The 72089-nt window shown below is 36.5% G+C and overlaps 2 non-coding genes across 2 annotated transcripts; both read left to right on the top strand.

Moving 5' to 3' along the window:
• Nucleotides 1–1908: 1908 nt before the first annotated feature.
• LOC112724251 (small nucleolar RNA R71) lies at nt 1909–2016 on the top strand. The gene has a single exon (XR_003163424.1). It is a non-coding gene; the product is annotated as a small nucleolar RNA R71 (small nucleolar RNA).
• Nucleotides 2017–15067: 13051 nt separating this feature from the next.
• On the top strand, nt 15068–15175 carry LOC112725041 (small nucleolar RNA R71). The gene has a single exon (XR_003164172.1). It is a non-coding gene; the product is annotated as a small nucleolar RNA R71 (small nucleolar RNA).
• Nucleotides 15176–72089: the final 56914 nt, after the last annotated feature.

Raw genomic sequence — 72089 nt, forward strand, 5'->3', positions numbered from 1 at the left:
TCTGGGCGTTCAGCGCCAGGATGCTGCCCATTTTGGGCGTTCAGCGCCAGAACCATGCTCTGTTCTGGCGTTTGAACGCCAGGCAGGTGCTTCCTCCAGGGTGTAATTTTTCTTCTGCTGTTTTTGATTCCGTTTTCAATTTTTATATTTATTTTGTGACTCCACATGATCATGAACCTATAAAGACATATAACTAAGAAAAATATTGTTAGATAAATAAAAATTGGGTTGCCTCCCAACAAGCGCTTCTTTAATGTCAGTAGCTTGACAGTGGGCTCTCATGGAGCCTCACAGATGTTCAGAGCATTGTTGAGACTCTCCAACACCAAACTTAGAGTTTGACTGTGGGGGCTTGGTTTGACTCTGCTTTGAGAGAAGCTTTTTATGCTTCCTCTCCATGGTTGCAGAGGGAGATCCTTGAGTTTTAAACACAAGGGAGTCCTCATTCCATTAAAGGACTAGTTCACCTCTGTCAACATCAATCACAGCTCTTGCTGTGGCCAGGAAAGTTCTTCCTAGGATGATGGATTCATCCTCTTCCTTTCCAGTATCCAGGACTATGAAATCAGCAGGGATGTAAAGGCCTTCAACCTTTACTAACACGTCCTCTACTTGTCCATATGCCTGTTTTCTTGAATTGTCTGCCATCTCTAATGAGATTTTAGCAGCTTGCACCCCATAGATTCCCAGTTTCTCTATTACAGAGAGGGGCATGAGGTTTATTCCTGAACCAAGGTCACACAGAGCCTTAAAGATCATGGTGCCTATGGTACAAGGTATTATGAACTTTCCAGGATCCTGTCTCTTCTGAGGTAATGTCAGTTGATCCAGATCACTTAGTTCATTGATGAACAAGGGAGGTTCAACTTCCCAAGTATCAATGCCAAATAATTTGGCATTCAGCTTCATGATTGCACCAAGAAACTTGGCAGTTTACTCTTTAGTAACATCCTCATTCTCTTCAGAAGAGGAGTACTCATCAGAGCTCATGAAGGGCATAAGGAGGTTCAATGGAACCTCTATGGTCTCTAGATGAGCCTCAGAGTCCTTTGGTTCCTCAGAGGGAAGCTCCTTATTGATCACTGGACGTCCCAGGAGGTCTTCCTCCTTGGGATTTGCATCTTCCTCTCCCTCTTTGGGTTCGGCCATGGTGCTTATGTCAATGGCCTTGCACTCTCCTTTTGAATTCTCTTCTGTATTGCTTGGGAGAGTACTTGGAGGGATTTCAGTGATCCTTTTACTCAGCTGGCCCACTTGTGCTTCCAAATTTCTAATGGAAGACCTGGTTTCATTCATGAAACTCACAGTAGCCTTAGATAGATCAGAGACTAGATTTGCTAAATTAGAAGCATTTTGTTCAGAGTTCTCTGTCTTTTGCTGAGTGGGTGATGGAAAAGGTTTATTATTGTTAAACCTGTTTCTTCCACCATTATTAAAGCCTTGTTGAGGCTTTTGATCCTTCCATGAGAAATTGGGGTGATTTCTCCATGATGAGTTATAGGTATTTCCATAAGGTTCACCTAAGTAATTTACCTCTGCTATTGCAGGGTTCTCAGGATCATAAGCTTCTTCTGCATAAGAAGCCTCTTGAGTACTGTTGGATGCAGCTTGCATTCCATGCAGACTCTGAGAGATCATATTGACTTGCTGAGTCAATATTTTATTCTGAGCCAATATGGCATTCAGAGTATCAACTTCAAGAACTCCCTTCTTCATAGGCATCCCATTACTCACAGGATTCCTTTCAGACGTGTACATGAACTGGTTATTAGCAACCATGTCAATGAGTTCTTGAGCTTCTGCAGGCGTTTTCTTTAGGTGAATGGATCCACCTGCAGAAGTGTCCAGTGACATCTTTGATAGCTCAGATAAACCATCATAGAATATATCCAGGATGGTCCATTCTGAAAGCATGTCAGAAGGACACTTTTTGGTCAACTGTTTGTATCTTTCCCAAGCTTCATAGAGGGATTCACCTTCTTTCTGTCTAAAGGTTTGAACATCAGCTCTAAGCTTGCTCAGCTTTTGAGGAGGAAAGTACTTGGCTAAGAAAGCCTTGACCAGCTTATCCCAAGAGTTCAGGCTGTCTTTGGGTTGAGAATCCAACCATAATCTAGCTCTGTCTCTTACAGCAAAAGGGAAAAGCATGAGTCTGTAGACTTCACGATCTACTCCATTAGTCTTAACAGTATCACATATCTGCAAGAATTCAGTTAAGAACTAAAAAGGATCTTCAGATGGAAGTCCATGAAACTTGCAGTTCTGCTGCATCAGAGAAACTAATTGAGGTTTCAGCTCAAAGTTGTTTGCTCCAATGGCAGGAATGGAGATGCTTCTTCCATGTAAATTGGAATTAGGTGCAGTAAAGTCACCAAGCATCTTTCTTACATTATTATTATTTTCGGCTGCCATCTCCTCTTCCTGTTCGAAAATTTCTGAAAGGTTATCTCTGGATTGTTGTATTTTAGCTTCTCTTAGTTTCCTTTTCAGAGTCCTTTCAGGTTCTGGATCTGCTTCCACAAGAATGTTCTTATCCTTGCTCCTGCTCATATGACAAAGAAGAGGGCACAGAAAAAAATAATAATAATAATATGGATCCTTTATACCACAGTATAGAGGTCCTTGTGTTAGTAGAAGAAAAGAAGAAGACAAAGAATGTGATGTAAAGAAAGAAACACAACTGTGAGGAGGGCAGATATGTGAGATGAGATGTTAGTGAATGAATAAATAAATAGAAGGAGATGAGAGAGAAGGAATTTTCGAAAATAAATTTTGAAAAAGAGTTAGTGATTTTTGAAAATATTTTTTTTTTTGAAAAATGTTAGTAGTTTTTCGAAAATTAAGATTTAAAAAATTAAAATAATAGTTAATTAAAAAGAAATTTTGAAAAAGAAGGAAGGGATTTTCGAAAATGAGAGAGAGAGAGAGTTAGTTAGGTAGTTTTGAAAAAGATAAGAAACAAACAAAAAGTTAGTTAGTTAGTTGAAACAAATTTTGAAAAAGATAAGAAGTTAGGAAGTTAGAAAAGATATTTTGAAATCAAATTTTTGAAAAAGGTAAGATAAGAAGATATTTTAGAAATTAGTTTTGAAAAAGATTTGATTTTTAAAATCTCAATTAATGACTTGATTCATAAGAAATCACAAGATATGATTCTAGAACTTAAAGTTTGAATCTTTCTTAACAAGCAAGTAACAAACTTCAAATTTTTGAATCAAAACATTAATTGATTATGTTATTTTCGAAAATTTGATATAAAAATAAGAAAAAGATTTTTGAAAAATATTTTTGGAATTTTCGAAAATAACTAAGAATTTTGAAAAAGATTTGATTTTTGAAAAAGATAAGACTTTTAAATTGAAAATTTGATTTGACTCATGAGAAACAATTTGATTTTAAAAATTTTTGAAAAAGTCAACTCAAATTTTCGAATTTGATGAGAGAAAAAGGGAAAGATATTTTTTTGATTTTTGAAATTTTTATGATGAGAGAGAAAAACACTAAAAAGATGCAATGCATGAAATATTTAGATCAAAACATGTGATGCATGCAAGAATGCTATGAATATCAAGATGAACACCAAGAACACTATGAATGTCAAGATGAACATCATAGACACAATTTTGAAAAATTTTTAATGCAAAGAAAACATGCAAGACACCAAACTTAGAATTCTTTAATGCTTAGACACTAAGAATTCAAAAATGCATATGAAAAACAATAAAAGACACAAAACAAAAAATCATCAAGATCAAACAAGAAGACTTACCAAGAACAACTTGAAGATCATGAAGAACACTATGAATGCATGAAATTTTCGAAAAATGCAGGATTCACATGCAAATGACACCAAACTTATAACATGACTCATGACTCAAACAAGAAACAGAAAAATATTTTTTTGATTTTTATGATTTTCTAATTTTTTTGGGTTTTTTTTTTCGAAAATTATATGAAAAAGAAAAAATAAGGATTCCAAAATTTTTAACATGAATTCCAGGAATCTTGCATTCTTAGTCCAAAGCTTCAGTCCAGGAATTAGACATGGCTCACTAGCCAGCCAAGCTTTCAATGAAAGCTCCGGTCCAAAACACTAGACCTGGCCAATGGCCAGCCAAGCTTCAGCATGTAATTCAGACATGACATGCCTGACATACCCTACAGTCGTGTAACAACTGATGGTTGAAAGCCTCAGTCCAAAAGAATTTAGACATGGCTTTACAGCCAGCCAGGCTTCACATGCTTCATGAAACACTAAAATTCATTCTTTAAAAATTTTGAATAAATTTTTTTTCGAAAACAGGTGAGAAAATTTTGAAATATTTTTGAAAAAAATTTTTTTTTGAAAAGAAAACAAAAAGAAAATTACCTAATCTGAGCAACAAGATGAACCGTCAGTTGTCCAAACTCGAACAATCCCCGGCAACGGCGCCAAAAACTTAGTGCGCAGAAATTGTGATTACACTTTGATTATGTAAAATTCATCGCTCTTTCTTTCCCTGGTAATGGCGCCAAAAACATGATGCCAATACCATGGTTCACAACTTCGCACAACTAACCAGCAAGTGCACTGGGTCGTCCAAGTAATACCTTACGTGAGTAAGGGTCGAATCCTACAGAGATTGTTGGTATGAAGCAAGCTATGGTCACCTTGTAAATCTCAGTCAGGCGGATATAAAATAGTAATGGGGTTTTCGAAAATAATTAATAAAATAAGGATAGAAATACTTATGTAAATCATTGGTGAGAATTTCAGATAAGCGAATAGAGATGCTTTCGTTCCTCTGAACCTCTGCTTTCCTGCTATCTTCATCCAATCAGTCTTACTCCTTTCTATGGCTGGCTTTATGTGATACATCACCATTGTCAATGGCTACTTTCGGTCTTCTCTCGGGAAAATGATCCAAATGCCCTGTCACGGCACGGCTAATCGTCTGGAGGCATCACCCTTGTCAATGGTTTCATCTTATCCTCTCAGTGAAAATGGTCAACGCACCCTGTCACGGCACGGCTATTCATCTGTCGGTTCTCGATTATGCTGGAATAGGATTTACTATCCTTTTGCGTCTGTCACTACGCCCGGCAATCGCGAGTTTGAAGCTCGTCACAGTCATTCAATCATTGAATCCTACTCGGAATACCACAGACAAGGTTTAGACCTTCCGGATTCTCTTGAATGCCACCATCATTCTAGCTTACACCACGAAGATTCCGATTAAGAGATCTAAGAGATACTCATTCAATCTAATGTAGAACGGAAGTGGTTGTCAGGCACGCGTTCATAGGGAATGATGATGATTGTCACGTTCATCACATTCAGGTTGAAGTGCGAATGAATATCTTAGAACCGAAATAAGATGAATTGAATAGAAAACAGTAGTACTTTGCATTAATCTTTGAGGAACAGCAGAGCTCCACACCTTAATCTATGGAGTGTAGAAACTCTACCGTTAAAAATACATAAGTGAAAGGTCCAGGCATGGCCGAATGGCCAGCCCCTTTGATCTAAGAACCAGGCATCCAAGGATGATCCTAAGATCCTAAGATGATCAAAAGATAATCCAAAGATTGTCAAAAAGACGTCTAATACAATAGTAAAAGGTCCTATTTATAATAAACTAGCTACTAGGGTTTACATGAGTAAGTAATTGATGCATAAATCCACTTTCGGGGCCCACTTGGTGTGTGCTTTGGCTGAGCTTGAGTGTTGCACGTGTAGAGGTCCTTCTTGGAGTTGAACGCCAGTTTTTGTGCCAGTTTGGGCATTCAACTCTGGTTTTGGCTCCTTTTCTGGCGCTGGACACCAGATTTGGGCAGAAAGCTGGCGTTGAACGCCAGTTTACGTCATCTATTCTTGGCTAAAGTATGGACTATTATACATTGCTGGAAAGCCCTGGATGTGTACTTTCCAACTCAATTGGAAGCGCACCATTTCGAATTTTGTAGCTCCAGAAAATCCACTTTGAGTGCAGGGAGGTCAGAATCCAACAGCATCAGCAGTCCTTCTTCAACCTCTGAATCTGATTTTTGCTCAAGTCCCTCAATTTCAGCCAGAAAATACCTGAAATCACAGAAAAACACACAAACTCATAGTAAAGTCCAGAAATGTGAATTTAACATAAAAACTAATGAAAACATCCCTAAAAGTAACTAGATCCTACTAAAAACATACTAAAAACCATGTCAAAAAGCGTATAAATTATCCGCTCATCACCTGCAGTACCGGAAGTTTCAATCACGACTTGCAATAATTGAAACACAACTCTACGTTGCCAAAACCTCAGAGTCTCTAGCCAAACATAATAGAATACTAATTTTCAACGGTTCCGAAACAAAAATGCTTACCATGACCAAAGAGGAATGACCACACCAAACGACAGTGGCTCAAGCAAAGGTTCTGGTGGCCACAGTACCGTTCCTGGTAGCTAGAGGTGCAGCAGACATGGCAACAATGGCAGCAGAGCTCTAACGGCGGCGGAAACCCCTCCTCTTTCTTACCAGCTCCGTTCTCCCTTTCTCCCGCAACAGCAATGACAATGGTGACAGTAACGCCGTCCTTCGCTCATGCGCGCACGCTCTCTCTCTCTTTCTCTCTCTCTCTCTCTCTCACTCACTCACTCATTGGGCTCTTGCCTCACGTCCCTCTCGTTCACATTTCTATTTCCAATGCGGCTCAATGACGATCAGTGGCGACGACCAGATCTCCAGCGATGGCAACGGGATGTGGCAGTGCAAGCAATGCCTCCTTCTTCTCTGTTGCACGCTCCCTTCGCCCTCTGTCTTCCTTTATCTGTCCATCTTCCTCTCTCTTTCTCTGGGGTGCGACGGTGGAGGCAATGGTGTGGGACACAGCGGCACGGCGTGACGGTGAGCAGGGTGGTGGCAGCGCAGACAGCTCCCTCCCTCCTCCTCTCTTCCTCTGCCGTGTGTGTATATGTGTTTGAGTGTGTGTGTGTCCGTTGAGAGTGGGGGGGAAAAAAGGTTGGTAGCTAGGGTTTGGGTAAAGGAAAAAGTATGTGTTTGAGTGTAGTGAAAATGAGGGTTTTGGTAAAAATTAGGTATAAGGATAGTTTAGTAATTTTAGTAAAATTAGGGATACTAGAGTAATTAAAAACTAATTTTTAATCCAATAATAATTATTTATAAAATACTATTTAATTATCAACTTAACATTTATTTTCAAATAAATACTCTAATTTAATAGTTAGATATAATATAATTAGTTTTCTTTATTCATAAAAATTATAGTATTAAATTCCAAAATATCTCTTATTTAAATCAAATAATATAAAATTCTTATTATTTTACGACTACTGAACTTTATAATTTAAAATGGAAAAACTATCCAATATTTGGAAAATTAGATAAAAATTCTAATTTAATTCAAACTCAGTTTATCCAAACTTGATTTAATTACCTTTAATAAAGTAATTTCTGGAATTAAAGTCGTTAATGAATAAATAAATTGAAATTGAATCATAATAAGATTTTCCAAAAGTTATGGGTCTTACAAACATCACTCAAGTTAAAAAATGAAAAAAAATTCTATGACGGTTCCAAACCGCCACAATCAACAAAAGCCACCACAAAAACCATGAGCATTATAGCATAAGTTAGTGCCGCGAAATTAACAAACGTAATGGCAGTTCTTTAAACTCGCCATAAAATTAGTGCTATTTTTACTAACATTTTTTTAGTGCTAGACCGCTGCCTTAGCAGGACCAGTAGGACGACGATGACTATCAGGATCTTTAGTGATTACGGTTTTGTTTAGACTATTTGATTGTATTGTATTCTCTATTATTTGATTTTTCATTTCATTTATATGCTTGATATTAAATTTAACATATTTGGTTACTATTATTTAGAATTTGACTATTAATTGTGCAAAAGATAACTTAGAATAAAGAATTTAGGATTTGACCACTAATTGCGTAAAAAAATTTTAACAAAAAATGAAAAATTAAACTTATCGTCGGATTTATTGGGGGAAAAATCCGACGGTAAATTTGCAAGAACAAAATAGTTTGGCGCGAAAGTTACTATCACAAAAATTCACCGGTAACTGTCATCATGTATTCATACTTAAAAATCACATTCTGCAACAAGTTACCGGCAAACAGCAAAATCCGACGGTAAACAATTACTGGTGAGGTTTATACCGTCAGATTTAAACCGATGAAAAATTTGACGATAATCTTATTACCGGTGGATTATTTTGTTGTTTCCCGAGTAAATCCAACAGTATTCAACGTTTTTCTTGCAGTGTTGATTGACCTTCAGCATTATTGGCAATAGGCACAGACCGATTGATTCTCTGCTCATCAACTTTTTCGTGTTTAATGCACACTCAATACTTCTTATTTCTGATTTCTCTGAGATTTCTCTTCTCCTCCATTTTTTGTTCTTTTCAGATTACCTCTTCCACAAACCTATGGATCAAAGTCAAGGAACCTCTTTTATTCTCTCTTCGAAAAGCTGTGTTTCGAGGAGCTTGGTGTGCAAAATCGTGATCATTCCATCCTTGGTAACGGCGCTAAAAACTCAATATGCACGTTCATGTTCTTAATTCTGTTTCACAACTTCGTACAACTAACCAGCAAGTGCACTGGGTCGTCCAAGTAATAAACCTTACGTGAGTAAGGGTCGATCCCACGGAGATTGTCGGCTTGAAGCAAGCTATGGTCACCTTGTAAATCTCAGTCAGGCGGATTCAAATGGATATAGAGTTTTAATAATTAAAAGATAAATAAAATATGAACTAGGATAGAGATACTTATGTAATTTATTAGTGAGAATTTCAGATAAGCGTATAGAGATGCTTTCGTTCCTCTGAACCTCTGCTTTCCTGCTGTCTTCATCCAATCATTCCTACTCCTTTCCATGGCAAGCTTTATGTAGGGCATCACCGTTGTCAATGGCTACATCCCATCCTCTCTGTGAAAATGGTCCAATGCGCTGTCACTGCATGGCTAATCATCTGTCGGTTCTCGATCATACTGGAATAGGATTTACTATTCTTTTGCATCTGTCACTACGCCCAGCACTCGCGAGTTTGAAGCTCGTCACAGCCATCCCTTACCAGATCCTACTCGGAATACCACAGACAAGGTTTAGACTTTCCGGATCTAGAGAATGGCCATCCATGGGTTCTAACTTATACCACAAACATTCTAATATCTCGGACTCGGTCCTCTGTATTAGATATCCAAGAGATATTCATTCTAGCTTGTTTGCATGTAGAACGGAAGTGTTTGTCAGGCACACGTTCATAAGTGAGAATGATGATGAGCGTCACATAATCATCACATTCATCATGTTCTTGGGTGCGAATGGATATCTTAGAGAAGGAATAAGCTTGAATTGAATAGAAAAACAGTAGTACTTTGTATTAATTCATGAGGAACAGCAGAGCTCCACACCTTAATCTATGGAGTGTAAAAACTCTACCGTTGAAAATACATAAGTGATGAAGGTCCAGGCATGGCCGAATGGCCAGCCCTCCAAACGTGGTCAAAGGATCAAAAGATAATCCAAAGATGTAAATACAATAGTAAAAAGTCCTATTTATGCTAAACTAGTTACTAGGGTTTACAGAAATGAGTAAATGATGCAGAAATCCACTTCTGGGGTCCACTTGGTGTGTGCTTGGGCTGAGCATTAAGATTTACACGTGTAGAGGTCTTTCTTGGAGTTGAACGCCTGTTTGTAACCTGTTTCTGGCGTTTAACTCCACTTTGCAACCTGTTTCTGGCGTTTAACTCCAGAATGCAGCATGGAACTGGCGTTGAACGCCAGTTTGCGTCATCTACACTCGAGCAAAGTATGGACTATTATATATTTCTGGAAAGCCCTGGATGTCTACTTTCCAACGCAATTGAGAGCGTGCCATTTGGAGTTCTGTAGATCCAGAAAATTTACTTTGAGTGCAGGGAGGTCAGAATCCAACAGCATCTGCAGTCCTTCTTCAACCTCTGAATCTGATTTTTGCTCAAGTCCCTCAATTTCAGCCAGAAATTACCTGAAATCACAGAAAAACACACAAACTCATAGTAAAGTCCAGAAATGTGAATTTTAATTATAAACTAATAAAAATATACTAAAATCTAACTAAATCATACTGAAAACTATGTAAAAACAATGCCAAAAAGCGTATAAATTATCCGCTCATCACAACGCCAAACTTAAATTGTTGCTTGTCCCCAAGCAACTGAAAATCAAATAGGATAAAAAGAAGAGAATATACTATAGATTCCAAAATATCAATGAAACTTAGCTCCAATTAGATGAGCAGGACTTGTATCTTTTTGCCTCTTGAATAGTTTTGGCATCTCACTTTATCCATTGAGGTTCAGAATGATTGGCATCAATAGAAACTCAGAGTTTAGATAGTGTTATTGATTCTCCTAGTTCAGTATGTTGATTCTTGAACACAGCTACTTTATGAGTCTTGGTCGTGGCCCTAAGCACTTTGTTTTCCAGTATTACCACCGGATACATAAATGCCACAGACACATAACTGGGTGAACCTTTTCAGATTGTGACTCAGCTTTGCTAGAGTCCCCAATTAGAGGTGTCCAGGGTTCTTAAGCACACTCTTTTTTTGCTTTGGACCTTGACTTTAACCGCTCAGTCTCAAGTTTTCACTTGACACCTTCACGCCACAAGCACATGGTTAGGGACAGCTTGGTTTAGCCGCTTAGGCCAGGATTTTATTCCTTTAGGCCCTCCTATCCACTGATGCTCAAAGCCTTGGATCCTTTTTATTACCCTTGCCTTTTAGTTTTAAGGGCTACTGGCCTTTTGCTCTTGCCTTTTGGTTTTAAGAGCTTTTGGCTTTTTCTGCTTGCTTTTTCTCTTTTTTTTTCTATTTTTTTTATTTTTTTCTGCAAGCTTTTGTATTCACTGCTTTTTCTTGCTTCAAGAATAATTTTTATGATTTTTCAGATTATCAAATAACATGTCTCCTTTTTCCTTATTCATCAAGAGCCAACATATTTAACATTCATAAACATCAACTTCAAAAGACATATGCACTGTTCAAGCATTCATTCAGAAAACAAAAAGTATTGTCACCACATTAAAGTAATTAAACTAGTTTCAAGGATGAATTTGAAACCCTGTACTTCTTGTTCTTTTGTAATTAAAACATTTTTCATTCAAGAGAGGTGATGGATTCATATTCATAACTTTAAGGCATAGACACTTAGACACTAGTGATCATGTAATAAGACACAAATATAAATAAACATAAATCTTAAAAATCGAAAAAACAGGAAAATAAATAAACAAGGAGATTAAGGAATGAGTCCACCTTAGTGAGGGTGGCGTCTTCCTCTTCTTGAAGAACCAATGGTACTCTTGAGCTCCTCTATGTCTCTTCCTTGTCTTTGTTGTTCCTCCCTCAGAGCTCTTTGATCTTCTCTAATTTCAGGGAGGATGATGGAATGCTCTTGGTGCTCCATCCTTAGTTGTCCCATGTTGGAACTTAATTCTCCTAGGGACGTGTTGATTTGCTCCCAATAATTCTGTGGAGGAAAGTGCATCCCCTGAGGCATCTCAGAGATTTCATGGTGAGGAATCTCCTCATGCTCATGTTGAGGTCCATGCTCTCTTGTTTGCTCCATCCTTTTCTTAGTGATGGGCTTATCCTCTTCAATGAGGATGTCTCCCTCTATGTCAATTCTAGCCGAATTGCAGAGGTGGCAAATGAGGTGAGGAAAGGCTAACCTTGCCAAATTAGAGGACTTGTCAGCCACCTTGTAGAGTTCTTAAGGTATGATCTCATGAACTTCCACTTCCTCCCCAATCATGATACTATGGATCATGATGGCCCGGTCTATAGTAACTTCAGACTGGTTGCTAGTAGGAATGATTGAGCGTTGAATGAACTCCAACCATCCTCTAGCTACTGGTTTGAGGTCAAGCCTTCTTAGTTGAACCGGTTTGCCTTTTGAGTCAATTTTCCATTGAGCTCCTTCCTCACATATGTCTATGAGGACTTGGTCCAACCTTTGATCAAAGTTGACCCTTCTTGTGTAGGGGCGTGCGTTTTCTTCCATCATTAGCAAGTTGAATGCCAGCCTTACATTTTCCGGACTGAAATCTAAGTATTTCCCCTGAACCATGGTAAGCCAATGCTTTGGATTCGGGTTTACACTTTGATCGTGGTTCCTAGTGATCCATGCGTTTGCATAGAACTCTTGAACCATTTGGATCCCGACTTGTTGAATGGGGTTGGTGAGAGCTTCCCAACCTCTTTTTTGGATTTCAAGTCGGATCTCCGGATACTCATTCTTCTTGAGCTTGAAAGGAACCTCAGGGATCACTTTCTTCTTGGCCACAACTTCATAGAAGTGGTCTTGATGGACCTTTGAGATGAATTTCTCCATCTTCCATGACTCAGAGGTGGAAGCAATTGCCTTCCCTTTCCTCTTTCTAGAGGTTTCTCTGGCCTTAGGTGCCATAAATGGTTATGGAAAAACAAAAAGCTATGCTTTTACCACACTAAACTTAAAATGTTTGCTCGTCCCCGAGCAAAAGAAGAAAGAAAGAAGTAGAAGAAGAGGAAAAATGGAGGAGAGGGAGAGAGAGATGGTTTCGGCCAAGGGGAAGGAGAGAGGGTTTTGTTGTGTGAAAATGAAGAGGGAATGGGGGTTTATATAGGAGTGGGGAGGGGTGTAGGATTTGGCCATTTAGGGTTGGGTTTGGGAGGGAAATTATTTTGAATTTAAAGGTAGGTGGGGTTTTTGGGGAAGAGAGGATGGATGTGATTGGTGAAGAGGTGATGGGGAAGAGTGATTGAGTTGATTGGTGAGGGGTATTTGGGGAAGAGAGTTATGGAAAGGTGTGAAGAGGAGAGAAGAAGTAGGTGGGGATCCTATGGGGTCCACAGATCCTGAGGTATTTGAGGATTTTTCATCCCTGCACCTTTTAGACGTGTAAAACGCCCTATATATGCAATCCTGGCGTTTAACGCCAGACTGCAGCATGTTTCTGGCGTTAAACGCCACTTCCTTGCTTGTTTTGGGCGTTCAACGCCAGTCTATAGCATGTTTCTGGCATTAAACGCCAGTCTGATGCTTGTTTTTGGCGTTTAACGCCAGCTTTCCTCTGGGTGCAATCCTGGCATTTAAACGCCAGACTGCTGCTTATTTCTGGCGTTTAACACTAGTTTCATGCTCTGTTCTGGCGTTAAATGCCAGCCAGATGCTCCTTACTGGCGTTTAAACGCCAGTAAGCCCTTCCTCCAGGGTGTGCTATTTTCAATGCTATTTTTCATTCTGTTTTCGATTTTTCAGTAGTTTTTGTGACTCCACATGATCATCAACCTAATAAAACATGAAATAACAAAGAGAAAATAAAATAAAAATGATTAAATAACATTGGATTGCCTCCCAACAAGCGCTTCTTTAATGTCAATAGCTTGACAGTGAGCTCTCGTGGAGCCTCACAAATAATCAGAGCAAGGTTGGGACCTCCCAACACCAAACTTAGAGTTTGACTGTGGGGGCTTTGGTTGACTTTGCAGTGAGAGAAGCTTTTCATGCTTCCTCTCCATGGTTACAGAAGGAGATCCTTGAGTTTTAAACACAAGGTAGTCCTCATTCAGTTGAAGGACCAACTCTCCTCTGTCCACATCAATCACAGCTCTTGCTGTGGCTAGGAAAGGTCTTTCAAGGATGATGGATTCATCCTCATCCGTCCCAGTGTCTAGGATTATGAAATCAGCAGGGATGTAAAGGCCTTCAATCTTTACTAACATGTCCTCTACTAGCCCATAAGCCTGTTTTCTTGAGTTGTCTGCCATCTCTAATGAGATTCTGGCAGCTTGCACCTCAAAGATTCCCAGTTTACAAAGAGTGGCATGAGGTTTATCCCTGATCTAAGATCACATAGAGCCTTTTCAAAGGTCATGGTGCCTATGGTACAAGGTATTAAGAACTTTCCAGGATCCTGTTTCTTCTGAGGCAATCTCAGTTGATCCAGATCACTCAGTTCATTGGTGAGCAAGGGAGGTTCATCTTCCCAAGTCTCATTACCAAATAATTGGCATTCAGCTTCATGATTGCACCAAGGTACTTGGCAACTTGCTCTTCAGTAACATCCTCATTCTCTTCAGAAGAAGAATATTCATCAGAGCTCATGAATGGCATAAGAAGGTTTAATGGAATCTCAATAGTCTCCAGATGAGCCTCAGAGTCCTTTGGTTCCTCAGAGGGAAACTCCTTATTGATCTCTGGACGTCCCAGGAGGTCTTCCTCACTGGGGTTCACGTCCTCTCCCTCCCTTGTAGGTTCGGCCATGATGATCAATTCAATGGCCTTGCACTCTCCTTTTGGGTTTTCTTCTGTATTGCTTGGGAGAGTACTAGGAGGGGTTTCAGTGATCCCTTTACTCAGCTGGTCCACTTATGCTTCCAAATTTCTAATGGAGGACTTTGTTTTATTCATGAAACTTAGAGTGGCCTTAGATAGATCAGAGACTATGTTTGCCAAGCTAGATAGGGTCTGCTTAGAACTCTCTGTCTTTTGCTGAGTGGATGGTGGAAAAGGCTTGCTATTGCTAAACCTGTTTCTTCCACCATTATTAAAGCCTTGTTGAGGCTTTTGTTGATCCTTCCATGAGAGATTTGGGTTATTTCTCCATGAAGGATTATAGGTGTTTCCATAGGGTTCACCCATGTAATTTACCTCTGCTATTGCAGGGTTCTCAGGATCATAAGCTTCTTCCTCAGAAGATGCCTCTTGAGTACTGTTGGATGCAGCTTGCATTCCATTCAGACTCTGAGAAATCATATTGATTTGCTGAGTCAATATTTTGTTCTGAGCCAATATGACATTCAGAGTATCAATTTCAAGAATTCCCTTCTTCTGAGGCGTCCCATTACTTACAGGATTCCTCTCAGAAGTGTACATGAACTGGGTATTATCAACCATGTCAATGAGTTCTTAAGCTTCTGCAGGCGTTTTTTTAGGTGAATGGATCCACCTGCAGAATGGTCCAATAACATCTTTGATAGTTCAGATAGACCATCATAGAATATATCCAGAATGGTCCATTCTGAAAGCATGTCAGAAGGACACTTTTTGGTCAGTTGCTTATATCTCTCCCAAGCTTCATAAAGGGATTCACCTTCTTTCTGTCTGAAGGTTTGAACATCCACTCTAAGCTTACTAAGCTTTTGAGGAGGAAAGAACTTGGCTAAGAAAGCCGTGACCAGCTTGTCCCAAAAGTTCAGGCTATATTTAGGTTGAGAGTCCAACCATACTCTAGCTCTGTCTCTTACAGCAAATGGGAAAAGTATAAGCCTGTAGACCTCGGGATCAACCCCATTGGTCTTAACAGTATCACAGATCTACAAGAATTCAGTTAAGAACTGAAAATGATCTTCAGATGGAAGTCCATGAAACTTGCAGTTCTGTTGCATCAGAGAAACTAATTGAGGTTTAAGCTCGAAATTGTTTGCTCCAATGGCAGGGATTGAGATGCTTCTTCCATGTAAATTGGAATTAGGTGCAGTGAAGTCACCAAGCATCCTCCTTGCATTGTTATTATTTTCGGCCATATCTTCTTCTTTTTCGAAATTTTCTGTAAGATTTTCTCCAGAGAGTTATGCTTTAGCTTCCCTTAGCTTCCTCTTCAGAGTCCTTTTAGGTTCAGGATCAGCTTCAACAAGAATGTTCTTATCCTTGTTCCTGCTCATATGAAAAAGAAGAAGAAAGCAGAAAAGAAAATATGGAATCCTCTATGTCACAGTATAGAGATTCCTTTATGTGAGTAGAAGAAAGTAAGAATAGAAGAAGGAAAAGATGAGAATCCAAACACAAGGGTGAGGATAGAAGTGTTAATGGATGAATAAATAAATAGAGGGAGATTAGAGATGAGAGAAGAATTCGAAAATTTAATAAAATAAAATAAGAATATTTTAAAATTAAATTGAAAATTTGAAAATTAAAATTGAAATTGAATTAAATTAAAAATTAAAACAATTAGTTAATAAAAAGAAATTTTGAAAAAGAGGGAAGGGGTTTTCGAAAATTAAAGGTAGAGAGTTAGTTGGGCAGTTTTGAAAAAGATATGATTGAAACAAAAAGATAAGATTGATTGAAAAAGATTTGAAAATGAAATTTAAAAAGGTTTGATTTTGAAAATTAAAATTGATTACTTGACTAACAAGAAACTAAAAAGATATGATTCTAGAGTTTAAAGATTGAACCTTTCTTACTAGGCAAGTAACAAACTTAAAATTTTTGAATCAATCACATTAATTGTTAGCATTAATTTTGAAAATTTGAAATAGAATTAAGAAAAAGATTTTTGAAAATCATTTTGGAATTTTCGAAAATTACGAAAGGAAAAATGAGAAAGATTTGTTTTTGAAAAAGATTTGAAAAAGATAGAATTTTTAAATTGAAAATTTGATTTGACTCATAAGAAACAACTTGATTTTAAAATTTTTTGAAAAAGTCAACTCAAATTTTCGAATTTGATGAGAAGAAAAAGGGAAAAATATTTTTTTGATTTTTTGAATTTTTTTATGAGGAAAGAGAAAAACACAAAATTGACACAAAACATAGAAGTTATGAATCAAAACAACTAATGCATGCAAGAACACTATGAATGTTAAGATGAATACCAAGAACACTTTGAATGTCAAGGTGAACACCAAGAACTTATTTGTGAAAAATTTTCAAGACAAGAAAACATGCAAGACACTAAACTTAAAAATTTTTATTCTTTAGACATTAATAATTCAAGAATGCATATGAAAAACAAGGAAAGACACAAAACAAGAAAATATGAAGATCAAACAAGAAGACTGGCCAAGAACGACTTGAAGATCATGAAGAATGCAATGCATGAAATTTTCGAAAATAATTTTTAGAAAATTTAAAAAGATGCAATTGACACCAAACTTAAAACTTGACTCTAGACTCAAACAAGAAACATCAAAATATTTTTTTGGTTTTATGATTTTGTAAATTTTTTTTTGTATTTTTCGAAAATTAATTGGGAAAAACAAAAAAAGAAAATTTTTTTTTTTGAAAATAAGAAATAAAAAGCTCAAAATTAAAATAAAATTACCTAATCTGAGCAACAAGATGAACCGTCAGTTGTCCAAACTCGAACAATCGCCGGCAACGGCGCCAAAAACTTGGTGTGCGAAATTGTGATCATTCCATCCTTGGTAACGGCGCTAAAAACTCAATACGCACATTCATGTTCTTAATTCTGTTTCACAACTTTGTACAACAAACCAGCAAGTGCACTAGGTCGTCCAAGTAAGAAACCTTACGTGAGTAAGGGTCGATCCCACGGAGATTGTCGGCTTGAAGCAAGCTATGGTCACCTTGTAAATCTCAGTCAGGCGGATTCAAATGGATATAGAGTTTTAATAAATAAAAGATAAATAAAATATGAACTAGGATAGAGATACTTATGTAATTCATTAGTGAGAATTTCAGATAAGCGTATAGAGATGCTTTCGTTCCTCTGAACCTCTGCTTTCCTGCTGTCTTCATCCAATCATTCCTACTCCTTTCCATGGCAAGCTTTATGTAGGGCATCACCGTTGTCAATGGCTACATCCCATCCTCTCTGTGAAAATGGTCCAATGCGCTGTCACTGCATGGCTAATCATCTGTCGGTTCTCGATCATACTGGAATAGGATTTACTATCTTTTTGCGTTTGTCACTACGCCCAGCACTCGCAAGTTTGAAGCTCGTCACAGCCATCCCTTCCCAGATCCTACTCGGAATACCACAGACAAGGTTTAGACTTTCCGGATCTCAAGAATGGCCATCCATGGGTTCTAACTTATACCACGAAGATTCTAATATCTCGGACTCGGTCCTCTGTATTAGATATCCAAGAGATATTCATTCTAGCTTGTTTGCATGTAGAATGGAAGTGTTTGCCAGGCACGCGTTCATAAGTAAGAATGATGATGAGCGTCACATAATCATCACATTCATCATGTTCTTGGGTGCGAATGGATATCTTAGAGAAGGAATAAGCTTGAATTGAATAGAAAAATAGTAGTACTTTGTATTAATTCATGAGGAACAGCAGAGCTCCACACTTTAATCTATGGAGTGTAGAAACTCTACCGTTGAAAATACATAAGTGATGAAGGTCCAGGCATGGCCGAATGGCCAGCCCCCCAAACATGGTCAAACGATCAAAAGATAATCCAAAGATGTAAATACAATAGTAAAAAGTCCTATTTATGCTAAACTAGTTACTAGGGTTTACAGAAATGAGTCAATGATGCAGAAATCCAGTTCCGGGGCCCACTTGGTGTGTGCTTGGGCTGAGCATTGAGCTTTACACGTGTAGAGGTCTTTCTTGGAGTTGAACGCCAGTTTGTAACCTGTTTCTGGCGTTTAACTCCACTTTGCAACCTGTTTCTGGCGTTTAACTCCAGAATACAACATGGAACTGGCGTTGAACGCCAGTTTGCGTCATCTAAACTTGGGCAAAGTATGGACTATTATATATTTCTGGAAAGCCCTGGATGTCTACGTTTCAACGCAATTGAGAGCGTACCATTTGGAGTTCTGTAGCTCCAGAAAATCCACTTTGAGTGCAGGGAGGTCAGAATCCAACAGCATCTGCAGTCCTTCTTCAACCTCTGAATCTGATTTTTGCTCAAGTCCCTCAATTTCAGCCAGAAATTACCTGAAATCATAGAAAAATACAAAAACTCATAGTAAAGTCCAGAAATTTGAATTTTAATTAAAAACTAATAAAAATATACTAAAAACTAACTAAATCATACTGAAAACTATGTAAAAACAATGCCAAAAAGCGTATAAATTATCCGCTCATCAGAGCTCCAACCTGAAGGAGAAAAGGAACATATGTTTCTTTGGGGAGATAGTAATTGTGCGCCCTTCATTGGTCGTTTCATTTTGGGGGATTGGTGATGATGACGGTTCAAAGAATAGGTGGCCAAAGGAAAAATAAAGGAGGTTCACTGTTTTTGTGGTGACACTCTAATTCTTCGAACTTTTGGAACAACAAGGAATCGTAATAGAAGATTTATTTCTTGCCCTAATATAAGATGCAATTTTTTGAGTGGATTGATGAAGGTAGTGCAACAAGAGGCATATCTGCTGCTGTTGCTGTTGTTGGAGTTGTTGAAACACAAGATTATGGTAAGTTTGAGGCTGAAATTAGGAAATTAGATGCACAAGAAAGGAAGATGGAGAGACTAAGCATGGAGATAGAGGGATTAATTGTTGAAGCTGGACAAATGGATGCTTGTGTGGGTAGATTATGTGATGAGTTTAATATTGTCTAAGAACAAGTTGGGAGATTAGAAGACAATATGAAAAATCAATGCAAAATGCAATATATGCTATTTATATTCATAGTCTTAGTAATTACAATGTGGTTTATAAGGGCTTAAAGTTAACTGTGTTGTGAAATTCTAATGTAAGAGATTCTACATACCTAAAAGTTCATTAAATAAGTGTTTCTTTATACTATATGTCCACTATATATCACAAAATAACTGGTCATATAGTATGCCACATACCTAATCCAAAATAAAGGTCCAAGAAGTACAATAATTAAAAGTTGTCCAAGCTTATAACAAAATATCAAAATAGTGGTCCTACCCACATAATAAACATTGGCCACAGAGACACAGCACTAACAATAAACCCTACACAATTCATCACGACATATACTATTTAATAGCAAACCCAACAGCCCTAACTCTAAATGTAATCATGCTTCAGTCTTCAGTTAGGTCTATTTGTAGACTTGGTTGCCCTGTTGGCTTTCTTACTCCTGACTTGAGATGCCCACTCTTCCTCACACCAAACACCTCTGTCTTTAGTAAAGCTTGAGAAGATGCTCTAGGTGGTTGCTGAGAATCTGCAGCTATAATAGCTACGAGAGGCTAAGAGGTTGGAGATTGAGAATCTAAAGTAGCAACTATGGGAGGTGGTTGAGTAGAGACAGTAGCAGGTGTAGTGGGTTTAGGTTGTGAAGATGTAATAGCATTCCTTCCTCTACCCTTTCCGTTGCCCCTTCCTCTGCCCCTGCCTATTCCTACTTGTCTTTTTCTTTCATATTTACTGTTATTTACACCAGATCTAGTGTCAACAGCAGCTGAGTTTAGGCCATCCGCATCATCTTCGTTGGCTGCATTAGCAGCAGCATCAGACTCTGAAACCAAGTATAATAGCATGTATTCTCAGAAAATGAATCATATTCACTAGCTTAAATGCTATCTATGACAACCTATTCCAATCAACACATCAAACACAAAATATTTCAACCAAAAAATAGTAAAATAGTAGCATAGATATCCCCAAAACATATCACTAGCTTAAATACCATCTATTACAACCTATTCCAATCAACACATCAAACACAAAATATTTCAACTAAAAAATAGTAAAACGGTAAAACAGTAGTGTATATGTCCCAAAATATATCACATTAACTAAGTTATATGACACTATGACAACATATTCCATTAAACGCTTCAAGCACAAAATATTTCAACCAAAAAATAGTAAAACAGCTGCATATATTCTAAATTGTTTGATACCTGAAACTATTGGGTTGGGGTAATGCCTTCTATTATGTCCATATTGTCCGTAGTTGCTGCATGTCACAGATGTACCGTCCTCCTAAGTTTTGTCTAAAAACGGTTCTCATTAGGTTCTCTGATCCTCACCGTCCTTGGACTTCCTAGCTTCACTCTAAAGATGGAGGTATAATGGTATCACACTCCACTTTCAGCCACATATTTTGTCTGTTGATTGGAGAAACTAACTTACCATAAGGTGCAAGATCTGCTGCTGGGATATAGAAATTGCTGCAGTAATCTTCTGGATTGTCCCCTTTATTGAATATGGCACAACAAGCATGCGGGCAGGGCATTCTACATAGTCCCTAAAATCTGCAGCTACATGTTCCAGCCAATAAGTCAATGACGAACCTCTCTACAATCATCTTCAACCCATCTTACTAGCCATTCCATAGCTCGTATTGCAATGACATCAAGCCTCTTTTTCGGTTTTGGCAAGATTGTACCGTCATATTTTTTGGCCTTCTTCTTCTTTTCAGCAAACTGAGACATCCAATAGTACTGAATCCATTCAAACATTGTAAGAATAGGCTTGTCTCTTGCCTCCAAAATCCTCCCATTGAAAGCTTCAGAAATATTATTCATCAACATTTCGTTATTAGCAAGGAAAATGAAGTGGCACTTGCACCAGAGCTTTGGATCCAATGCTGCCAACTTTTCATAGCATTGCTAGTTGATGTGCATCAGCTGAGTCATCCTCCTCTCCCATTTCTTCACATATGTAGCTTTAGCTATTGACAGAATTAGGTCTCTCAAAATAGTCCCACCACCATATGCTTTCTTGCAATTGGCATACAAATGCCTCAAGCATAGTCTATGATCTAAAGCTGGCATCATCTCTTGAAAAAATTGAATCAAACCCTGGAATACATAATATAGACCAAAAAAATATAATGAAGTCTTAAAAGATAAACAAAATATATATATAAATTTATTATGAGGTCGTAACTTAATTAATACCTAAGTGTTTTACCAAGAAATTAAGCTATTTAAAATAAATACATAATGACAATCTAATATGAATACCCAAGATGTTAAAGATGTAATGCAACATTACCTAAGTAATAAAGACATAATGACAACCTAAAAGTACTAACCTTCTGTTGGTTAGACATAAATACCCACTTCCTTCTACTGACATGTTCAATATCATCCAATAGTAAGTTAATAAACCCCAGTTGTCTCTGGTCTCAGCCTCTACAACAGCAACAACAATTGGAAAATAATTATCATTCGGATCTCTTCCAATAGCCACCAAAAGTTGTTGACCATGATCATCCTTCAGGTGGCAATCATCTACCCCTATGATAGGCCTGCATCCAGCGAAGAACCCTTGCTTAACAGAATCAAGAGACAAGTACATCCTTATAAACCTTGGCTCGTGAGTAATTGAAGGCCTGTCAACCACAATCTGAGTAGTAGACTGATGAGTCCATATTTGATGGTATATTTTGACTCAATTTGGATGGATTCTAGCACATGAACTCACACTTAAGCACCAAAATAGCATACTTTTGTGTTTTGTCCCCAATTTGATCCTAAATATGAAAATATGCAATTTTGTGCTTAAAATGAGAAATTTAATTCCACTTTTATTCTATTTGATGCCATGACATGTTTGTTGAGTGATTTCAGGTCAAATAGGCAAGAATGGATAAGCAAAAGTGGAAGAAAGCATGTACAAGGGAGAACACATGAAGAAAACAAGGAAAAGCACACATAGGCAAGTGTGTGTGCGCACAAGCTTGCGTGCATACGCACAAGAGGAAATTTTCATGTGTACGTGTGCACAAGTACCTATGCGTACGCACAGGAGAAAATTCAGCCAAGTGTGCGGACGCACGCATCTGTGCGTCCGCACATGTCCCTGCACGTGATTTTGTTAATGAAACGCGTGTTGTGCATTTTCTTAGGGCTTTTGGCCCATTTTGGAAGGCTTGGATGCTGATTTTGGAGTGCTATATAAGGGGATTTAACACATATAAAAAAATAAGCTTTCATTAGGTAGAATTAGAAAGAAAACATATAGTAGGAGTAGGAGTAGTGTAGTTTTAGGTTTTGCTCTCTTAGGTTTTAATTAGGGTTTGTAGAATTTTATATTTCAAGTTTGATTTTGGATTTGGCAATTTACATTGTAAGTATCCCTTTAATTGTCTCTTTTATTACATCGCTTGTTCTACACTTTCTTACACGTTCATGCCTCTTGTCAACATTTACATAGTTTTGCAATTTTGAGTTTTGGTTTATAAATTTGATGTTTGATGCTTATTTTATGTTTGTTGAGTTTCTTTTGTTGCTTGTTACCATTTAAGCTTCATAGCTTTCATGATTTTCCCAATTTTGCCATATTTTATGTTTATGCCATCTATGTGTTTGATGAAATGCCAATTTTGATTATGGGGTAGATTTCCACCCCTTGGCTTGGGGAAATGAGTTTATGGATTACTAGAGCCATAATGTCCAACATTTAGTGGTAATTCTTGGGGAGTTAGTTGATTCTTGTTTCCATTAAAGCTAGCCTTTTATCAACTAGTTTGGTAAGTTAGTTAGGACTTATAGATTAAGGTCAATTATGCTTGCTTGACTTACTCCTCGATGTTAGGGGTTAACTAAGCAAGATTAACTCATGAAAATTACTATAGTTGTGGCTATGGCAAGGAAGGACTTCCATAATTCATCCCAAGTCAAGGTTATATTTATGTTTTGAACCACTTTTCAATTACTTTATAGTTTTACTTGTTTATATTACATGCATAGTTCTTTTGTTCTTTCATTACTTCATTAATTACAATTTTGTCTTGCAAATAGGTATTCAACCAGTGCTATATTTTTTCGTAATTAGCTCATAAACCATTATATCAAACTAATTATCATTTGCTTAAACCTATTTCATCAACTTTGAAAAACAAAAAAAATTTAACTCATTACTTATATTGGCAGATCGACTTTAGGCAGTAAGGCGACGCGTGGCGCAGCGCGGCGAGGGAACACGACGTAAGCCACAAACGAACAGCGTCGAGTAGAACAGAGCAAACGCACTAATAGCGTAGAACAAGAACAACAGACGATGATGATGACGGATACTCATGCTACCAAGGACAACGATGACGATGCAAATAGATGAAGACACTAACGAACAGAGGAGAAACACCACTAACTTCAGAGAACAAGCACTGGCTAGGGTTTTGGGACAAAATGCCTAAGGTTATTTTGGTATTTTCAAAAATGGAAGTGGGTTCAATTAGCTATTCTAACCCAATTATGAGAATATTAGATTTTTGAACAGAATATTCTGTTATTTCAAACGATTTTGTCACAACAAGGACTAAATTGAAAAAAAAAATTAACGTCTAAGGACGTAATTGAAAAGAAAAAAAGTATAGAGACCTAATTGAAAATTCGGTGAAACTATAGGGATCTGTAGAGTAATTAAACCAACAAAGTAATCCACCGCGATTTTATCGTCCTCGTTCGCATTTTTCACTCTCTTCCTCACTGGTTTTTACCATGGCATCACTAGGAGGATGACAAAAATGACAGGCGAAAAGACAATGGTACCACTAGTGAGAAAAGGAGGCCCAACTGTGAATGAAGGAGGACGATGATGGATGTTCAGTGAATGCCACAGAAGGAGGGAGGCAATTGCAGTACCAATGGTTGGAGATGGTGCATGAAGAGGCAAGAGAAGGCAGCGACAAGCTCAAGCGGCAAGTGCAGGTAGGCCAAAATACATGTATTGTATTGATGATCTATTACACATGGATGCCTTATTACGCCAGCAAGTATTTTCAAAACATTATTGATTATATTTTTTTTCCTTTTTTTATGACTAGATCAATTTGATTCCAATGTGTAGTAACATTGATAGATGATTGTGGTGACACTTATTTTTTGGTGGCTAAGGTGGCCAAGCTGATGGGACCAATCTGAATGTGGCACGTGTTATGTTTGAACAAAGAAGATAAAATGTTTGACTGATTTAAACATGGTAATTTCAATAATGAAGCACGGTAAAATTATTGGATCAGTAAACAAAAATGATTAACAATTCAAATTTAAAGAGTTGAGTAAATTAATGGAAAAAAATTTGTAAAACTAAAAAAATATAACATGAAAGGATTGGAATTTTTTTTCTAAAATATCGAAGAATCCCCAAACCCTTGATGAAAAGGGTGGTTCTGTAAAGAGTTGATCATGAACTTGGGTTTCAGTTGCTGTTCTCCATCAGGTATCGGAAGGTTGAGCCAGACAAGTTCCATCTACTTGTTTTTCATTGGGCTCCATTCAGGAGAAGAGCACGGGTGGTGGTCGTCCGCTTTAAAAGTGTTCATCACTGAGAGGAGAAGTGGGGGTCATTAGCCTGAAAAGAGTGATTCGTGGGTAAAATGCATTCTTAACTTTTATTTGTTTTAATAGTCTTTCTGACACATTCTTCTTATTTGAGCTCTGGAACTCCTTTTTTAGTATAATTAGAAGCAAAATTATATTCATGAAACTGTGTGTGTTTCGTGTTGCAGAGTGAGATGTTTTGCGGCTAGCTTGGAAGACATTAATGTTTCTGCTATTGTGTGCCTTGGCTATTCATTGACGGTTTTATATTTTTCTAATGAATTAATTTACATACAGTAATATAAAAGAAGAAAAATAGGAAGTGAATCAAGACGAATTCACTCCTAAGGTAGTATTAGTAGACTAAGAAAATGTAGAAAATAGTCAAAATACAATAGATCTGAGCTTCCTAGCTTCAATTTGTGGAGCAGAAATTTAAGAAAAATAAAATAACATGAAGTGCTGGGTATCACATTTTTGTTCTGGGGAATCAACTAATAAAATAAATTCAATTTTGTTTTGTTTGGGCTAGTACAATATCTTTGCTCCTTAAACCCTGTAGCCTTCACATTTTTTGTTTTTGGCCAACCAAATTAAGGTTCAAACAACAAAAATGACTTTCCAAACATGAAATAACAATAATTGTCCTGGCAGTAACTCAGCGTAAGTCACCACACATTTACCACCACATAAACACTGATTATAGGTGGGTTGTCCAATCCACTGACCAAAAAAAAAAACATTGATTATAGGTTAGACTACAATAGTCTCTTCCAAACTCCTTAGCCACGTGTCACACATATTATGGCTAGTCAAACCATAATCACCCTTAGCCATGGAATTCCAAGCCACTAGAAAATCCACCAAAATATCTTATTAGGATGTTTTTATGTATTGTGCTAAGTATGTGTGTAGATTAGATATATTAAATTGGTGATTTTTTGCTCTCTTTATGTTCAGATTATTTTGATTCCCATATATAGTTTATGTACACATATTCGGATTCTCACTTTGCTCTCATGCGTAATGTTTGCATATGCTACGTTCAAAAGTACCTTTTTTGCATCCTTAATCTTAATGTTGAGGGCAAATTTTGTTGTGCCAAATATAAAATGCATGATAAATATTAGGAGGGTGTGCTAACTATTGCCTTCTGCATTGAGAGCATCTCGAATAATATTACACTTATCAGATATAACAAGAATTCTTTGTTATCTACTAACACAAATGAATAAGAAAAAACTTTTACGACTCAGCATTTTCACCTTCAATCACCACAAAAGTTATATGCAAAAAATTAGAGTTTCAATCTTAGGTAAAAGCCATCATCAACATCTCTCTATACTTTCTATACAGGTAGGTGTCATCAATACTAAAGAAAGCTATTTGAAGTGTAGGTCTCGAATAAGAACTTCCTTCTATTCCCCGAGCTGCTACATTTGGTGTGATGAGTGGATATTTTATACCCTTTTTGGTACTATTTTCTTAGTGTTTTTTGTTATATTTTGTTAAGTTTTATTATGTTTTAGTAGATTTTGGTGCAAAAATCACATTTTGGATGCTACTTTGAGTTTTTCTGTTTTTCTTATGATTTTAGGTGATTTTTAGGTGAAAATGGCAAGTTTTGGCAAAGTCTTATTCAGAGGCAAAGAAAGGATAGCAGATGCTGTCAAATCCTGACCTCCGTGCATTCAAACGATCATTTCTAGAGCTACAAAGGTCCAATTATAGAGCTCTTAACAGCTTTGGAAAGCTAACTTTCAGAGCTTTCCATCAATATATAACAGTCTATACTTTTTTTTGGAGAAAACTGCCCAAAACTTTACTACCTTTCTGGCATTCAATGCCCAAATAGGCCCAACCTCCCAAGTTGAACGCCCAAACTGATGTTCAACGCCAGCCAGAGAGCAGGAACCAAAGATGAATGCCCAGAACTCAAGTTAGATGCCAGGCATCAGTCCAAACACTCACCAAATAGACCCCAAAGTGGATTTTAGCACTTTTTAGCTTATTTTATTTTCCTTTTGTAATTTTTAATTAAAAAATAATATCTCTTAGGTTTAGTCTTAGAATTTTTAAATAAAGGGACTTCTTTCCTCCTAAGGAAGATGCTTCCCAGAAGGGGAGAAGCACAGACACACTACATTACACCTTCTTATATGTTTTCTTTTGTAAAGCTGGTAGCACGAAATCCTGCACCTTCGTACTGTTGTACCAGCAAGTGCACTGGGTCATCCAAGTAATACTAGAGCGAGTCAGGGTCGATCCCATAGAGATTGTGGTTTGAAGCAAGCTACGGTTATCTTGCAAGTCTTAGTCAGGCAGATCAAGAGGTTGTTGGTTGTGAAAGGAATACCGAATTGTAATAAAGTCAAGGAATAGAGTTGAGAGTCGGAGTTGCTTTGCCTTTCTGAATTAACTATGGTACTACTATCTTCTTTGCTTGTGAATGATCTTTTTCTATGGCACTGTATGTGATCAAAGCCATTGCCCATTGTCATTGATCTCTTCTGCTCCAGATCAAATGCTATTGCCCGTGGTCATTCAATCTGACAAGGGTGAAGCTCTAGGAGTCCATTCTCTTGGCAATCCTACTCAAAACGCCACAGACAATGTCGAATCCTCTGGATCAGAGAATGCTGCTTCTATGGATTCTAGCCTATACCACAGAGACCCTAATGTCTCCGGAAATCAGCTGAACTAGTGTCTCGAGAAGTATGCAACAATGTCATGGATCAGCCATCTGAGAGAGTATAAACATAGCTGTTGGTTCGTGCTTTTTCGGCCAGGTATTCACACGAAGTCAAGTAGACGCGGGTGTTTGTCAGGCACGTTCGTCTTAATGTGCTGAACTGAGCTAACTTTTCAGATCATCCTATTCACCACGATGAAGATTGGATATACATCTTAGAGATAGATCAAACACGGATCGAGGAAGAAACAATTGTACTTTTATTAATTCATAGGACTCAGCAGGGCTCCTCCCCTCAACCTAGGAGGTTTAAAAACTCATACTGAAGTAAAACACAATTTAAACGTGTATGATGGTCAAAGGAATTGAAGAAGGTGATTAAAAGTGTGAATTACATAAATAAAATTCCTTAAATACTAAACAAATGACTAGAAAGGCTAAAATAGTCTATTTAGTGCTAAAATCTACTTATGGGCCCACTTGGTGAGTGTTTGGGCTGAGCTTTGATGAGATCCACGTGCTATGAGGTCTCTTGGGCGTGGAATGCCAGCTAGGGGGTCCTCTTTGGGCGTTTGTATATTGGTTTCTGCTATTTGGGTGGTGGACGCCTGGAAGGGGCAGGAAGCTGGCGTTGGACGCCGGTTTTGGGCCTCCTAATCCGAAGCGAAGTATGAACTATTATCTATTGATGGAAAGCTCTGGAAGTCAGATTTCCATAGCCGTTGAAAGCGCTCCATTTGGACTTTTGTAGCTTCAGAAAAGCTCTTCCGAATGCAGGCAGGTCATATCCGGACAGCATCTGGATTGCTGTCTCTGTCTCTGAATCAGACTTCTGCTCCAGCTCTTCAATTTCAGCCAAAAAATACTTGAAATTGTCCAAAAACACAAAAACTCATAGGAGAATCAAAAAATGTGAATTTAACACTAAATTAAAAAATTAATAAAAACTAAAAAAAAACTACTAAAAACTATATGAAAGTGATGCCAAAAAGCGTATAAAATATCCGCTCATCACAACACCAAACTTAAACCGTTGCTTGTCCCCAAGCAACTAAAAACACAGTAGGATAAAAAGAAAATTACGATAGAATAAATTTCTAAGTTTCAAATGAAGCTTACTTACAATCAGATGACCGGGACTTAGTAGCTTTTTGCTTCTGAATAGTTTTGGCTTCTCACTATCCATTGAAACTCAAAGATGTTGGCATCCTTAGGAACTTAGAATCCAGATGATATTATTGACTCTCCTAGTTAAGCTTATTTTGATTCTTGAACACAGCTTTCTGAGTCTTGGCAGTGACCCTAAGCACCTTGTTTTCCAATATTACCATCGGATACAATAATGCCACAGACACTTTAACTGGTTGAACCTTTTCAGATTGTGACTCAGCTTTGCTAGAGTCCCCAGATAGAGGTGTCCAGAGTTCTTAAGCACACTTTTTTTTTTGGACCACGACTTTAACCGCTCAGTCTCAAGCTTTTCACTTGACACCTTCACGCGACAAGCACATGGTTAGGGACAGCTTGATAAGCTGCTTAGGCCAGGATTTTTTTACTTTGGGCCCTCCTATCCATTAATGCTCAAAGCCTTGGGTCCTTTTACCCTTGCCTTTTGGTTTAAAGGGTTACTGGCTTTTTCAATCTGCCCTCCTTTTTCTGTATTTTTGGGCAATAATGGATTTTTCTGCTTTTTATTTTTTTCTTTTTCGTCATTTTTCTTTCTTTTTAGCATGCATATATTATTTTTTTTCTTTTGCAACATGCTTTTTATTTTGCTTTTTGCTGCTTTTTCTTGCTTTAAGAATCAATTTTTAGATTTTTCAGATTATCAATAATATTTTTCCTTTTTCCTTATTCTTTCAAGAGCCAACATTCTAAAATTTCAACTTTAAATATGCATTATTTAATCATACATTTAGAAAACAAAAGCAAATGACACCACATCAAACTAATTAAACCGATCTTATTTTGAACTTGAAATTCATGCATCTCTCAATTCTTTTCAATAAAAAATTTTTCTTTTAAGCAAAGCAAGGTGAGAGATTTATGGAACATTTTACAACTTTTAAGACATTAATGCAAACGATCATGTAACTAGAACAAGAGAACAGACAAAACATAACAGAAAATAGAAAAATAAAACAGGAAGGGAGGTAAAAGAGAACGAATCCACCTGAATAATGGTGGCTAGTGCTCCTCATTGAGGATCCAATGTAGCTCTTGATCTCTTCAATGTCACTCCTTTGTCTTTGTTGAGGCGGCTGCACAGGCTCATGTGCATGTCTTCTAGTATGCTCCATCCTCTTCTTCCATACTTAGGAGTGGTAGAAGTCAAAAAGCAAAGCTTTTACAACACCAAACTTAAGAGTTTTGGTCGTCCTCGAGAAAAGTAGGGTAGAAGAAGGTGGGATGGGTGGAGCTTCTGTAGGACCTACAGGTCCTGAGAGGCTGGGAAATCCAATTTCCATGCTTCTCAGCATTGGCGTTTGAACGCCCAAGGGCTGCTCCCTGGCTGGCGTTCAATGCCAGCAATACTGCCCATGATGGGCATTGAACGCCTAGTAGGGATAGCCTAGCTAGCGTTCAACTTTGACACTCCATTCAGAGTTTTCTATTTTCACTGCTGTGAAATTCTTGTCTCTGTTCTGAATGCTACACATGATCATGACTCTAACAAATGAAAGAAAAACAAAATGAAAGCAAATAAATATAGTTGAGTAAGGTTGGGTTGCCTCCCAATAAGCGTTCTTTTATCGTCATTAGGTTAACATTTAGCTCCTTATGGAGGTGAGTATGGGCTCAGATTTTTGCCCCTTACAATGAATTCTCTTTTTCTCCTCTCATGAATGAGCTCCACATACTCTAGAGACAGGATACGGCTCACTGTATGTGGTAAGGCTGGCTTCTTAGTGAAGACAACTCTCATACCAAGTGAGAAGCCTTCAGTTGGGACTTTGTTGTCCCTCCAGCCATTAGATACTTTCTTTTTAGTACCTTTGTGCTTAGAGCTTGTTAATGGCTGTCCAGCACCAAACTTAGAATTGATGTCTGGGGACTCTGTAAAGCTCTGCACAGAAAGAGAAAGTTGGAACACTAGGTGTTGCACAGTTGTCTCTTTCTTATCTGAGAAAAAATTGGGATTGGACATCTTGAATAAGATATAGTCCTCTCCTAATTGGAAAACCATTTCTCCCTTAGCTACATTGATTATGGCTTTTGCAGTAGCTAAGAAGGGTCTTCCAAAGATGACACAGTCATCCTCATCCTTTCCAATATCTAAGACAATGAAGTTTGCAGGGATGTAGTAGTTTTCAACTTTATCCAAGACATCCTCTACTAAGCCATATGGCTTCTTCATTATCTTGTCTGCCATCTCTAAAGAGATGTTTGCAGCTTTTACCTCAATGATTCTCAGCTTCTCCATTACAAAGAGTGGCATGAGGTTGATACTTGACCCTAGGTCACACTAAGCCTTTTCAAAGGTTAGAGTGCCTATAGTGGAAGGAATCAGAAAGCGTCCAGGATCTGGAAGCTTCTGAGGTAGCTCTTGCTGAACCAAAGCATGGAATTCTTTGGTAAGTAGTGGAGGTTCTTCCTCTAAGGGCTTTGTACCAAATATCTTGGCATTCAGCTTCATAAGAGCTCCTAGGAAACGAGCAACTTGCTCTTCTCTAGTGTCTTCATCCTCATCTGAGGATGAGTCGTCATCAGAACTTATGCACTACAGAAGTGCATTCAAAGGAACCTCAATAGTCTTTATGATTTCCTTTGGTTATAGGCTAGAGGGTTTTTAAGTAGGCTTTAAGCACTCAAAGGGTGTGCTTTGGATGGCGTTCAACGCCAATCCCTCTAGCATTCTGGGCGATGAACGCTCAGCAGGGATGTCCTTGCTGGCGTTCAATGCCAGCTTCCCTGGGCGAGTGGGCGTTGAACGCCCAGTGAAGGGTTCCTCACTGGCTTTCAGCGCCAGAAAGGCTGCATGTTTGGGCATTGAACGTCCAGTGAATAGTTCCTCACTGGCATTCAACACTAGAAATCCTAGGTATTTGGACATTGAACGCCCAGCCAGTGCTCCCTGGCTGGTGTTCAACGCCAGCTCTGCTGCTAGGATAGGCATTGAATGCCCAGTGAGGGGTTCCTCACTGGCGTTCAGTGCCAAGCTTGCTGCCATTGTGGGCATTCAACGCCCAGTGAAGGCTTCTTCACTAGCATTCAATGCCTTCCCATTCTCCTCTGATTCGGCCTCTTCCTCCATGGTTATGGCCTTGCACTCTTCTCTAGGATTAACCTCAGTATTACTAGGAAGAGTTTCAGGAGAAATCTCAGGGATCCTTTTGCTCAGCTGACCAACTTGCACCTCCAAATTTCTAATGAAGGACCTTGTTTCATTAATGAAACAGTGAGTGATCTTAGAGAGGCTGAAAACCAGAGTAACTAAGTCAGAAAGGCTCTGCTTAGAGGTTTTCATATTCCCTTGAGAAGATGGGAATGGTGGTCTGCTATTGAACCTATTTTGGTTCCTTCCACCTTGATTGTTGTTGAAACCTTGCTGAGGTTTCTGTTGATCCTTCCATGAAAGGTTAGGATGGTTCCTCCATAAAGGGTTGTAGGTGATTCCATAGGGTTCTCCCTTGTAATTCACTTCCTCCATGGTGGGTTGATCAGGATCATTAGCTTCTTCTTCAGGAGAAGCTTCCTGAGAACTGCCAGCTGCAGTTTGCATCCCAGTTAGATGTTGAGAGATCATGTTGACCTGTTGGGTCAAGATCTTATTTTGAGCCAAGATGGCATTCAAAGTCTCAACTTCATGAACTCCTTTCTTCTGAGAGATTCCATGGTTTACAAAATTTCTTATAGAAGTATACATAAACTGGTTGTTAGCAACTATTTCAATGAGTTCTCTTGCTTTTGCAGGTATTTTGTTCAAGTAGAGGGATCTACCTGTAGAGATATCCAAGGAAATCTTGGATATCTCAGACAAGCCATCATAGAACACGCCTATGATGGACCATTCTGAGAGCATGTCAGGAAGACATCTTCTGATTAGCTGCTTGTATCTTTCCCAACCTTCATAGAGGGATTCACCTTCTCTTTGTCTGAAGGTTTGAACTTCCACTCTAATCTTGCTCATCCTTTGAGGAGGAAAGAACTTAGCTAAAAAAGCATTAACCAGCTTTTCCCAAGAGTCAAGACTCTCTCTTGGTTGGGCATCCAACCAAAACTTAACTCTGTCTCTTACTACAAAGGGAAAGAGCATAAGCTTGTAGACTTCAGGATTAACTCTATTAGTCTTTACAGTATCACAGATCTATAAGAACTCAGCTAAAAACTGATGTGGATCTTCCATTGGAAGTCTATGAAATTTGTAGTTCTGCTGTAAAAGAGAGACTAACTGAGGCTTAAGCTCAAAATTGTTAGCTCCAATGGTAGGTACAACAATGCTTCTGCCATAAAAGTCAGAGGTAGGCATAGTGAAGTCACCATGGACCTTTCTTGGCTCCTCTTGAGGTTCGGCCATGTCCTCTGTTTCTTGTTCAAAACTTTCTGAAAGGTCTCTTTCGGAGTGTTGTGCTTTAGCTAGTTGTAAACATCTCCTCAGAGTCTTCTCAGGTTCAGGATCAGGAGTCAAGATGGGTTCTTTATCCCTGTTCCTGGTCATAAACAAGAAGAAAAAGAAAAGAAAGAAAAGAAGAAGACTGTTTCCGCCAATAGGCAAGAAGCTCCTCCTTAAAGTGAGATGTGAAGAGAGAATAAGAAGACAGAAAAGAAATAAAAGAAGTAGCAGAAGAATATTTTAAAAATAAGGGATAGAAATAATTAAGATGAGAAGGAAGAATACAGAGAGGGAGGAAGAAGAATGATATAGATGTGAGAAGAAGAGCAGTATAAAAAGAAAAAGTAAATAAGAGTCAAAATATTTTTGTTTTTATTTTGTTTATTTAATTAATTAATTTTCGAAAATTATGGTTAAAAATTTAAATAGATTTTAAAATTTGAATGTTGAATTTTCGAAAATAGAGGAGAGAGAAGAAGAAGAAAATTTTTGAAAATTGAGAGAGGAGAGGGTTAGTTAAGTAGTTTTGAAATAGAAGAGAGAGAAGAAGAGAGATGATTTTCAAAAATTAAGGAAGATATGAGTTAGTTAGGAAGTTTTGAAAAAGAGGAGAGAGAAGATAAGATATTAATTAAGAAAAGATTTGAATTTAAAATAAAATAGAACATAAGATAAGAAAAGATTTGAAATTAAAATTTGAAATTAGAAAAAGATAAGATAAGAAAATTAAAAATATTTGAAATTGATTTTAAAAAGATAAGATTTTAAAATTTGATTTTGAAAAAGATATGATTTTGAAAATTAAAATTTGAATTCTTAAATTTGAAAATTTTAAGAAGATAAGATGAGATTTTTAAATTTTGAAAAAGATAAGATTTTTGAAAAAGATGAGATTTTTATTTTTAAAAAGATTTGATTTTTGAAAACTAGACAACTAAGATATGATAAGATAAAATTTTGAAATTAAAATATGAATTTTTAATGAGATTTTCGAAAATTATGGTTAAAATTAAGTGAGAAAAGATATTTTTTATTTTTTGAATTTTATGATGAAAGAGAAAAACACAAAAAAGACACAAAACTTAAAATTTTTAGATCTAGCACCGCTTTATTTTCGAAAATTTTGGAGGAAAACACAAAGGGACACCAAACTTAAAAATTTTAAGATCAAAACACACAAAAGACTCAAGAACACAAGAACATAAAAAGAACACCAAACTTAAAATTTTTAGAAAACTAACAAGATTTTTTCGAAAAACAAAAGAAAATAAACAAGAAAATACCAAACTTAGAAACTTGACACAAGTTTAAACCAAAGAAAATTTTTTTTTGAAAATTTTTTGAAAGAAAAACTCAAAAGGGACGAAAAACTCAACAAGAACAAAAACAAAAAGTCTCAAACTAAGAACAAAGATTAAATAAGAAAAATAAAAATATTTTTGAAATTTTTTTTATGATTTTCGAAAATTGAAGAAAAATAAAAGACTTAAAGACTCAAACCAGGAACACAAATACAGACTCAAACAAAGAAAAGACAAATATTTCTTGAAAAAGGTTTAGGAAGGAGTTTAAAAAATTTTTTTAGAACTGAAAAATAGAAAACAAGAACATGCTAGACTCAATACCAAGAACAAAAATTAAACAAAGAAAAGAAAAACATTTTTGAAAAAGATTTTTGATTTTTTTCAAAAATTGAAGAAGAAGAAAATAAAATTAAAAGACTCAAATAAAATAATATAAAATAAATTACCTGATCTAAGGAGCAAGACAATCCGTCAGTTTATCCAAACACAAGAATCCCCGACAACGGTGCCAAAAACTTGGTGCGTAGGAAACCCTACACCTTCGTACTGTTGTACCAGCAAGTACACTGGGTCGTCCAAGTAATACCTGAGCAAGTCAGGGTCGATCCCACAGAGATTGTGGTTTGAAGCAAGCTATGGTTATCTTGCAGGTCTTAGTCAGGCAGATCAAGACATTGTTGGTTGTGAAAGGAATACCAAATTGTAATAAAGTTAATGAATAGAGTTGAGAGACGGAGTTGCTTTGCCTTTCTGAATTAACTCTGGTACTACTGTCATATTTGCTTGTGAATGATCTTCTTCTATGGCAGGCTGTATGTGATCAAAGCCATTGCCCATGGTCATTGATCTCCTCTGCTCCAGATCAAATGCCATTTCCTGTGGTCATTCAATCTGACGGAGGGTGAAGCTATAGTAGTCCATTCTCTTGGCGATCCTACTCAAAATGCCACAGACAAAGTCGAATCCTCCGGATCAGAGAATGCTGCTTCTATGGATTATAGCCTATACCACGGAGACCCTAATGTCCCCAGAAATCAGCTGAACTGGTGTCTCGAGAAGTCTGCAACAACGTCGTGGATCAGCCGTCTGAGAGAGTATAAACATAGCTGTTGGTTCGTGCTTTTCCGTCCAGGTATTCACACGAACCCAAGTAGACGCGGGTGTTTGTTAGGCACGTTCATCTTAATGTGATGAACAAAGCTAATTTTTCAGATCATCCTATTCACGATGATGAAGATCAGATATACATCTTAGAAATAGATCAAACACGGATTGAAGAAGAAACAACAGTACTTTTATTAATTCATAGGACTCAGCAGGGCTCCTCCCCTCAACCTAGGAGGTTTAGAAACTCATACTAAATTAAAATACAATGTAAACATGTATGTTGGTCAAAGGAATCGACGAAGGTGATTAAAAGTGTGAATTACATAAATAAAATCCCTTAAATACTATACAAATGACTAGTATGGGTAAAATAGTCTATTTAGTGCTAAAATCCACTTCTGGGGCCCACTTGGTGAGTGTTTGAGCAGAGCTTTGATAAGATCCACGTGCTATGAGGTCTCTTGGGCATGGAATGCCAGCTAGGGGTTCCTCTTTGGGCGTTTGTATATTGGTCTCTGCACTTTGGGAGCTGGACGCCAGTTTTGGACCTTCTAATCCGATGAAAAGTATGGATTATTATATATTGCTGGAAAGCTCTGGAAGTCAGCTTTCCAAAGCCGTTGAGAGCACTTCATTTGGACTTCTGTAGCTCCAGAAAAGCTCTTCCAAATGCAAGTAGGTCAGATCTGGACAGCATCTGCAGTGCTTTCTCTGTCTCTAAATCATACTTCTGCTCCAATTCCTCAATTTCAGCCAGAAAATACCTGAAATTGTCCAAAAACAAAAAAAAATCATAGTAGAATAAAAAAAATGTGAATTTAACACTAAAACCTACAAAAACTTAATAAAAGCTACTAAAAACTATATGAAAGTGATGCCAACAAGCGTATAAAATATCCGCTCATCAAAAGCATGAGCAACTAAACCTCCTAAGTTAAGGATAGGAGATATGCTTATTCCCGTAGATTAATATCATTACTTTTCTACTTTAATATTTGTTTGATTCCATTCTATGATGCATTGTTGTTCTTCATCTTTATGAATCTGGGGAGGAACGAAAGTATGACCCCTTATTCTACATGAGTTCTTGCGAGTTTCTGGCCAGATAGTATTGAGCTACAGCTTGAGAATGCATCACAGATTCCAACAAGTTATCTGGGTTAATTGGGTTAAGTGACATAAAATCTCCTTAGTCATGGGTAATTGAGGTTTCTGTGGTGCTGAGGCTAGAATCTTGAGCTTCATTCTCCGATCCAGAAGATCCGACCTTGTCTGTGATGTTTTGAGTAGGATCATCAGAGATTGAATTGCGTGAGCTTCACTCTCATTCAGATTGAATGACCACTGACCCTAGCGTTTGATGTGGATCAGAGGAGATTAATGACCACTGACCTTGGATTTAATCACTTACAGCCTTGCCATTGAATGAATCATTTGTTGTTAAATTAGTCAGTAAGAAGTATTAATCCAGAAGGATAAGTATCTCCGAGGCCTTAACTACTTCCACATATTACCTCCTTATCAATTTAATTGCTTTCCTTTACTTTCCTGTTTATGCGAATCCAACAAAAACAACTCTCTTTTCTAATCGCCTGACTAAGATCTGCAGGATAACTACTGCTTGCTCAATCCAACAATCCTCGTGGGATTGACCCTCACTTACTTGAGGTATTACTTGGACGACCCGGTGCACCTTCCGGTTCAGTTGTGTGAGTTCTAATTTCACACACCAAGTTTTTGGCACCGTTGCCGGGAATTGTTCGTGATTGATAAACTACCGGTTGTCTTGCTCCTTAGATTAGGTACATTTTAGTATTTTTCTTTTGTTTATGTTTCTTATTAAAAGTTTTTAAATATTATTTGTGTGTTTTCGAAAATCTCTTTTTCAAAAACTTAACTTATGTCATCTTTTTCTTTTGTTTGAGTCCGGTGTCAACTTTTAAGTTTGGTGTCTTTTTGGTTTTTGTTGATTTGTCTTTTCTTGATTCTTGAAAATTGTTCTTTGTTTCTTTTCTCTTATTCGAAATTTTCCTTGTGTTTTCTTTTGTTTGATCCTAAAATTTTTATGTTTGGTGTCTTTTAGTGTTTTTCTTTTATATTTTTGAAAATTAGTGTGATTTGATTTCAAAAATTTTAAGTTTAGTGTTTTCTTTTTCTTTCTTTTTCTTTTTGAATTTCAAAAATTTTTAAAATCCTTTCTTTTAAATTTTCGAAATACAAAAAATAAAATCTTGAATCTTTATCTTATCTTTATTTAAATTCAAATTTTAAGTTTGGTGTTTCTTGTTAGTGATTTTTAAATTTTCAAATCATATCTTATCTTTCTTGATTCTTGATATTTATCTTGTTTATCTTTTGTTTTTTGATTCTCACTTTAGTTATCTTATTTTTAATTTGAAAATTTTAAGTTTGATATTTTCTCTTTATTTCCTTTTAAAATTTTAAAGATTAGTGTCCCGTTAGTAACCTTTTTATTTAAATTTAATTTTCTGGCTTATCTTTTCTTCTTTGGTCTTTATCTTATCCTTTTCTTTGGTTTTAAAATTTTGTTATCTTATCTTTATTTTAAATTCAAACTTTAAAAGTTTAGTATTTTGTTAGAATTTCTCTTTTTCAAATTTGAATTTCAAATTCTCTCTTTGACTTTCTCTTTTTAAATTTCAAAATTTTGAAAAATCAAATCTCCTACCTTCATTTTCAAATCTTATCTTATCTTATCTTGTTTCTTTCTTTTGACTTTTTCAATTTTTAAATCTCCTATCTTAATTTTAAATCTTCTTTCAAATTTGAATCTCAAAATATTTAATTTTTAAATTTTATGATACGTGCTTTAAATGTTCGTGATATGAAGAGTTCAAGTGTTATTTAGAAGATATTAGTTTACATATTTAGAATGTTTTAATTTAATGTATTTTGATTTTGTTTATTTAATTACTAGATTGAGCCTTATGTTTGTGGGCTTCGGGTTTTCTATATTTTAACCTAATAAGAGGTTATAAATACCTCATAAACTAGGGTAGTGGCAGGATAGAATGATTTAGAGGTTTCAAAACCCCTTTTTTTGGTTTCGCGATGAAATCATGGTGTGGACAATTGAGGTTGAGGAGTCCCTCTCTTGTTGCATCGGGGTATTGGGTAGAAGGTTGAGGAGTCTCTTTGATTCAATTTCCAAACTATGGCATTGACAAGTTAGGTTGAGGAGTCCCTTTCTTGTTGTGTCAAGACATTGGGTAGAAAGTAGAGTGATTCTCTTTGTACTCAATTTCATTCTATCCTATTTGTTTCTATTTTAATTTCAATGTATCTATTTTTTATTAAGTTTGAATCCTTATCTTCTTGTTTATCTTTTATTTCAAACAAGCGAGGGACTCCTCAACCTCAATTGTCCACACTATGGTTTCATCATGAAACCAAAAAGGGGTTTTGAGACCTCTAAATCATTCTATATTATGACTACCCTAGTTTATGAGGTATTTATAACCTCTTATTAGGTTAAAATATAGAAAATCCTAAGCCTACAAACATAAAGCTCAATCTAGTAATTAAATAAATAAAATCAAAATACATCAAATTAAAACATTTTAAAAATGTAAACTAATATCTTCTAAATAACACTTGAACTCTTTATATCACGAACATTTGAAGCACGTATCATCCTCCTTTTATGATAAAAGAAGAATAGATATAGATTAATAAGAATAAATCAAATACCTGAGCTCTGATACCCAATGATAAAGAAATAATAGGATAAACAAGACAAGAATTGAAATTGAATAAAAAAAGATAAATTATAATTGAAATATAATAAAAAAGGATAGATTGAAATTGAGAACAAAGAGAATCACTCTACTTCCTACCCAATTTCTTAACGTAACAAGAAAGGGACTCCTCAACCTAACTTGTTAATGCCATAGTTTGGGAATGGAATTAAAGGGACTCCTCAACTTTCTACCCAATTCCCCGATGCAACAAGAGAGGGACTCCTCAACCTCAATTGTCCACACCATGGTTTCATCACAAAACCAAAAAGGGTTTTCAAACCTCTAAATCATTCTATACTACGACTACCCTATAACCCTAGTTTATGAGGTATTTATAACCTCTTATTAGGTTAAAATATAGAAAATCCTAAACCCACAAACATAAGACCCAATCTAGTAATTAAATAAACAAACTCAAAATACATCAAATTAAAACTTTCTAAAATTGTAAACTAATATCTTCTAAATAATACTTGAACTCTTCATATCTCGAACATTTGAAGCACGTATCATTCTCCCCCTCTTCAAAAGAGATTCATCCTCGAATCTTGTTGGTGGAAAAATAGTATATGAAAAGAATAATAATTACAAGCAAGAAAATTTCTTTTTTTTCTTTTTTTGTAAATATTTCTTTTTTTTTCTCTTTTTTTTTTTGCACTGTATGCTTTTTTTTTAACAATAAAATCAACAATCATGACAAAACAATAATGAAACACAAACAGAAACAAGAACACAAGAACTTAAAGAAAGATGCAACAGATACTAGACTCTTTTTTTAATGATAAAAGAAGAACAAATATAGATTAATAAGAATTAATCTAATACCCGAGCTCTGATACCAAATGATAAAGAAATAACAGGATAAACAAGACACAAATTGAAATTGAATAAAAAAATATAAATTATAATTGAAATAGAAACAAAAAGGATAGATTGAAATTGAGTACAAAGAGAATCACTCTACTTTCTACCTTTCTTGATGCAACAAGAACATGACTCCTCAACCTAACTTGTCAACACCATAGTGATACGTGCTTCAAATGTTCGTGATATGAAGAGTTCAAGTATTATTTAGAAGATATTAGTTTACGTTTTTAGAATGTTTTAATTTAATGTATTTTGATTTTGTTTATTTAATTACTAGATTGGGTCTTATGTGTATGGGCTTCAGGGTTTTCTTGGTTTTAACCTAATAAGAGATTTTAAATACCTCCTTAGCTATTGTAGTCATAATACAGAATGATTTAGAGGTTTGAAAATCCCTTTTCTAGTTTCGTGATGAAACCATGGTACGGACAATTGAGGTTGAGGAGTTCCTTTCTTGTTGCATCGGGGAATTGGATAGAAGGTTGAGGAGTCCCTTCGATTCAATTTCTAAACTATGGCATTGACAAGTTAGGTTGAGGAGTCCTTTTCTTGTTGCGTCGAAATTGGGTAGAAAGTAGAGTGATTCTCTTTGTACTCAATTTCAATCTATCTTTTTTATTGCTGTTCAATTTCAATGTTTCTTTTTTTATTCAGTTTAAATCCTTATCTTCTTGTTTATCTTTTATTTTTTTTATTGTTGAAATAAAATATAAACAAGAAGATAAGGATTTAAACTGAATAAAAAGAAAAGATACATTGAAATTGAAATAGAAACAAATAGGATAGATTGAAATTGAGTACAAAGAGAATCACTCTACTTTCTACCCAATTTCTTCACGCAACAAGAAAGGGACTACTCAACCTAACTTGTCAACGCCATAGTTTTGAAATTGAATTGAAAGGACTCCTCAACCTTCTACCCAATTCCCCGATGCAACAAGAGTGGGACTTCTTCACCTCAATTGTCCACACCATGGTTTCATCGTGAAACCAAAAAAGGGGTTTTGAAACCTCTAAATCATTCTATACTACCACTACCCTAGTTTATGAGATATTTATAATCTTTTATTAGGTTAAAATATAGAAAACCCTAAGCCCACAAACATAAGACCCAATCTAGTAATTAAATAAACAAAATCAAAATACATTAAATTAAAACATTCTAATTATGTAAACTAATATCTTCTAAATAACACTTGAACTCTTCATATCACCAACATTTGAAGCACATATCATTCTCCTCCTGTTCAAAAGAGATTCGTCCTCGAATTTTGTCGGTAGAAAAATAGTATATGAAAAGGACAATAATTACAATTAAGATAATTTTTTTTGTTTTTTTTTGTACATTTTTCTATTTTCTTTCTTTCTTCTTTTTTTTTTGCATTGTATGCTTTTTTTTTGTAAACAATAAAATTAACAATAAAGAAACACAAACGGAAAACAAGAACACAAGAACTTAAAGAAAGACACGGCAGATACTGGACTCCTTTTTATGATAAAAGAAGAACAAATATAGATTAATAAGAATTAATTTAATACCTGAGCTCTGATACCAAATGATAAAGAAATAAAAGATAAACAAAAAGATAAGGATTCAAACTCAATAAAAAGATACATTGAAATTAAAATAGAAACAAAAATGATAGATTGAAATTGAGTACTAAGAGAATCACTCTACTTTCTACTCGATTTCTTGACGTAACAAGAAAGGGACTCCTCAACCAAACTTGTTAACGCCATAGTTTGGGAATTGAATCGAAGGGACTCCTCAACCATCTACTCAATTCCCCAATGCAACAAGAGAAGGACTCCTCAACCATAATTGTCCACATCATGGTTTCATCACGAAATCGAAAAAGGGGTTTTCAAACCTCTAAATCATTCTTTATTGCCACTACCCTAGTTTATGAGGTATTTATAACCTCTTATTAGGTTAAAATATAGAAAACCCTAAGCCCACAAACATAAGGCCCAATCTAGTAATTAAATAAACAAAATCAAAATACATTAAATTAAAACATTCTAAATATGTAAACTAATATCTTCTAATTAACACTTGAACTTTTCATATCACGAACATTTGAAGCAAGTATCATTCTCTTCCTCTTCAAAAAAGATTCGTCCTCGAATCTTGTAGGTAGAAAAATAGTATATGAAAAGGACAGTAATTACAATGAAGATAATTTTTTTGGTTTTTTTTCTATATTTTTCTTTTTTCTTTTTTTCTTTTTTTTTCACTGTATGCTTTTTTTATTTTTTTTTAAACAATAACATTAACAATAATGAAACGCAAATGAAAAACAAGAACACAAGAACTTAAAGAAAGACACGACAGATACTGGACTCTTTTTCATGATAAAAGAAGAACAAATATAGATTAATAAGAATTAATATAATACCTGAGCTCTGATACCAAATGATAAAGAAATAAAAGATAAATAAGAAGATAAGGATTCAAACTCAATAAAAAGATACAATGAAATTAAAATAGTAACAAAAAAGATAGATTGAAATTGAGTACAAAGAGAATCACTTTACCTTCTACCCAATTTCTTGACGTAACAAGAAAGGGCATCCTCAACCAAATTTGTCAATGCCATAGTTTGGGATTTGAATCGAAGGGACTCTGAAGAACTGAAGATTGATGGTTTAAAAGTTAGAGTAAATGCTCGTTGCAAGTATAGTTTCTAAACCAAGCCATCAACCTTTCTTACAAAAGTTTTGGTTGTCACAAGTAACAAACCCCTTTAAAATTGATAACCGAAGTATTTAAACATCGGGTCGTCTTCTTAAGGAATTGCAGGGAAGTATGTTCTTATTATTGGTTATGAGTCTTGTAAATTGGGGGGTTTTTGAAAGTAAGGAACCAGTATGTTAAATGATAAGAAAAATAAAATAGTAATAATAAAATAAACTCTTGGCAAGGTATTAGAACTGGAAGTCCTATCCTAGTTATCCTTATCAATTGTGATGAGAATTGGATTTTAATCCCACTTTGTTAACCTCTAACTATGAAGGTAAATCAAGTGGACTAATTAGTTTGATTCTCAAGTCCTAGTCAATTCCTATGGAAAGACTAGAGTTATTGGAGCAACTCCCAATTTCAACCACTGCTTTATTTGACAACTCAAGTGTTACCAATTACTTAACCAAAGCCAAAAGGAAAGAGAATCTACTCGAATGAAAATAATTTGGATAAATCGAAAGCATTCATAGCATAAATAAAACAATCATAAACTGAAATACCTCAAATAACATTAATTAAGAAAATCATATGTAACATGGAAGAGTTCATAAATTAAATTGAAAATAAATAAAAGGAAAATTGAACATGATAAAAAGAAACAATCTTGAAAGCAAAGAAATCCTAAATCATAATCCTAAGAGAGAGGAGAGAACCTCTCTCTCTAAAAACTACATTTAAATCCTAAAATTGTGTATTGTGAGCTTGTTCTTATGAATGAATAGATTCCTCCACTTTATAGCCTCTAATCTATGTTTTTTGGGCAAAAAACTGGGTCGAAAATAGCCCAGAAATCGCTGGAGAAGAAAACTGCCACGCTGATTTTTGGAACTGCGATGCGTCCGCGTAGAGCGCGCATTTGCATCACCTAGCGTCAGGGCAACTGTAGCATATTATATATCAAATCGAAGCTCCAAACGTTATCTTTCCAACGCAACTGGAACCGCGTCGTTTGGACCTCTGTAGCTAAAGTTATAGCTGTTTGAGTGCGAAGAGGTCAGGCTGGACAGCTTAGCAATTTCTCCATCTTCTTGTATTCCTTCCACTTTTGCATGCTTCCTTTCCATCCTTTGAGCCATTCCTGCCCTGTAATCTCTGAAATCACTTAACACACATATCAAAGCATCTAATGGTAATAAGAGAAGATTTAAACATAGGGAACTTAAGGCCAAATAAGCATGTTTTCAATCAAAGCACATAATTAGGAAGGCAAATGTAAAACCATGCAAATAGTATGAATAAGTGGGTAAAGAGTTGATAAAAATCACTCAATTGAGCACAAGATAAACCATAAAAAATAGTGGTTTATCAACCTCCACACACTTAAACATTAGCATGTCCTCATGCTAAGCTCAGGAGAAGCTATAAGAGAGTGAAGAGGAATGGTAGAAAGTATGAAATGCAACCTATCTATATGAATGCAACTACATGCTAAGATGTTTCTATCTACTTGGTTATGAGTAAATAAGCTCTTCAAGATAAAAATAATTCAAATTCCACTAATTCAAATCATAGTAAAATACAAGTAAACTTGTAAGAAGATAGCTCATGAAAGCAGGGAACATAGAATTAAGCACTGAACCCTTACTGGTAGTGTATATCACTCTAACTCTCAAGTGTCTAAGGTCAATCACTCTACTCTTCTCTAGTCATGCTTTCTAAAACTTTGTTCTTCATCTAACCAATCAACAAATATTTAATGTACCAATGCAAATATCATGAGGTCTTTTTAGGGTTGTAATGGGGTTGAGGTAAAGGTAAGGATATATGTATGGCCAAGTGAGCTTTATAAAGTGAATCCTTGATTAGTCTAAGATCTCACCTCACATATACATACTTTATACAATTTTAAAATACTTTACCTAGCTACCCAAATTTTTCCCACTTTTGTATTACATGCTCAAGTATCAAACTTATTTTTGAATTTTGTCCCATGTGCATTGATTCTTTTTATTTTGTATTTGGGATAACATTATTTTTTTTTGTATCCCCTTATTTAATTTCTTAATATATATATATATATATATATATATATATTTTTTTTTTTTTCAATGCACATGGTAATTTAGTTATTTTGATTTCACATGAGCATGCTTCCCAAATTTTTAAATAACTTATTCAATTTAATTCCCTACTTTTTCATATCATTCCATATTCCCATAAAATTCTCCACACTTAAATTATACACAATATCTATCTTAAGCTAACCAAGGATTCAACTTGGGATTTTTATTTTATTTTTCTGCTTAAGGCTAGTAATGTAGTTATGAAATAGAAGGGGGTTAAAAAGTTCAAAGTGGCTAACAAGGGTGATGTAAAAGGTAGGCTTATTTGGATAAGTGAGCTAATAACAAATAATGGCCTCAATCATATGCAAGCATGTAAATACACTAAATAATGGACATATAGAATGGAACAAAGCAAAGATTTCAATTATAGAGAAGAAAACACACAAGAATAAAAGTTTATGGTTAAATAATGTAACCATATAAATAAGCTCAAAATCTCACAGGTTATGTGTTCTTTGGCTAAAAAAAAAAACCATGTTCCAAATACAACTTCAAACAAGTTTTAATAGAAAAGTTTTTAATTTAAATTAGTGAAATACTATAAAAATTTCTTGAGAAAGAAAATATTACTTCAACCAAGTGGTAAGTAAATGCATAAAATCAAACAAACATGCAATTAAATATGCAAATGCAGCAATTAACAAAGAAAATAAAATATTGGTGTTGAGAAGAAAATACTAACCCATGGAGATCGGTATCGACCTCCCCACACTTAAAGATTACACAGTCCTCGGTGCATGCTAAGATGTACAAGTGGACGGGTTGTTCCAACTGACGCTTTTCTCCAAAGATTGTGCAGATGGACTTGTCTGTCTCCCCATGTAAACGTCTTCCGGTTCCCTTCCGGGTGGCCATCCTGAAAGAAAAAAAAGGAAGAAAAGTCACCCAAAAGTAAAGATAAGAAAATAAATAAAGTATGGGTGTGTTAATGCCAATTGATAAGGGTCTCATTTACATGGAAGCTTCAACATGTACGTGAGAAAACAATAGAAGCACATGGCATACCAGTGGTGCAGAATTTCTAACACAAGGGAGGAGTGTGGGTAATGAAAATATCAATATAAGTTCATGTCAATGCAAATGAAGTGCAAGTATCATAAAAGATTGGCATTGGCAGATAATTAATATCATCCCACAGTGTAAAACAAGTTACTAAGCACCAAAGTAAATTCAAGAAAAGATGCAACAGTTGAATAAGAAAATTTTTAACACCAATGAAAAAAAAATAAATTTAGAAAAGAAAATAAAAATATGCACAAATTTAAAATGCAATGAATGAAACATGCAAGTAAAATAGAATGAGGGTGAAAAGGAATGAGAAGTGAAAGAAATAAAGTAAGAAAGAAAGAAGAAAAGATAGAAGAAATGAGGATTAGAGAAGAAAAGAGAAGATAATTGGCGCTGATCCGGATAAGTTGTGCAGCACAGGCGACGCGGACGCGTGAGTCACGCGATCGCGTGACCTGATTTGTGCGATTGGCGCGAGTGCAGCCTCGCGTTCGCGCAACTCTCTGTTTCAAACTCATTTTGCCAAAATTTTGGGTGATGCGGTCGCGTGGATGGCCTGATTTTGTAAAATGACGCGGACGCGTGGTTGACACGCTCGCGTGGTGGGGTTGTGCTGCTAGCACCATTCCAGCCCCACTCCATCATAACTTACTTCCAAACACATTTTTACGTCAATTTTGCAGGGCACGCGTTCGCGTGGGTGACGCGGACGCGTGGGAGGCATGTTTTCAAAAATGACGCGGACGCGTCAGCGACGCGGTCACGTGGAGCAATTTGTGCCAAAGGCACGCCTCCAGCCACGCTCTCACGTGACTCTCTGTTCACGTTTCTTTTCTTCCAAACGTACTGGTGACGCGGACGCGTCGGCGACGCTGTCACGTCGCGTGCCATTTTTTTTTTTGCAGTATGCAGAACGCAATGCTAATATGAATGTTATGCAAAACTCTAGGTTCAATACAATAAAATAAAATAAAACTCGAAAACAAATAAAACTAAATAAAAATGAAAAAGGAACGATCATACCATGGTGGGTTGTCTCCCACCTAGTACTTTTAGTTAAAATCCTTAAGTTGGACATTTGGTGAGCTCCTTGTCATGGCGGCTTGTGCTTGAACTCATCTTGAAATTGCCACCAATGCTTGAACTTCCAATGGCCTCCGGGATCCCAAACTAGGCGCAGAAAGCCTTCAAGCAAGTTAAAGTAAGTGACAAGGCCCCAAGAGTGTTGATTGCCAGAATGAATTCCGAGGTCCCAAACCTTGCTTTTGCACCCGTCTTCTTGTTGAGCAATATTGTTCCATCTGGGTGGCAGGTAATCTGAATTCTCACTAAGGTGGCCAAACAACTTTCTAGACCCATTCAGCTGAGCTTTACACCAACCTTTGCATTTCAAATTTGAGCTTTCCACCATATTGAATCTTGCATGACGACTCCTATCACTAACCATCTTCCTCTTATGCTTAATGCCACAAAGAGCTCTAAGCTGACCATCTGTTTCAAGTAAAGCATATTCAAGCGAGCTAATTAAGCTTAGAGATGAAAGATTTACCCACTTGAACGAAGGAATAGATGGTGATGGCTTTGGGGAAGAGGTCTCCAACAGCATTGAGCTCCATTCCCTTGAGTTCTTCCTTGACAACTTCCACCTCCTTGCAAGCTTCTTCAATTTCAACCTCTTCCTCTTGGTAGCTTTCTTCCAATTTAATCTCTTCTGCATTAATTACCAAGGGCATAGGAGGTTGTGCTTCTTCTTCTTGAATCTCCATCTCTTGATCAACCTCTTCTAAGTCCTTAACCATGACATGCCTTGGAGGTTGTACACCCTCCTCAACATCAAATGCAACTGTCTTGGAAGGAGGCTCTATGTCTTGACTTTCCCATGGAGGTTCAGCATCTCCCAAGTCTTCAACCACTTCTTCCTCTGCAACTATTGTGGCTTCCTCCACTTGTTCCAATACAAAGCCATGTTCCTCATTGTCCACCGAAGTTTCTAGGGTCTCCTTCATGCTACGCTCTTCTTTTGATTCTCCATATGCAGCCATGGGAGTACTTTAAGTGCTCAGACATTGGGAAGCTATTATATTCACTACCTCGGTTAAGGCAGTAGTGAGTTCCAGTACGCCCTTTTCTATCTTTGCTTGCCCTTGAAGAAGAACACGAAGTTTGTCATTCACTGGAGGTTGGGGTGGGTGTGAGGTTTCATTGGTTGGGGGAGAGGGTTCAAAATAAGAATGTGGTGGTTCTTGGGAGTAATTGGATTGGGATTGTGTTGGATAAGGGTCATATAGTGGTGAATGGTGGAAAGGGGCTTGTGAGTATGGTGGTCCAAAGTCATGTTGTGGAGGGGGTTCATAATCATATGGTGGGCCTTGTTGGTAATTACAAGGGGGTCCACCATATTCATCATCTTGGTACGCTCCCTGGAATGGCTCTTGACCATAATAATTTGGTGGAGGTTGGTTGTCACGGAAGGGTCCACCATAACTATTGTCTTGACATGCATTGTTGAATGGTCGTGGTCCATAGTATATTGGAGGGGGTTGTTGCCGAAAGGGTTGATCAGATCCTCGTGGCTCCTTCCATCTCTGATTGTTTTGACCTTGATGCATGTTCCTGTTATAATTTCCATTCCTTGCAACAACATTGGAACCAAACTCAAAGCGAGAGGGGTGAGAACTCATAATAGTAATTAAAAATGAAAATAAAAACAAATTTTAAATTAAAAGGTTATTTAAATTTTGAGTTTGAAAATTAAATTTTGAAATTTGAAATTTGAAATTTTGAAATTTGAATTTTGAAATTTTTGAAATTTGAATTTTGAAATTTGAAATTTGAAAATTTTTAAATTTGAATTTTGAAAATTTTTAAATTTGAATTTTGAAAATTTTGAAATTTGATTTTTGAAATAAGATAAGATAACTAAATTTTTGAAAAATTTTTGAAAACTTTTTTAATAACTAAATAAAAACCAATAACCTCTTAATTTATGAAAAAAAGCAAAAATAAAAACAAAAATAAAAACAAATAAACAAGCAAAAAATAAATATTTACAATAACCAATAATAAGGCACACGTTTGCAACTCCCCAACAACGGCGCCATTTTGAAGAATTGAAGATTGATGGTTTAGAAGTTAGAGTAAATGCTCGTTGCAAGTATAGTTTCTAAACCAAGCAATCAACCTTTCTTACAAAAGTTTTGGTTGTCACAAGTAACAAACCCCTTTAAAATTGATAACCAAAGTATTTAAACCTCGGGTCGTCTTCTCAAGGAATTGCAGGGAAGTATGTTCTTATTATTGGTTATGAGTCTTGTAAATTGGGGGTTTTTGAAAGTAAGGAACCAGTATGTTAAATGATAAGAAAAATAAAATAGTAATAATAAAATAAACTCTTGGCAAGGTATTAGAACTGGAAGTCCTATCCTAGTTATCCTTATCAATTGTGATGAGAATTGGATTTTAATCCCACTTTGTTAACCTTTAACTATGAAGGTAAATCAAGTGGACTAATTAGTTTGATCCTCAAGTCCTAGTCAATTCCTATGCAAAGACTAGAGTTATTGGAGCAACTCCCAATTTCAACCACTACTTTATTTGACAACTCAAGCATTACCAATTACTTAACCAAAGCCAAAAGGAAAGAGAATCTACTCGAATGAAAATAATTTAGATAAATCGAAAGCATTCATAGCATAAATAAAACAATAATAAACTGAAATACCTCAAATAACATTAATTAAGAAAATCATATGTAACATGGAAGAGTTCATAAATTAAATTGAAAATAAATAAAAGAAAAATTGAACCTGATAAAAAGAAACAATCCTGAAAGCAAAGAAATCCTAAATCCTAATCCTAAAAGAGAGGAGAGAACCTCTCTCTCTAAAAACTACATCTAAATTCTAAAATTGTGTATTATGATCTTGTTCTTATGAATGAATGGATTCCCCCCACTTTATAGCCTATAATCTGTGTTTTCTGGGCCGAAAACTGGGTCGAAAATAGCCCAGAAATCGCTGGAGAAGAAAACTGCCACGCTGATTTTCGGAACTGTGATGCATCCGTGTAGAGCGCACGTTCGCATCACCTAGCGTCAGGGAAACTATGGCATATTATATATCAAATCGAAGCTCCGGACGTTAGCTTTCAAACGCAACTAAAACCGCGTCGTTTGGTCCTCTGTAGCTATAGTTATAGCCATTTGAGTGCGGAGAGGTCAGGCTGGACAACTTAGCAATTTTTCCAACTTCTTGTATTCCTTCCACTTTTGAATGCTTCCTTTCCATGCTTTGAGCCATTCCTGCCCTGTAATCTCTGAAATCACTTAACACACATATCAAGGCATCTAATGGTAATAAGAGAGGATTTAAACATAGGGAACTTAAGGCCAAAGAAGCATGTTTTCAATCAAAACACATAATTAGGAAGGCAAATGTAAAACCATGCAAATAGTATGAATAAGTGGGTAAAGAGTTGATAAAAACCACTCAATTGAGCACAAGATAAACCATAAAATAGTGGTTTATCAGACTCCTCAATCTTCTACTCAATTCCCCGATGCAACAAGAGAGGGACTCCTCCACCTCAATTGTCCACATCATGGTTTCATCACGAAACCGAAAAAGGGGTTTTCAAACCTCTAAATAATTTTTTACTGCCACTACCCTAGTTTATGAGGTATTTATAACTCTTACTAGGTTAAAATATAGAAAACCCTAAGCCCAAAAACATAAGATCCAATCTAGTAATTAAATAAGCAAAATCAAAATTCATTAAATTAAAACATTCTAAATATGTAAACTAATATCTTCTGAATAATACTTGAACTCTTCATATCACGATCATTTGAAGCACGTATCATCTTATCTTATCTTGCTTCTCTCTCTTGATTCATTCTTTCTAATTTTTAAAATTTAAAATCTTTATTTGACCTTTTTCTTTTTAATTTTTGAAAAATAATTTAAAAACCAAATCTTCTATCTTTGTTTTCAAATCTTTTTAATTAGTTGTTTGCTTTATCTTGTTTTAATTTTTAAGTTTGATTTTTCTTTAGTCTTTCTTTCAAATTTGAATTTCAAAATCTTTATTTGAATTTTTCCTTCTAATTTTCTTGATTTTCAAAATTTGTTACGTTATCTTATTTTCAATTAAATTCAAATTTTAAAGTTTGGTGTTCCTTTGTTTTCTCTTTCTTTTCTTGAATTTTGAAAATTCTTAAACCTCTTTCTTTCCAATTTTTTTTAAAATTTTTTGAAATTTCTAAGTTAAATTTTTTATTTTGTTTTATTTTATTTATTTTCGAATTAGTTTTCTAATTTTTTATTTTTTTATTATTTTCGAAAAATAAAAAAATATTTGGATATCTCACCGGGAGTTCTCTAGACTTTGACATAGAGACTCCCATTTTTATTTGCTTCTTATTTGTGTTTGCAGGAACAGGAAGAGTTCACTATGAATCCAATGAAAAATGCTCAACCCAGAAAAAACTAGGGATCATATACAGCTCCCACTCCCGACTTCTGTGGAAGGAGCATTAATGTGCCTCTTATTGGAGCGGACAACTTTGAGCTCAACCCACAATTGGTCATTCTAGTGTAGCAAAATTGCTAATTTCATGGACTCCCACAGGAAGATCCCATCAGGTTCATATCTGATTTCCTGCAGATTTGTGATACTTTTGGAGTGGATCTTGATATCTACAGGCTGATGCTCTTTTCGTTCGCTCTGAGAGATCAAGCAAAAGACTGGTTGGAAGCTCAACCTAGAGAGAGCTTAAACACATACGGTAAAATTGTGAATAGGTTTCTGACTAAGTACTTTCCACCAAGGAGGTTAACCGAGTTGAGGCTAGATATTCAGAACTTTAAGCAAGGGGAGAGCGAATCCCTCTATGATGCTTGGGGGAGGTACTAACTAATGCTCAGAAGATGCCCCATTGAGATGTTCACACATTGAGCCAAGATAGATATCTTCTATGAAGGTCTCTCTAATATGGCCAAGAGGTTATTGGATCACTCTGCAGGTGGTTCTCTGCACATGCAAAAGACACCCAGAGAGGCAGATGAGCTCATTGAGATGGTTGCCTATAACCAGTACTTATACTCATCTGAGAGGACTCTGGTAAGAAAGGGAGCTCAAGAAGTAGAAACTACAGAGACAAAGAGTGCTAGGGAAAAAGTAAAATGCCCAGGAGGGGGTAGAGTGGAAGTGGACCACCTAAGAGGGAGTAGGGTGGACGTTGAATGCCTAGAGAATGGGGTAATAGACATCAATTCAAAAGACATTCCCCCCAGGCACCCTAACCACCCCTTTTCCAGAGTACAGAGCCAAACTGCCATACCCTCAGAAACTTCAGAGACCTCATAACACTCTTTCCAGTGACATTGAGGTGAATCCAAGAGAAGAGTGTAAGGCCCTCAACAGGACTAAGGAGGCTGAGCCTAAGGTGGTACACACTGTTGAAAAACTAAATGAAGAAGAGGCTCAAGAAGAGGCTGGAAGTACACTGTTACATGCCCCTCTTATGGGAAGAAAGCCTGAAGTACCACACCCTCAGAAGCCCCAAAAGGAGACCAAGGATGAGCACTACTCACAATCCTTGGAAGGCTCTGAGAGACTGCAAATCAATACTCCTATTGCTGAGGTTTTGGAGCAAAGACCTCTCTCTGTTGCATTCATGAAGAGCCTACCCACTGTAAAAGAAGCAGAGAAAGGCATAAAGGAGGACTTCTTTGAACTACCAATTCAAGAAGTTCTTGGTGATAGGTACACTCCACCTATCAACAACAACCATGTCCAGAATTAATGGTGGTGAAGACAATCAAGGAAAGCCTTGCAAAGGGGATTATGACCAAGGAACCAAAGATAATATCCATGAAGAAGAAAAGGTCTGCAAGAAACAATACAACCCCTACCCTAATAAACAAGGAGAAGCAAGCTAATAACAATAACAGAAAGCTTGTTAGGCGGAATTCAAATCTGAGGGCACTAATCTTCTCCTCTTCTCCCATGGAGTCATTTCTTTTAACAAACTGAAAGAAGAGGAAGAAAGTCAATAATCAAGTGTCAAGCTAATGCCAGTAAAGAAGCGCTTGTTGGGAGGCAACCCAACCATAAGTATCTTATAATATTTTCTTCTTTTCTGTTTTATTTCTGTTATTTTAGTTTGACTTCATATTATTTTATAGTTTTCTTAGCTTTTCTAACGTTTGTGATCATGTGTAACCATTAGAATAGAAACAGGAACGCATAGGAGAGAAACAGAACACCCTGGAGGGTGTCCCTTACTGGCGTTCAATGCTAGAAGGGAGGAGAGAGCATGGGCGTTCAACACCCACAAGGGAAGTAGTCCTGGCATTCAACGCCAAGAAGGGACCAAGTTTTCCTTGCTTGGGGATAAGCAAAGTTTTTAAGTTTGGTGTTGCAGAGCAAGCTCTAGGTGTATATTATCATCAATGGCACCAAAGGGAGGTGAATCATCTTCACAGAAGAGCACAACCTGAGCAACCATCAGCACTGAGGTGGTTGAGTTTCATCCCCCCCTTTCTTTCTATTTTTCAGTATTTTATTCTATTTTCTATTTTCTATTATAGCTTTTGCATGACCATTCTTAGGATTTCGCTCTAGTAGTTTATTTCCAAAATTTTCAAAAATTTTCATGGTTAAAGATGTCTCATGAATCACCCATAAGCTTAAAAAGAAAATTTTTGAAAAAGAAGTAGTAAAATACACAAGGTCTTGAGTATATCATAAATTATTCCAATTACTTAAGATGTGGTGGCCTCACCTTTATTTTCTGAATGTATGACTTAACAGTGCATAATTGATATTGAAGTTAAGTATGTTGGCACTTGAAGAATAATGAATTTAGAGAAGTATTATTGATTCTCTAAAAAATAAAACATATTGATTCTTGAAGCAAAAAAAAGCAGCTGATGAGCGGATAATTTATACGCTTTTTGGCATTGTTTTTAGTATGTTTTTAGTAGGATCTAGTTACTTTTAGGGATGTTTTTATTAGTTTTTATGTTAAATTCACATTTCTGGACTTTACTATGAGTTTGTGTGTTTTTCTGTGATTTCAGGTATTTTCTAGCTGAAATTGAGGGACTTGAGCAAAAATCAGATTCAGAGGTAGAAGAAGGACTGCTGATGCTGTTGGATTCTGACCTCCCTGTACTCAAAATGGATTTTCTGGAGCTACAGAACTCAAAATGGCGCGCTTCCAATTGCATTGGAAAGTAGACATCCAGAGCTTTCCAGCAATATATAATAGTTCATACTTTGACCCATTTTAAACGACGCAAAAGGGCGTTGAACGCCAGTTCTGCGCTGCAGTCTGGAGTTAAACGCCAGAAACACGTCACGAACCAGAGTTGAACGTCAAAAACACGTTACAACTTGGCGTTCAACTCCAGAAGAAGCCTCTGCACGTGTAACATTCAAGCTCAGCCCAAGCACAGACCAAGTGGGCCCCGGAAGTGGATTTATGCATCAATTACTTACTTCTGTAAACCCTAGTAGCTAGTCTAGTATATATAGAACTTTTTATCATTGTATTCATAGACTTGGTTACTCCGGTTCCCCTCTGAGGCCAAGACCAATGAACTCCATTATCACTTATGTATTTTCAATGGTAGAGTTTCTACACACCATAGATTTAGGTGTGGAGCTCTGCTGTTCCTCATGAATTAATGCAAAGTACTACTGTTTTTCTATTCAATTCAACTTATTCCGCTTCTAAGATATTCATTTGCACTTCAACATGAATGTGATGAACGTGACAATCATCATCATTCCTTATGAATGCGTGCCTGACAACCACTTTTGTTCTACCTTCGATTGAATGGATATCTCTTGGATATCTAATACAGGGGACCGAGTCCGAGTTATTAAGTGTCTTCATGGTATAAGTTAGAACCCATGGATGGCCATTCCTGAGATTCGGAAAGTCTAAACCTTGTCTGTGGTATTCTGAGTAGGATCTGGGAAGGGGTGGCTGTGACGGACTTTCAACTCGCGAGTGCTGGGCTTAGTGACAGACGCAAAAGGATATTAAATCCTATTCCAGTATGATCGAGAACCTCCAGATGATTAGCCATGCAGTGACAGCGCATTGGACCATTTTCACAAGAGAGGATGGGATGTAGCCATTGACAACGGTGATGCCCTACATAAAGCTTTCCATGGAAAGGAGTAAGACTGATTGGATGAAGACAATGGGAAAGCAGAGATTCAGAGGAACGAAAGCATCTCTATACGCTTATCTGAAATTCTCACCAATGAATTACATAAATATTTCTATCTTTATTTTCTGTTTATTTATTATTATTATTCGAAAACTCCATAACCATTTGATATCCGCCTGACTGAGATTTACAAGGTGACCATAGCTTGCTTCATACCGACAATCTCCGTGGGATCGACCCTTACTCACGTAAGGTTTTATTACTTGGACGACCCAGTGCACTTGCTGGTTAGTTGTGCGAAGTTGTGAAGTTATGATTGGACCATGGTATTGTGCACCAGTTTGTTGGCGCCATTGCCAGGGAGAGAACGAACAACAAATTTTACAACCTCAGAGTAACAATTTCGCATACCAGCAGCAAAAAAAAAAAGAAAAAAATAATAAAAATAAAAAGCTCAAAAAAAAAAACAAGAGCAAGGATCCAAGGCTTTGAGCATCAATGGTTAGGAGGGTCAAAATTGGCCTAAGAAGCTCAAATGAGTTGCTATCCCTAACTATATGCTTGTGGTGTGAAGGTGTCAAGTAAAAAGCTTGAGACTGAGCAGTTAAGGTCGTGATCCAAAGCAATAAAAGAGTATGCTTAAGAACTCTGGGCACCACTGTCTAGGAATTTAAGCAAAGCTAACTTCGAATCCAAAAGGTTCCCCCAGTTAAGTGCCTGTGGGGTTTATGTATCCGATGGTAATACTTGAAAATAAAACGCTTAGAGTCACGGCTAGGCTCAAAGGTGCAAAGCACCAAAAAGAAGCTGTGTTCAAGAATCAAGAAAAGCTAAAAGAAGAGAATCAATAATATCATCCTGATTCTAGTTTCAAGAGATGTCAATATTTCTGAGCTTCAAAGGAAGGTGAGATGCTAAAACTCTTTAGAAAAAACTCTTTAGAAGTAAAGAGCTAATAGCCCCATTCAATTATTTGGAACCGAGCTTCATGGAAAACTTTAAGACTTATTGTATCCTTCTCTTCTTTTTAGTCCTACTTATTTTTGGTTGCTTGAGGACAAGCAAAAGTTTAAGTTTGGTGTTCTGATTTGTAGATATTTTATACCCTTTTTGGTACTATTTTCTTTGTGTTTTTAGTTATATTTTATTAAGTTTTATTATGTTTAGTTTTAGTGAAAAAATCACATTTTAGATGCTACTTTGAGTTTTTGTGTCTTTCTTATGATTTTACGTGATTTTTGGGTAAAAATGGCAAGTTTTGGCAAAGTCTGATTCAGAGGCAAATAAAGGATACCAGATGTTGTTAAATCCTGACTTCCATGTATTCAAACGAGCATTTCTGGAGCTATAGAGGTTTACTTGACACACTCTCAATGGAGTTGAAAAGATAACTTCCAGGGATTTCTAGTAATATATAATAGTCTATACTTTTTTTGGAAAGGACTACCCAAAACGGGCGTTGAACGCCTAAACTTACTCCCTTTCTGGTGTTCAACGCCCAAACAGGACCAACATCCTAAGTTGAATGCCTAAACTGGCGTTCAACGCCAGCCAGGGAGCAGGAACCAAAGTTGAATGCCCAGAACTCAATTTAGACGCCAGACATCAGCCTAAACACTCACCAAGTGGACCCCAAAGTGGATTTTAGCACTTTTTAGCTTATTTTATTTTCCTTTTGTAATTTTTAGTTAAAAAACATTATCTCTTAGGTTTAGTCTTAGAATGTTTATTATAAATAAGGGACTTCCTTGCTTCTGAGGAGGATGCCTCCCAAGAGGGGAGAAGCATAGACACACTACATTACACCTTCTTATCTGTTTTTCTTTGTAAAGCATGAGCAACTAAACCTCCTAAGTTAAGGATAGGAGCTCTGCTTATTCCCATGCATTAATATCATTACTTTTCTTCTTTAATATATGTTTGATTCCATTCTATGATGTATTGTCATTCTTCATCTTTATGAATCTGGGGTGGAACGGAAGTATGACCCCATATTCTACATGAGTTCTTGCGAGTCCCTGACCGGATAGTATTGAGCTACAGCTTGAGAATGCATTATAGATTCCAATAGGTTATCTGGGCTAATTGGGATAAGTGACATAAAATCTCGTTAGTCATGGGTAATTGAGGTTTCTGTGGTGCTAAGGCTAGAATCCTAAGCTTCATTCTTCGATCCAGAATATCTGACCTTGTCTGTGGCGTTTTGAGTAGGATTATTAGAGATTGAATTGCGTGAGCTTCACCCTCGTTCAGATTGAATGACCATTGACCATGGCGTTTGATATGGATCAGAGGAGATTAATGACCACTGACCCTGGCTTTAATCACTTACAGCCTTGCCATTGAATGAATCATTTGTTGTTAAATTAGTCAGTAAGAAGTATTAATGCGGAAGGATAAGTATCTCCGAGGCCTTAACTGCTTCCATATATTACCTCTTTACCAATTTAATTGCTTTTCTTTACTTTCTTGTTTATGTGAATCTAACAACAACAACTCTCTTTTCTAATCACTTGACTAAGATCTGCAGGATAACCACTGCTTGCTCAATCCAACAATCCTCATGGGATCGACCCTCACTCACCTGAGGTACTACTTGGACGACCCGGTGCATTTGCCGGTTCAGTTGTGCGAGTTCTAATTTTGCGCACCATGGTGCAGATACTGCAAAACTCATAAATATCTCTTCAACCTTAACAAATTGCTCGATAATGCGAATGATCATAAATCGTGATTGGTAATGAAACAAAACTTACATTTCACCATCGATCATTCTGTGTCTGAAACTCTGATATCCGACATATCCTTGCCCAAATAACATTGAAGGTGTCTACAAGATCTCAAAAACTCGCTTATCGCTAAAATGGTTATGACGAAGATATTGTGTGTATCAAAATCGAGTTTTTTATTTATGTTTTTTACTGCAATAACTCAAATTCGGTTCAATATAATTGAACGTATGATTCACAATTTAAGTCATTACAAAGTGAGTTTAATTCTAAACTTTTGGTATGGTATCCACTAATTAATAATGGTACTAATTAATAATAAAGAGGGGAAAGGTGCTTGTGGAGGCATCTTAAAAGACTGTGATAAAAAATTTATTGCATGTTTTTAATGCCAACCTAGGATATCCTTGTGACTTTCGCAGAACTCATGAGTGTTCTTCTCGGCTTGGATCTAATATATAGCCTAGGCTCTGCAAATATGGAGATTGAAGTGGACTCGACAATGGCTGTTGGCTCACAAAACTTGAGTGAGCTCCACTCTACCAAACTATTGGTTTTTGCCATCAAGAAGTACTACAACAACTTAAGTAGCTGGTCTCTTCATCATGAGTTTAGGGAAGCTAACACTTATGCAGAAAAGTTAGCTTCTCTTGATCATAGTTTGCAATATGGCTGTCACATTTATTTTACTTTGTCTTTTTGAATCTCCTTATGTTTCCATGTTAATTCGGTTGGTATAGCTCTTCCTAGGATTATTTCTTTGTAATTTTTCTTTTCTCAGGTATTAAGCCCCATTGTTAATTTAAAAAAAAAAGATTAGTCACTTGATGAGTGAAAATTATAGCTCACAGAAACTGGCAAATGCACCGGATCGTTCAAGTAATACCACGGTGAGTGGATAACATTTCCACAAGAATTAATGGATTGAGGCAAGCAACGTCTAACTAAATGTCTAATTAGATCTATGAAATCTTAGAATTTGGATTGTGGATCTTAAAGAAAAGAAGAAACAGAGAAGAAAGACTTGGAAGAATGCTTCAAGTTGAGAAAAAATCAATGATGAGAATGTTGAAGGCTTCTGAGATGTTTGATTCTTGGAAGAACAATGCTTATGCTTTCTTATTTAATTCATGCATAATATTTTCACAGCAAATCATTTATAACTAAACTCCAATTCCTTGGTGACTTAATTTCTCTAAACCTAATTAATCGCCACTCCATTGTTCAACTAATCGAGAGAAGCGGTGAAGAAGGCTTTCAATTCTAAGCCACACAACCTTCAAGAACTATCACTAGCCGAATTATATGTCACGTATTCGAACTAGATCTAGATAAGTGAAGATTTTGAGATGAGTTTTAAGATAATTCTAAAATTAATTTTTCCAAATGTAAAATCAGAATCCAAGACAGATTAAAATATTTTCCAATAGTTTTAACCCTTATTGATAAAGAAGAAAACTCAATCTTAAAAAAGTAAAGAAGCATGAATTGAAATAAAAAAAAACACTTACATTATTAATCCTAAAACCAAATAGAGCTCCTAACCTTCAACGGAGAAGTTTCTTGACTCATGATGAAAGAAACTAATCCTAATTATGAGAGAGTGATCTGCCGAAGGGGTCGTTCCCTCTCCTGTGAACAAAGTTTAGTTATTTATAGCCTAAATTCTAAAATTTAAATTCAAAACGAACCCTAATCTTTTCCTTCTGAAAGATAAGATAGCTAACTACTTACTTTTAAATTCAAATCAAAATAATAATTCAAATCTAATTCTAATAACATATCCTAACAACCAAATCTCTATATTTCTAGAAGGAATTATGATAACTAATCTCTTGAATCTTCAATATTTGGATGTGATTAAGGCTTCTAATAATTTGATAATTAAATTTGGGCCTTGTCAAGTGTTGAAGAATTGAGTTTGGAAGTTGAGTAGTGTGGATACGCTGGACTTGTGATCTTCAATTTTGGACGTAAGTGCAATTGCACCTTCCAGGGGGTTTGGACGCCAGGCTTGCAAGGTGACACACCGGGCTTGTGTGCTTGAATTGGAGGGATGCGGGTATTGTGTTGGATGGAGGGATGGACGCCGGGTTTGCTCACATGGCCGCCGTGCGTGTGTGCATCATTGAGGGGGGCTGCAGGGCGTCCATGCTTGAAGGCTTGGGCGTCCAATTTTCTTCCTTATGGGGCTGGTTGAAACGTCTTTGAACCGATTTTGTGTTTTCTTGCTAGAAAGCCTTAATTTTTGCTTATTTTGAGTAAAAAACACCTGAAAATAAAATAATACTAACACAACTCCAAATATTTGATTAGTTATGAAATTTCACTAGAAAACATAAGAAATTTGATTAAAAAAATCTAAGCAAACCTAAGAAATCCTATGAAAATAAATGAAAAAAGACCCTAAAAATGCTTAAGATGACGTATCATCACAACACCAAACTTAGAACTTTGCTCTTTCTCAAGAAAAAAAAGAAAAGTAAATAGAGTTTATCTTAAGTGAAAAGAATTGAAGAGTTTACAAACTTGATTTTTAAAAACAAAAGTGGGATTTATGATAATCTTTGTTGTTATCTTCGACCTCTCTTATCTTTCATAAATCTTGCATACTTAGGATTTTGAGAATTTTAAAAACTTAGATCCGAATTGTATTATGAGAATTCTTTTGGGCTTATATGACTTGAAACTAGTGACTTTACATTTAATTTAGGAAAAGATCTTTGAGGCTTTTTTGACTTTTAGTGTTTTGCATAAGACAGCTCTTAATGGGCTTTTAATCGATAATCCTGGGCCAGTTAGCCAAAGTTACCAGGTGATAAAGCACCTCTTGATTCTAATTATCCAAGCCGCTCCTTGACACAATCGGACCACGAGCACATCACAAGGTTTTTATTGATCTAGACGTCGATGCCTAGAGCCTGTTTGGACTTCTTAATGTTTTGTTTTAAGGCGACTCTATAAGCGTGCTTTCAATCAATAATCCTAGTCCAGTTGGCCCAAGTTATCGGGTGATAAAGCACCCCTTGGATTTATTCGCTCAAGTCTTTCCATAAAACACAAACATCACAAGCACATAACTGGGCCATAGTCGTTGGTATTCAGAGCCTTATAACTTTTGATTCCTTTGATCTTTTCAGACTTTTTTTCACTGTTTCAAGGAATTGATCATCGAATTCTCACAATACTTCTTCAAAATATTATTTGTGAAGATTCCCATTCCATTTTCTCAAGATTCAATTATCTTAAATTCTTCAAATACAACCACATATTCTTAAGCACTACCAATTTTGTTTTTATTCAATTCTTTTTATTAAGATAGCTGATAAACCCCGTTTTCAAGGTTTATCTTGTGTTGGATTTAGATTATTTTGCTAACCTTTTCTCACATTTAGCCAATGATTTAGCATGATTGTGTGATCTCTCTCTTATTTGTGCCTAAGTGTAAAAAGCATGCTTTTTGGTCTTTGATTAGATAACTTTAACTTCTCCTTGATTCCATAAGATGCCTTGATATGTTTGTTAGCAATCTCAGGTTGAAAAAGGCTAGGAATGAATCAAGGGAGCAAGGAAGGAAGCATGCAAGTGGAGAAGATCATGAAAAGCCAAAGAATTGAACTCGGCCATGGACGCGCGCGGGCACCAAGCGCTTACGCGCACATTGCGAACTTACCCATGGACGCATACGCGTGCTGTGCGCGTACTCGTCGGTGCTGATTTATGATTTTTTAATGAAAACATGGCCAGTGAATTCTTAAAGCCTGTGGGGCCCAATCCAAGCCAATTTTGGCGCCAAAACACTCAAAAGGACCAAGGATTGAAGAGGGATGATCATCTTGAATCATAACACACATATTAGGATTAGTTTTAGTCTTAGTTTTAGAGAGAGAAGTTCTCACTTCTCTCTAGGATTAGAATTAGGATTAGGTATAGTTCAATAATCTAGATCTAGGTTTCAATTCATGCTTTCTTCTTCTTCTACCTCTCAATTCTATGTTGTTACATTCATCACTTTTCTATTGTTGTTATTACTTTCTTCTATTTTGTTTGTAGATCTACTCTTGTTCATCCTAGTTTCTTTTAATGTGTTTTGAGGTAATTCATAATAATTGTGTTTCTTTTGATTGTTGTTATTAATTCCTTGCAATAAGTAGTTGTTAGATTTCATTGTTGTTATCAATTTACCTTGCTTTCCTTTTATGCCTTCCAAGTGTTTGATGAAATGCTTGGTTGGATTTTAGTGTAGATTTTGTACCTCTTGGCTTTGGTAGAGTAATTAGTGACGCTTGAGTTATCTAATTCCTTTGTTGATTGATAATTAGAAGTTTCTAATTGATTTAGATACTACTAAAGCTAGTGTTTCCCTTGGGAGTTGGCTAGGACTTGTAGAATCAAGTTGATTCATCCACTTGACTTTCCTCTATGATTAGAGGTTAACTAAGTGGTAGCAATGGACAATTTATGATCACAATTGAGGAGGATAACTAGGATAGGACTTCTAGTTCTCATATCTTGCCAAGAGCTTTGTTAGTTGTTAGTTTATTTTCATTGCCATTTACATTTCATGCCTCCTATCCCAAAAACCCCAAAATACCTCATAACCAATAACAAGACACTTCATTGTAATTCCTAGGGAGAATGACTCGAGGTTTAAATACTTCGGTTTATAGATTTTAGGGGTTTGTACTTGTGACAAACAAATTTTTGTATGAAAGGATTATTGTTTGGTTTAGAAACTATACTTGCAACGAGCTTTCATTTGTGAAATTCTAAACCGTCAAAAGTACTCTCATCAATAGCCTCCATTATAGAGCATAATTACTGGAGGAACAAACATAAAAGAGAAAGAAAATAGAAACAAATTGATGTAGTGAATGCAAAAAGAAAAGAGATAAAGAAAATCATAAACAAGAACAAAGAACAATAAAAAGCAAAAGCAAAGGAAAAAGAAATAACTAACCACCAGAGAGGATTCATCTTAGCCAATCTTCACTATATCCTTCATTATCCAGAGGCTCATGGTGTTATCAACACCAAACTTAAAGGCTTACACTAAACTTAGAGTTTAATAGAGCTTTAGGAATAAGTGTAAATTATATAAAGAAGTATATGTGCAAGGAAAATAAAGGAACATGATAAACCTTAATCAGTGTGGTTTTAAATAAGGAAGGGTTCCTTTGAAGATGCTTGACTTTTAATTCGGGACGTCTAGCGTCCCTGAATATTGGCTCCATGGGAGCTTGCCTTGGCCAGACGTCGGGCTTTTGGGAAGACATGCCGGGCGTGTAGCCTTCCTTTGGCTTATGGATGCTGGGCATTCAATTCCCAATGCCTAGTGTTCACGCCTTCTATTTTTTTAAGGAATACGTAAACTGTAAAAACATGCATGCAAAGAAGGAGAAGAAGAAGAAATTAATGCAACTATGGAATGAAAAAGAAAAAGAACACGAAAGGGAAAACTAACAATAGTTGGGTTGTCTCCCAACAAGCGCTTCTTTAACATCACTAGCTTGATGTTGAGTCTTCTTGGTTAGAGGTTGGGATGAGTGATGGGTGAAAATCAAATTCCACACCCAAAACTCACCGGCAAGTGTACCGGATCGCATCAAGTAGTAAAACTCACTTAGAGTGAGGTCGATCCCACAGGGATTGATGGATCAAGCAACTTTAGTGGGTGATTAGTCTAGTCAAGCTAACATTGGTGAATTGAATGAAATTGAACCAACAGAAAGAAAATTGCAGTGAATTTAAAGTGCAGAAAGTAAAATTGCAGAAACTTAAAGTGCAAGAAAGTAAAATAGCTAAAACTTAAATTGCAAGAAAAGTAAATGACTGAAACTTAAAGTGCAAGAAACTTAAATTGCTGAATCTAAATTGCTGGAAATCTTAAATTGCTTGAAGAATAAAGGATTTGGGGACTGGGATTCAAAATAAAACTGAAATTGTAAAATGCAGAGAAGTAGAAGATGAAGTAGATTTGCAGAAGAACTAAAGCAGAAATGAAAATTTGCAGAAGAAGTGAAAATCCGAAAGAAACAATTGAGATCCGATCTTTAATTCATAAATCCAGGAAACAGAAAAGAAATGGAACTCCAAGAGGAAGAACTTCAAAGAATTCTTCAATCAGAGTTCAAAAGCCCAGAATCAGAAAGTAGAAGTTGCAGAAAATAAAAACAGAAAATGAACCCAGATCCGATCTCAATTTTCAAATTTAAAAAGGAAAATTAAAAGAGAGCTCTCTATCCTACTCCTATTGCTCTCTAGCAGAGCCAACCTCTCTAATAAAATGAAACAGATGCCTTTTTATAGGCTTTTACAAAATTAAGATGGAATTGAAATTAAAAACAAATTTAAATAAAATTCCTATTCTAACTATCTCTTGTGCCTTTGAGTGATGATAATGGGCTTTGCTTGCTTTGGATTTGAAGAAGAGTGGATCCGGATTGGCTTGGTTCAATTGAGTCAGGGTGCATTTGGTTCGAATTTGGTGGGAGCCATGCTCTAGTGGAGCGCTCAGTTTTGTAAGGAAACGTAGCGCTTCCTTGCCTTGTGCCTCCCTTCGAACCAAGCCTTGCCCATGGTGTAAACATAGTGCTCAGTGAAGTATTTCAACGTAGTGCCCCTTTGCTTGTGTTGGTCTCCCTCTTCGAGCCTTGGCTACTCCACTTTGTGCCAATTTCCTTTTGCCCATAGCGCTCACTTATTGAGCGCTCAGTTAACTCATTGAGCGCTACTCCTTGTGTGTGGACAGCACAAGTCCCTTGCTCCCAAGCTTGGAAATCACGATAAAGTGAAAAGATTTAACGTAGCGCTATGCTTTTTGGTCCTTTGGTTGAGCGCTACGTGGTTCCCCTTTTCGAGCCTTGGTGTGAGCACTTGCTTGGTTGGTTTTTGGGCCTTAAAGATGCCTATTACTTGTGCTTCAATTTTATGCCAAATATAGATTGTTATATATCGTTGGAAAGCTCTGAATGTCAGCTTTTCAATGCAACTATAAGCACATCAATTAGACATCTGTAGCTCAAGTTATGGTCCTTTGAAAGAGGCATGGTCGTGCTGTCACAAGGCTTAAGAAAATCCCGAAAAAGTGAACTATTTTAACGTAGCGCTCCCTTCAATTGAGCGCTAGTCTTTGTTTCTTTCATTCATGGTCATGGGCCACACTTTTAAAAGCGTGGCCTAAGACATCAAAGTGTGCTCCAACTTCAAAGTGTGCTCCAAAACTCTTTTTTTCTCCTTTTTAGGTTATTCTGTGCTTTTTTGCTTTTTCTTCTTATTTCCTACAAAGTTTATCAAATCAAAAGATCAATGAAATATACCATTTAAACACAAAAGAATGCAATATTTAAGCACTAATTATCAATTTCTTGTATGAAAAAGCATAGAAAAGCATGACATGATGACATGTCATCAATGAGTTTTATTGATCTACTTTCCTAAGATAGAGTTTCAATCTTTGTCCGTTGACCACGAATCTCCTTACAGAATTTTCTTCTATTATTTCGACATGTCGATATGGGGAGATTTTACTCACAATGAATGACCTCGACCACCTTGATTTTAGCTTTCTAGAAAAAAGCTTCAATCTTGAATTGAATAGCAATACCTTCTGACCCAATTTGAATTCTTTTGAGAAGATTTTCTTGTCATTCCACTTATTTGTTCTTTCTTTGTATAATTGGGCATTGTCATAGGCTTGATTTCTAAATTCATTAAGCTCATTGAATTGTAAGAGTCTCTTCTCTCTCATAGCCTTGGCATCAAAATTCAAGAATTTGATTTTCCAGAATGCTCTATGTTCTAGCTCAACAGGTAAATGGCATGCCTAGCCATAGACCAATTGATAAGGTGACAGGCCAATGGGTGTTTTAAAGGCTGTTCTATAGGCCCATAGAGCATCATCAATCCTTCTGGACCAATCCTTCCGAGAGAGGTAGTGACCATCTTTTCCATAATTCTTTTTAGTTTTCGGTTAGATACCTCTATTTGTCAACTAGTTTGTGGATGATATGGAGTTACCACTTTATGTCTGACTCCATACTTTTAAAGAAGAGCATCGAGTTGCTTGTTACAGAAGTGAGACCCTCCATTACTAGTTAGTGTCCTTAGAACCCCAAATATGTTGAAGATTATCTTTTTCAAGAATCCAATTACAACCTTAGCGTCATTAGTGGGTGATGGCATGCCTTTCACCCATTTGGAGACTAGTATGTAAAGGTTTGAATTTGAGGAAGAAAAATGTCCCATTATGTCAAGTCCCCATACATCAAATAACTCTACTTCAAGTATGAAATTTTGTGGCATCTCATGTCTCTGGGAAAGGTTTCCGAATCTCTGATATCTATCGCATTTTTCAATAAAGGATTGGGTGTCCTTGAAAAGAGTAGGCTAATAGAGGCCGCTTTGAAGTACTTTAGCTGTCGCCTCTCTCCATTAAAGTGGTCACCATAGTCTGAATTGTGGCAATACCATAAAACCCCTTGAATCTCTTCCTCAGAGATACATCTCCATATGATGTTATCAGAATATCCTTTTAAGAGGTATGGGTCATGCCATATGAAGTATCTGGAATCATGAATAAATTTTGTTCTTTGATTCCAATTAAGTTCCTTAGAAATGATTCTTCTAGCCTTATAGTTAGCCATGTTAGCAAACCATGGTATAACTTTAATGACTTGGAGTTGTTCATCTGGGAACTCTTCCTTGAAGGGTATTGGTGGTGCTTGAGATTCTTCAAGAAGGATTATGGAAAGATGGTCTACTATTGGATTTTCTGTGACCTTTCTATCCCAAAATTTCCACATCAAATTCTTGAATAAGTAACACCCATCTTATCAATCTTGACTTGGCATCCTGTTTAGACAAAAGATATTTAAGAATAGAATGATCAGTGTAGACTATTACTTTTGAACCAATTAAATAAGATCAAAATTTATCAAAAGCAAATACTACAGCTAACAGTTCTTTTTCAGTTGTTGTGTAATTTTTCTATGTGTCGTTCAAAACACGACTTACATAGTAAATTACATGTTATAGCTTGTCTTTTCTTTGTCCGAAGACTGTGTCTATGGCATAGTCACTAGCATCACACATTAATTCAAAAGTTTGGATTATTAGTGCACACACAAGTTTGGATTTTAAAGTTTCAAAAGCATGCAGGCATTCTCTATTGAAAATAAATGGAGCTTCTTTTATTAATAAACTGCTTAGTGGTTTGTAATTTTTGAAAACTCCTTTATGATTCTCCTATAAAATCCTACATGTCCCAAGAAACTTCCAATTGCCTTCACATTCACTGGTGGTGGTAATTTCTCAATTACCTCTACCTTGGCTGTGTCAACCTCTATTCTTTTAATTGAGATCCGACGTCCAAGAATAATTTCTTCAGTGACCATAAAATGGCACTTTTCCCAGTTCAAAACTAAGTTTATTTCTTGGCACCTTTTCAAAACTAACGACAAGTGGTACAAGAAATTATTGAATGTATCACCAAATATAGAAAAATCATCCATATAAAAATACTTCTATAAATGTTTTTACCGTATAAGAAAAGATAAAAAGCATACACCTTTAAAAGTGGCTAGTGCATTACACAACTCGAAGGGCATCCTTCGATAAGCAAAAATTCCATAGGGACATGTGAAAGCAGTCTTTTCTTTATCAAGGGGGTCAACTGCAATTTGGTTGTACCTAGAATACCTATTAAGAAAGCAATAGAATACATGGCCAGTGATGCGCGGAAACTTGCCTCTCAACAAATTTCCTTCCGGCAAGTGCATCAGATTGTCGTCAAGTAAAAACTCACTGTAGAGTGAGGTCAAATCCCACAGGGATTGGTATATTGAGCAATGTTAATTGGAGAATTATGCTAGTTGAGCAAAATCGAAAGTGAATTGAGATTTGCAGAAAGTAAAATTGGTGGGAAACATAAATGACAAGAAATTAAATGACAGAGAATTAAATTGCTGGAATTAAAGAACAGGAACTTAAATTGCAAGAAATTAAAAGGGAATGGGGATTTAACATGAAATTAAAGAAGCAAAATGTAAATAGAATGGGTAAATCAGAGGGGAATCATTGGGTTAAGGAGATGTACAATTATCCGGATCAAATTCATTTCCATCTCTTCCGCAATCAATGCATTCATTGATCTTCTTGGCAATCTTAAGTGATTGGATCCCAATTCCTTGGCTCACCAATCTCTCTAAGCATGAAAAATTGCCCAATTCCTTGATTTAAGTGCTCATTGGAAGGGATGAAGTTTGATGACTGATTATACCACACAAATTCATAGATCAAAGTATTGGTAGGATTACATGTCACTATATCCATCCAAACCCCAATCTAATCCAATGTGAGAAAGCATTTCTAGCATGATCTCCTCATTCCTCTTCCAAGGTTCCGAGGAGATCCAATTATGAATAGCTTCTTTCCCAAGATAACTATCCAATTAGATGAAGAACGAAAGCTTTCTAGCAAAATCAAGAGAAAAGAGAGAAGAAGATGAATGAAAAATAATATTGATCCACTGAATTACACAAAGCTCCATAACCCAATGAAATGGGGTTAGTTGTTCATAGCTCAATTCAAATTTACAGAAAAAGAAAAGTGCAGAAAGAAATAAAGAAAGTACAAAAGAAAGAAAAAAAAAGTGCAGGAAATGTAATCGGAGAATTGAACTCCCAGAGCCCCCTCAGGGCCTCCCCGAAGCTCCCCTCATCTTCAACAATTCTTCTATTTATAAACATCTTCTCATCTTCAATTGGATCAAGTATTTGGATGTGGGCCTTGGCCTTGATTGAAGCAATGAGGAATGATTCTTAGTAATGAGCATTGGCAACTAACTTTCATATTGGGCATAGGTGCAATTTGAAATTGAATTGGCCTTAACGTTGGTGATCATGTTTGAGGGCAAACGTTGGGCCAAACGTCCTTTGAAGAATAGTTTCTCGTTTGCTGTCATTGATGTTTGACTCAACGTTGGAGGGCCAACGTTCTGCTATTCACCCGTACGCGTGACCTACACGTACGCGTGAATGATCAAATTTGCCATTTCAGGCATGCGCGTGCTGTATGCTTGTGCGTGGTTGGGCTGTAAAAGTATGTTCACGCGTACGTCGATGCAAAATTCCCAACTCCCATTTCTGAAATTTTATCGCGAACGTTGGAGGCTAACATTTGAACCAACATTAGACTCCAACGTTCGCACATCCACGCGTGCGCGTCACCTACGTGTGCGCATAGATGCCAAATTTTCAAGTTCCAAACTGAATGTTGCACATCAAACCTTGGGGACGTTACTTTGTCCTCTTGTCAACGTTGCAAATTTTACGCCCACTATAGACTATTAAATATGGTTAGAAATATCTGAATGTAAGCTTTCTAACCCAACTGTAATCACCTCAATTGGACATCTTCAACTTAAGTTATGCTCCTTTGAAGGGGACAGGTCGCTGGCGTCGGAGTGCAACGTTGGAGGCAACGTTGGACCTCCAACGTTTACACCAACGTTGGGAATATTTCCAGATTCGGAAGCTCAAACGTGCTGTCCACCCCATACTATTAAATATTGTTGGAAAGCCCTGAATGTCTACTTTCTAATGCTGTTGGAAGCACATCATTTGGAGCTCCACAGCTCGCGTTATATTCCATCGAAGGGGAAGAGGTCAGCTGGCCTTACTACAGGTTGGTACCATGTTCATTTATGCACTTTTCAGGGCAGTTTTCTCCCTCAATTTTAGTGTCCACCATGTAGTGCCATATATTCTTGGAAAGCTCTCTATTCCTACTTTCCAATGCTTTTCGAATCACCTCATTTAGAGCTCTGTAGCTCAAGTTATTCTTGTTGGAAGTATACCCCTTCAGGCTATAGGGAGCAACGTTTCCAGCAACGTTGGAGCACCAACTTTGGCTCCAACGTTGCTTCCCTTTGCCTCCTTTCATGGCCTTCTTGTTGCCTCTTTGCCTTTCCTTTTCTTAGCTTCCTTTCCACCTATCATCAACCAAACAAATACATCAAAGCTTTGCTATAGTCACAAGAATTTGCCTCATTCTATGCACAGAAGTAATATGGCATAAATCTCATAAAAATGCATAAAATTAACAATGTTTGATTGAATCATTACAAGCATGAATTTCTCATCCAAATACTTACTTATTGCCTAAGAAATACATAAAACTACTGATGGATATTTTGGAAAATGAATTCCAACATCCAAAACTCACCGGCAAGTGTACCGGGTCGCATCAAGTAATAATAACTCACATGAGTGAGGTCGATCCCACAGGGATTGAAGGATTGAACAATTTTAGTTTAGTGGTTGATTTAGTCAAGCGAATCAAGTATTGGTTGAGTGGTTCGTGATTGACAGAAGCTAAATTGCATAAAATGTAAAGGAAGAGGGAAGAATTGCAGTAAATTAAAAAGAACAGAAAGTAAAAGTGCTGAATCTTAAAAAACAAGTAAATTAAATTGCAGAAGCTTAGATTGCAAGAAATATAAATGACTGAATATTAAAGTGCAAGAAAGGTAAATTGCTTGAATTATAAAAGGAATTGGGAACGGGGATTGCAGAAATTTAAACAAGCAGAAGTAAATTGCAATAAGCAGAAGAGTAAAAGGTGAATTGAAGTAAAGTGGATCTTAAACAGCAAAGTGAAAATGATTGAAGAATTAAAAATAGAAAGTAAATGCAACTCAATTGCAGAGATTAAAAGAGAAATTAAAGATCTCAGGAGTGGAAGGGACTAGAAAACAAGTCTAGATCTCAAATCCTTCCTTGATCCAGCAAGAACAATTGCAAAAAAAAATGGAAAAGTAAGTTGCAGAAGTAGTAGAAGAATGAAAGCAGTAAACAGAATTTGAAATGTAAATCAAAATTTCTTAGAATTATGCAGAAAGATAAAACAAGAGATCTCAAGGTGAGATTGAAACAGAAATTTTTCAATTCTTCACCAAAGATCCAAAACAAGAAGTAAAGAGTGCTTAAGCAAGAACAAGGAAGAAGAGAGATCAATTCTCCTTCCAAATTCTCCAAGATCCAAATTCAAAGTAAAAACTCTCAAAAATTACAAAGATGAAAATTCTCAAAGAAGCAAAAGGTCCTTTCTAAATCCAACTAACACTTATTTATACACTTCCTAATTTAGATCTAAGAATTTGGGTGCGCTCTAAAATTTGGTGAAGAAATGAATTAATTTGGATTTTTGATGGATTTTGGCCCAAGGTGCACCTCCCAGGGGATGGCTCAGTTCAAATACCAAACTGAGCGCCCAATGTGCTTTTGTGTTGCCCAGTTGGTGCGCGTCCAGCCTTGTTCAGGTTGCTCTTCAATAGAGCTCAGTTGGAAAATTGAACTGAGATCTATGTCTTGCCTTGGGTGTCTCAAGCGTGCGTCCTAGCTCCCTGGCCGTGTCAAAGTGCACATGACAAGCTCCTTGGTGTGCTTCTTGTTGTGCCAAAGTATGGAGGATGGGGGGGGAGAGTAGCGCTCAGTTGGGAAAACCAACTGAGCTCCCCTTGTAGCGCTTTGCCTTGGCTTCATGCTCCCAGGTTCGAATCCTGGTGGAAGCAAACTAATGCTAATTTTTTTGGGTCATGAGTTCGATACCTTGTAGCTTCACTCCTTGGAATTTTGCTTTGAATTAATTTTGGAGAACCCCCGATAAAGCTCACTTAGTGAACTGAGCTTTATGTCTTTGCCTTGCCTTCTTTGGTGCTCAGTTAACTAAGTGAACTGAGCTTTGTGCCTTGCTTTCTCCTTTTATTCTTTGTGAAGCTCGGTTCACTCACTTAACTTGGCTTCCATCCTTCTTTGATGATGCCACGCTTTTCTTTTCCTTTGGGCACGCTCCTTAGGCTACGCTTTTCTTATTTTCTTCTTTCTTCACCTACAAGTAATCAAAACAACCAATCAAAGTATCACCAAATTCACAAGGTTTAAAGTTCACTCAATTCAATTAATTTTAGCTTAAACGTCATGATTTTGTATCAATTAAAGGGTGGTTGGTTGATTTAACAAAACATGCAATTCTACTCCAAATTACTTACTTACAATGCAAGAAAGTGCATAAAACCTAATAAAAACAAAGAAAAAAACTGGTAAAACTAGGCTAAGATGACT

The sequence above is a fragment of the Arachis hypogaea genome, chromosome 11 (genome assembly GCF_003086295.3).
Source record: "Arachis hypogaea cultivar Tifrunner chromosome 11, arahy.Tifrunner.gnm2.J5K5, whole genome shotgun sequence".
In the NCBI taxonomy this organism is placed as follows: domain Eukaryota; kingdom Viridiplantae; phylum Streptophyta; class Magnoliopsida; order Fabales; family Fabaceae; genus Arachis; species Arachis hypogaea.